Source organism: Tasmannia lanceolata, unplaced genomic scaffold (assembly GCF_043159265.1).
Source record: "Tasmannia lanceolata isolate RefF3 unplaced genomic scaffold, GAP_Taslan_0.1 ptg000005l, whole genome shotgun sequence".
NCBI lineage: Eukaryota > Viridiplantae > Streptophyta > Magnoliopsida > Canellales > Winteraceae > Tasmannia > Tasmannia lanceolata.
The window spans coordinates 22,144,384-22,216,067 of record NW_027518682.1 but is presented as its reverse complement, the minus strand read 5'-3'; the positions used below and the strand labels follow the sequence as shown (position 1 = coordinate 22,216,067).

The 71,684-nt window shown below is 41.8% G+C and overlaps 3 protein-coding genes across 4 annotated transcripts; 1 reads left to right on the top strand and 2 right to left on the bottom strand.

Moving 5' to 3' along the window:
* Positions 1-1,574: 1,574 nt before the first annotated feature.
* On the bottom strand, positions 1,575-4,927 carry LOC143876852 (acyl carrier protein 4, chloroplastic-like). The gene is made up of 4 exons (XM_077378540.1): positions 4,802-4,927; positions 3,783-3,896; positions 2,135-2,254; positions 1,575-1,833 (listed from the first exon to the last, which is right to left on the bottom strand). The coding sequence occupies exons 1-4, from the start codon at positions 4,901-4,903 to the stop codon at positions 1,708-1,710; spliced, it is 462 nt and encodes a 153-aa protein (XP_077234655.1). The 5' UTR covers positions 4,904-4,927; the 3' UTR covers positions 1,575-1,707.
* A 34,779-nt stretch (positions 4,928-39,706) lies between these two features.
* On the top strand, positions 39,707-51,397 carry LOC143877976 (Riboflavin synthase-like superfamily protein). 2 transcript variants are annotated; one of them, XM_077380341.1, is made up of 14 exons: positions 39,707-40,531; positions 40,690-40,849; positions 40,959-41,007; positions 41,126-41,239; positions 42,014-42,433; positions 43,287-43,670; positions 44,331-44,426; positions 45,041-45,156; positions 45,279-45,449; positions 45,539-45,698; positions 45,791-45,976; positions 47,950-48,078; positions 48,931-49,005; positions 51,077-51,397. In XM_077380341.1, exons 1-14 carry the CDS (start codon positions 39,958-39,960, stop codon positions 51,104-51,106), a joined length of 2,664 nt encoding a protein of 887 aa, XP_077236456.1. In that variant the 5' UTR covers positions 39,707-39,957; the 3' UTR covers positions 51,107-51,397. The 2 variants fall into 2 exon arrangements, with proteins under 2 accessions (XP_077236456.1, XP_077236455.1); XM_077380340.1 differs by having other exon boundaries at positions 48,931-49,009; positions 51,077-51,393.
* Positions 51,398-53,611: 2,214 nt separating this feature from the next.
* LOC143877978 (uncharacterized) lies at positions 53,612-70,841 on the bottom strand. The gene is made up of 3 exons (XM_077380342.1): positions 70,397-70,841; positions 54,529-54,865; positions 53,612-54,441 (listed from the first exon to the last, which is right to left on the bottom strand). The coding sequence occupies exons 1-3, from the start codon at positions 70,516-70,518 to the stop codon at positions 53,875-53,877; spliced, it is 1,026 nt and encodes a 341-aa protein (XP_077236457.1). The 5' UTR covers positions 70,519-70,841; the 3' UTR covers positions 53,612-53,874.
* Between the last annotated feature and the right edge of the window lie 843 nt (positions 70,842-71,684).

The following is a 71,684-nucleotide window of genomic DNA, read 5'->3' as shown; positions in this document are numbered from 1 at the left end:
TGTTCACTTTATCCATAGCCTCTATGGTGTTCTTTCTCCTTTCTCCCGGTAAATCGTCAAGGCTATTCACACTAGTATAATTAGTTGTTTGTAGTAGTTTGTCAAAATCACGAACTTTTCGGATTTGATCTTCTCAAAGGGAAGATCAGCCTTGAAGTGGCTTTTGGGTCTATTTTATGAACTCGAATTGGTTCATAACGGATTTGAGGAAGAAGATCAGCCTCACTCCGAGGGAGGAAGGGCCGTTCCCCGCAAAAACACAATTTCTAGGAAAAAATCTTCATTCATTAAGCCAATCTCAACTACAATAACTACATGTAGTTGAGATTGGTTCATAACAGATTTGAGGAAGATCAGCCTTACTCCGAGGGAAGAAGGGTTATTCCCGCAAAAACGCAATTTCTAAGAAAAATTATTCATTCATTAAGCCAATCTCAACTACATATAGCTTTGGACTCTCAACTACCAACAAAATAGGAAAGCAAACCTACAAATTAGGAAACACTATTCACACCCAGCAACAACCATCTACATGTAACCTTGTAAATAATAGTAGCTCCTAAAATATTGCAAAGTGATAACAACACCTCCCAGAATCCATGTGGTTTATCCTAACATCCACGTCAGTGGAATTGGGGTCTTATTTCAATTTCCATTAATTCCGCCGTCTTGGTTATAAAAAATAAAATAAAAAATAATAGGGGGTGGGGGGGTGGGAATCTGGGGTAGAAATGAAACCCGGGCAGAACTAATGGAAAAAATGCATTAATCTGTTTTCCTTTTCCACCCCAAAAGCTGGCATTCTCGTTCAGCCCGACTCAGAATTTTTTTTTTTTTTTTTTCCTAGTTATTTCAATTTACCTCTCGAAGGAAATAAAATAGATATAGCACCAATCAATCAAGTGCGCGCTTATTATCTCTTTATTTATGTTAATTAGTGGGTATCTTTTTCTGCCTTTTCTACAATGCATTATTCCAAGAGTAAATGTATCACGGGCTAATGCATTGAAGGGTAGAGTGATAAGTTTTAGCCACCGGAGAAACGGGGACAGCAATGAAACAATGGGTGGTGAACCCAATAGGAAATAATCAGGTTTTTTGGAACTTATTCTTTTGTTTCACATGTGGGGTTGTCATCTAGACCATTCCTTTGGTGATCCTGACCTTCTGATTATAGAACTCTTTATCCATTGAATGTTGAATATTAGCTAATATTTTTATTTTTTATTTATCCTTTCCGATCTTTGAAATTGGATGGCTAGGATCACTCAATTAGAGTGATTTAGGGCTATGATCAATCCATGATTGGATTCAATGGCTAAACGGTATTAGATCAATTATACATATCAAATTTTAATTAACTTTTAAAGCAAAGTAACAACAAAAGGTGTAGCTTAAATCTTTTGACGATTAAATTAGGGCAGTGATAATCCCCCCCCCCCCCTCTCTAATGGATATTTCCCCCCTTTAACACAAATCGTTAACTTTTAAGCCTTTTGGACTTAACGGTGGCTCCCACCCCTTTGTATATCCTAAAGATATCTGTTAAAGGGGGGTAAAATATCCATCAGAGAGGGGGAAAATATCACTGCCCTTAAATTATTCAACAGCCTCTCAATTACAAGAGAAGAGGCATTTCTACTAAATTTAAAAATACTAAAGTGCATAGCCGTTATTTTATCCCAAATTGCTTGACAAGTCTCAGCCTCAAGCCTCTCCAACTTTCACTTTCTCGATCAGATCTGCAGCATCTTGAACGGTTGAGATGTTCTCAGCTCCCCCTTCTCCGATCGACACTCCAAACTTCTCCTCTAGAGCCATCATAATCTCCACCTAACATGATTTCTTTGTAGTTAGTAATAATAGGCAAAGAGAAGAGCAAAGACCAAGTCCACTAAATTTTTAATGGAATAAGGTAAGACAAGCAATTAATTGGAAGTTTAGAGCTATTAAGCTTAGGCCCTGCTCCTCTTAGATTGTGAAAACTGACTGTGGGCCCCAAACTGTTTATTGGACTCAAAATTAATAATCAGAATTTAAGTAATCAGTAATCAATGCATGAAAATCTTTGTATTCATAACGATATCAATCGTAAGAAAAAATAAAGAAACAAAGAAAAAGAGAGAGGAAATACCGTGTCAAGGGAATCAGCACCGAGATCTGCAAACTTGGTCTGAGGAGTCACAGTACTCTCGGCAACGGATAGTTGCTTTGCAATGGTGCTTTGAACAGTTTGTAGGGTTTCTGGTTGAGCCTGTAAGCAAGAACAACTTATAAATTGAGGCAATCCTTAGGCATTTGTGCTAAAAACCACAACCCAAGTGTTAAAAACCCTAGATTTATTGATTATGTGAAGAACTTAGGGGCCGTTTGGATACGCGGATTTTAGAACCCAGGCTTTTAGTTTGAAAACAGTGTAAACGAGGGTTCATGATCAAGCTGTTGTATGCTGTCCTGACAGCGTTTCTTGGATTTTAAGTGAGGAATTCAGGTTTTAAAAATCTATCTTGCATCCTGAGATTTCTAAAACCTAGAAATATGGAAAGATCTACTACTCTCTAGCTGACGAAAAGAAGGGCGAGAAGTCAAAAACGACAGCTGGTTCGCTTCTTCTCTTGTCTCTTAGCTACAATTTTGAAGAAATCCCGGATTCTAAAATCCCCCTATCCAAACGGCCCCTTATTATGGTGTAAAGGAAACCGTATGACACTAAATTGCGCGTAGGAAAGTTCCAAAGCTACTCTCATGCTGCATAATATGATGAAACACCCTTGTATCCATGATGATTTGGGAATCATCAATCTAGAAAATCCAACTGGTGGGTCCAATTTATAATGACTTTCAAATCCATTTGAGCAGACAATTCTAGCTCAAGGTGGCAAATGGGCCGTGCTGGCCCGCGGCCCGGCAAGGCAAGGCACGACATGGACCGTGCCGGCACGGCACAAAGTCGCGGGCCGTGCTGGGCTTGGTTTGGCGGCCCGTCGGGCCGGCACAGCCCGCGAGCCTAGATGCCCCGTTAAAAAATGTTTTTTTTTTTTAAACCCAAGAATACCCCCAAAAGGTGTTTCAAACGGCTAGTTCGGGAGTATTCTCGTCAAAAACTTATATATTTCATAAAATCCCGAAAATACACCTCCAACAAGTCTCTTTTTTGGATACTTAAGTCATTTGATTGAAAAATGTGATTGAACAGGCCGGCCCGGCCCGGAACTGCGGGCTGCGGGCCGTGCCTCGCCCTAGAGGAAATCAGCCCTGCATGGCACGGCCCGTGAACCCTTCTGTGCCGTGCCGTGCCCGGCCCACCTTGAATTCTAGCCATCCGATGAAAGGAACTTTCGGCCATTGAGTGTAGATCATTTCTTATAATTTTTTCTTAGACTTTTTTTTTTTTTTTGAAATGGTAAAGAGAGGAGGGGGGGAGATGGACCACACTGTACAGGCGAATTTTTTCTTAGACATTCAAAGAATCTTTTTGGTCTTGCAATACCAATAGGTTGATTGAGTGTAGATCAGTACTTATAATTTTTTGTTAGTCATTCAAAGAATCTTTTTGGTCTTGCAATACCAATAGGTTAATTGAGTGTAGATCATTTCTTATAATTTTTTCTTAGACATTCAAAGAATCTTTTTGGTCTTTCAATACCAATTAGGTTGATTGTTTTACTTGTGGCTGGATCTGGTTACGACACAATGAGTTGAAAAGGAATTGTTTTGGATCATTCACCACATAAATTACAATCTCAAAGTTAATAAACTAAGTAGGGAGCAGAATGTCTTACTATGGAACATGAAATTGTAGTGTTGAAGCAATTTGTGCGGGAAGATGATATCTTTGTTGCCTTTTTTATCTTAATCTGGTGGGAAAGCCTTAGACCAGCAACAAATGACATTCTCTGCAAATATTTTTTACTATTCAGATCAAGGCACAAAAAATGGTCCCACAAAATAAAATTGATAGGTGCACTCCTTATTTTTCATAATGGTACTCCTTTCTTTTGATAATTAGTTATTTAAAGCAGCTGTAATTACCAAAAAACAATTAAAACCGGTTACAAGGGCGCCACTATTATAAAGGCACAGAAAACGTTAGAACGCCATGACGTGGATCCAGTAGTGGTGCCCTTGTAACCGGTTTCTACAAGGGGCACCTATAAGTTTAGCATCCCTCATAGACAAATAGATTAAGATCTTTGGTCCTACATGTCTGAATAGTCCCATCAGGCCATCACGTGGCGCATGATTTTGCGTGTGGGACCCTCACAAACATATAACGCCCCATGGCCCCACCATGGATATTCCGTTGAAATTGCAGGCTATTGATTGGACGGCTAGCTTGTCACTGATCAATTAGATGTTTGGGGCCATAGGCATTCATGGTGGAGGCCATCTATAACCTATTGGTGGGTCCATGCGAAAACATGGCCACATGTTTGAGTCCTCATAAAGCTCGGGAGCATAATTTCTCAAGCACTATCTATCTATCTATCTATCTATCTGAATTTTTACGTAACGTCAATGCTAGCTTACATGTGCCCACCTTGTTTGAAGATCTAAGCCATTCATTTTGATCGCCCTTCTGCAGATCGGAGGGTTCGGATATCCTTCTGGAAATGATTTTTGGGTGGCCAACCTATTTACGTTGGTGTGGTTCAAATGAACGGTTTGAATCTTCGAGCAAGGTAGGTCGCAGTAGTTTTTTTGAAAAACTTGCACAAGTACTCACAGACATTAAAAAAAAAACTTCTATCCATCTATTTATATACGTATATGAGCGTGTGATGTGATTAATGTAACTTACAATGGTTGTGAAGCTGTGACGGATGCACCTGGCGCCACTGGCCTTCATATCAGAGGAAATAGTGTAAATAGGAGATGGAGAGGTCGAAATGAGAGATGCCATATTCTTTTCTTGTTTTTTACAAGAAAGAAAGTGGAAACCCTCTTAAGCTAAGAGACTTGCCTTGGAGTTGTTTATATATATAGCAAATGCCAGCTTACTTGACCAAAGATGGATGATAATACCCAAGTTGTGGGGTATTTTGGTCATAGAAACCGGGTGGTGTATTCAATGTCTGGTGTTTGCTTCTGCTTGTATTATAGTGGCTTTTATACCCCACACAAAAGTGTGATTAGGGTATAGGCCATGGTGCAATCGAGGTGGACTAGGAAACATAATCACCATGATTAATTGCCATGACATGACATCCGTCTCATCCCCATAAAAGGTGTGTCAATTGCTATATTTCGGGGCACTAGCTAGTTTTCATGTGTTTACACATTTGGGAAAATCCGAACCATCCATATGGTGGAACAAGCTCTGAATGGATCGATATATTTCCCAACAGTCCCCTAGTAATAGGAGACCAAAATCAAGGTATTTTCGTACTATTAAAATTAGATAGTTTTTGTGTTTGGGTGGAACTCTTGTACCAAGTTGGTTGAAGTATAAATTCAAAGAAGATTTGGAGAGAACGCGGAGGCCAATATCCAAGGTGGCACTAGGATATCACAAGAGGCGCTTAACAATCCAAGAATGACCAATCTTAATCTAATGCACAAATTGACATGGTTCACATAGTAGGAGAGATCGGAACGAATGAAAGTTAGGAATTGGAGTGTGCCAAGAATACTCTAGTAGTGTGTAGGATCATGGTACAAGTTCACACAGATAATTTTGGATGAGGATGTAGCCATGTGGGTCTAGAAGAGTTTGCCCCTATTCTAGTGGTTCCTTAGCATAGCGATTTTAACACGGAAAAATTCCACCACGAAAATTTTGGATCTCAATGCATAAAAAATAGTGCAATGTACTCATATTTTTTAATTACAAATTCATGGCTCATTAAGTTATGTATGTATAAGAGAAGAGCCAGCAGTGAAGATGGTGCCCTTGTAATCTATATATAAGGGCCTCTACTTTCCCTGTTCGTTTGAGACCAGAAATGGATCCATTGGATTATTTTTGAGTCCGATAATCCGTTTGGGGGATCAAATTCTCAAATGAACAGAACCTTGAGATTATGAGAAACGATTATTAGACTAATAATTATTGGGATTCACACTTAATCGAAATGTAATCCCGACAATCACGTGTGGCAACGTGGAATGGAAAGAAACTTATATTGTGATTTACCAAATTACCATATCAACTGATGTGGCAGAGGTTTTCAGAAAACCTTAACGGCTAGAAACCCTATCGTCGCCCCTTTTCTCCAATCTCTTCAATCTTAAGGTTAGTGATGTGTGTTTTTGCTCTTCCATTGATGGGCTTTGGTAATTTTAGTTTTTTCCTCTTTTTTGGGGGGAAATGGGTTTGTGCTTTTCATGTGATTTTCGTTCTGCAATCATGGTACTGTCGTTCTGTTCTTGGGTTGTATGTAGTCTTTCACGAACTTTCAACTCCCCCAACAAGATCGTGATTTTGATAATAATGGCAATAGTAGTGAGGATGAGAACAGAGGTTGCAAAGCTCGGCAATATATTATTGCATTTTTTTATTTATTTTATGGTTACTGCTTTCATTCTGCTTGGGTGTATATCACAGTCACTCGTATTGTAAGCTTGAAAGCATTCTCTTTTTGTATAATTTTTTGTTTTTTATTAACAAAATCATCCCCTTCTCCAGCTTGAAGGCATTCATTTTGTCCAGTTTTCTCTTCTTCTTTCCCCTATCTTTGTTTTATGCATGCAAAAATCTTTTTGATGTCTCTTCTGGTTTGAAATGTAGCATCCTATCTTTGTTTTATGCATGCAAAAATCTTTTTTATTTCTCTTCTGGGTTGAACTGTGGCACACTTTCTTTTTTCTCTTGGTAATATTCAGCCCTTTTTTTTGTTATGTTCTACTGTAAGACATCTGATAATAAGGTCATTTTCTTCCATAAGTTAGTGATTCTATTTCTGTGGATGTTCTCTCTGCTAAGGCCCTGTTCGTTTGAGATTATCACAACAGATTGGCAGCCCTAAACCTATGATTTGTGGACACGGAAATGAGTGTCACGTGTCGACACGGAGTAGAAGTTATTCTCTTATAATAATATATGATTAATCTTTACTCTTGTTTTTCTCTGAATCTCTTCTGGATACTTGGTGAATGCACTTAGGTTCCTTGATAGATAATCACTTACAGGTTTCGATATTGGTCGACAGGACATGAGAGATATAGCCATTGTGGGGTATCTCCCTTTAAGTTGTCTTGGAATGGTGAGGATGAGATGAAATCTTGAGAGAAATTTTCATGTCGTATGGAGTTGGTGAAGGATTTTGTGATTGAAGGGTGGAAATGGGTAATTTTGAGGATTTTCGGGGATTATGCGGGTTAGATCTAGCAATTTTCTAGGTTTTTGGTTTGAAAAAAAATTGGTGAGGAATGCTTGTGAGTTAGGTTTTAGAAAGGGTTACTGACAATCTCTCTCAAAAAAAAAGAAAGGGATGATGACAAGTTTTGCAAATTTGAAAGGCCTTTGACTTTGAGTGCCTTTTTCTAAAACGAAAAAGAGTGTATTTAATAGATAAAGGGTGAAGCTTGGATGTTTTTATTCTTAATTGGTGAATGGCTTAGATTATAAAAATTGGGGGTTCTCTAGGTGTTTATGAAAATGCTTTGAAAGGAAATAAAGAAGGTTTTTGTGTTTGCCCCTCTTTGTCACTAGTATGCAATAAATGGCAAAGAAGTAAACACATGGATGAGATGGATTTCCTAGTTTTAGGTTTATAGCTTGAATAGAAGGGATGATTTTAAGTTGCCCCACCTGGTAACGAAGAAAGTTGGGTGTTTATGAAAATGCTTTGAAAGGAAATAAAGAAGGTTTTTGTGTTTGCCCCTCTTTGTCACTAGTATGCAATAAATGGCAAAGAAGTAAACACATGGATGAGATGGATTTCCTAGTTTTAGGTTTATAGCTTGAATAGAAGGGATGATTTTAAGTTGCCCCACCTGGTAACGAAGAAAGTTGCAAAGTTGGTGAACTAAGTAAACAAATTATGAACCAATAAAGAGTGGTAGACAAAGGAGGCTAAGAATCTCAGGATGCATCAACAAAGATGAACATTCATTTAATATGATCTTCATGTTGACTGGCAAGTATGTCATCAACAGTCTTTCAATTTTCCGTTCATGTTATTGTGAAAACTTATCACAGTTCGTTGATAACTGGCCCCAACATCTTTGAGGTCAAAAAGCGTAACCTCATAATGAATAAGTTCCCGATGGGGTGATGGAAATTGTATGGTCTTTGTCTTCAACAGTAGAAATTTGGTCACAGCAGTCACATTTCATGACCAACTATGTTGTAATGAAGCCGATGTTGATTAATTTTTGGAGTTCATCGTTGACTTCAATGGCAAAGCTAGGGTGCATTCTTCATAACTCACGAGTGATAAGTTGGGTTCTTGGTGGTATCCTAAGGTGATGTAGTACTAGAGAAAGGTTTAGGTCGGGCATGTTGACATAAGGCCAAGCAAAGATATCTTGAAGTCAGGCAAATTCATCGTTTGTGTGCGTTCTTCAAGTGTAATGCAAGTGCTAATTTTGATGATCTTTGAATTAGTTGCATCACCCAGGTTTACTTCAAGTGTCTTCTACGATAGATTTAGTCATCTTTTAATTGTGGTGGTGCAAACCAGTTCCATAGGAAGGTCAGGAAGGTCATGTATGTATATATATGGCTATGTTGATATGAGCAATGGGCTGAGAAGTGCCAAGTTTGTTGATGTGCTGATTTGTTTCATCAGCAAGGTTTATGTCAGGTGTCTTCTATGATGGATGTAGAGTCATCTTGGATCGTGGTGGTACAAAAAGTACCATAGGGAAGTCAAGATCATCACTAAGGCTTATACTGAGGAAAATGCACTCTTCCACTATTTTTTTTTTTTTTTTTGAATGGTTCACTCTTCCACTATACTCTGTCTCCTTCACAAGAATCAGCTATTTACATTCCTCAACCCATTGTTCATGATGATGTTATTGATGTGGATAGGTGAATGTTGAAAGTGGGTACTTTGTGGAGAGGAGCATATTGAGGGGCCACCGGTATATCCAAGTGTGAGGAAGAGATGAAGTAGGGGGCCTACAATGTATAGTGGGTGTTGTGTGTCAATGATTCTACTAAAAGGTGATGGATCCGTGAATAGGGTTTTGAAGAGGAATCATCATCGTCGACTTTATGCGATTGGGTTTGTGGTTTTATGGTTGGCTGGGTGAGGTTGCATCCACCAGAAAGATGTTTATGAGCTATGGAATGATTGATGTGAGATGATCTGTATCTGTGTGGATGCTGGTGTTTGATAATCTGTATCATGATGAGTTGTGTTGATACTGGTGGTTGATAAGGCATCCCCTTTCTATCCGAACTATAATGTTTAAAACTAGACCCCATCTCATTAATGCGCTTACTTCTTTTGCCACTTGTTGCATACAAGTGACAAAGAGGGGCAAATGGAAACACCTCTTTTACTTCTTTTAAAGTATTTTTGTAAACACCTAGAAAGCAGCTCATTTCTACAAGTGATGTCATTCACCCATTCACTCATAAAAACCTGTCAGAAGCCCTTTTTCAAACCTAAATCACGATTATTGCTTCCCAAAAACCTAGAAAACCCCTAATATTTTTTTAAATGGTAGAATCTATATTAAGAGAATGTCCAAAGACGAGCAAATCTTAGGGAAGATTACAAGAGAAGAGTGAAAATACAAAGAGAGAAGACCAAAAAAATCAGGGTTTTTTTTTTTTTTTTTTGGCCGGGGGTGGGGGGCGGATAGGGTGATCATCTACACAATCACGGATCTCAATCAAATCTGCGAATCTGCCACGGATACGGCCTCCTACCATCCATCCATCCACTAGTCAATCACTGAAGTCCTGCATTGAAATAACTCGTTACACTTAAGATAAAAAATTCTCACGAGATTTCAACCTCTTCAGTGTGTGACAAGTTGACAACCTGATGGGAGATTTAGCACAACGGCTATCTCTTCATCTTCTGTAAATATTGAACCCTAGATTTCCGACCATGAAAATGCCACACTTTAGTTTGTTGTAGAATTCTCCCTCCGGTAAGGCCTGACCTTAGTGTAATACAATGATGCATGCCCATTATTACTTTGTGTCCTAACCTTTGGATGATCCAGATTATGCATTTGATTTTTCTCATGCTGTATCTCTAATGGGTCATAAAGCATTATTGATTGGATGATTCCAGTTGTCCATTTCAGAGCCGATGGACAGATGGTAAAAACTACATATTGTCCTATACTTAACTGCTGAAAATACATTTAATAAGATTTTTGGATTGTCTGACTGGCATGATATTTGGGCCTATATTTTATGATGAAATCGCCATTTGTACTTGAGAAATGTATGCTTTATAATTATACAACACTATTTGTTGATGAAATTCAAACTTCACATGGTTATAAAGGTGCTACATTTTCTTTGTATGTTGTCTCTATTGAAATAAAAATTAAAATGTACTTCACCTTCCTTTAGAAAGCAGGAATTTAGTAAGGTTTGGAGTAGGTCTGTTAGCATCTGTTTATGTTTTTAATCATGGGGCTTTCTAGCTAAGATCTCAGATTGTTGACCACATTTAACCCGATAAGATACTCTTCTTTTGTTGTGTAATGGATTGGTTATTTAGTTCCTTCATCATGTGAACGCATTAGACTTGGCTATTTTTGGTAATTGTACAGAATGTCTGTGACATTTGTTGACAAGGATGATGAGAAGGTTAGCAAGGTTCCAATTGGAATGCCAATGACAGAGAACTCAAAGGTAAGCGTTCTGGCCATAGCTTCACAATGAGTTATTCTGTTTGTTAAAACCTTCCATGAAAATGGCGTTATCCTTTTTGTAGAATAAATCACTTGGAAGTAGTGTTTAACCATTGAAGTTGGTAAACTTTTGAGAATCAGAGATTAGCAGAAACTTTTTGACACAGGAAAAACATGGTTTTGTATCTTGACTGAGATTTGAGTTAACTATGGCTTGGGCCCCGTGTTCCCAACTTCCGAACTTTGCTGTTAGGTAACTGTGAATTTATTTCATTGCATTATTGAGCTTAATAAGTTCCATCTCTACCAAACATTCTTTCTTTTGTATTTGCATATCCGTTTTCTTTGCTGCGTTACCGGAATTGAAAAGTAACATTATGTAGAACCTACACTCCGCTGTCCACTTTCGAACTTCCTCTACTTCCCACCGCCAGATACTTTTACATGACTCAACCAAAACCGTGTTTGACACCATCAGCTTTGTTGTTCTTAGATTCTACAGCATCAACTTCGACCTCTTCATCTACTGATCGAAACATTGGTCAGACTAAGTTTGTATGGAGATGCCTTGCACTATTAATTGAATGCATGCATTTGCCATATGATCTTTCTCATATTTGGATCAGTTGGAGACTGAAAGTTTGTCAGTAATTATTGGTGGATTGCAATTTTGCTACCAGTTTAGTGATCTATCAGCAAGTTTTATCAACTGTGTGAAAAGATTTTGATCGGTTATGAAACACATAGCAAATGTTCGAGAATTTGCTACGGGTGAAACTTATTTCCGCCCCATCAAAAATTGCACTGATGGGGTGTTAGCTGCTCTGACTTCTCTGGGAGGTGGCGGGCATAACCGATGCCTGTTTGCAATTACAGGCCGATTTTTATAGTGTTGTGAGAAACTCTCCCGCGCCAAAATCCAATTTGATCGGGCACAAATAAATGGAAAAGTAGATATAAACACAAGCCGCAAGATGAACACCAAGATTTATTGAGAAAAGATACGAGTCGAGTCTAGCTATCACCTACCTTATCAAACTTGAGAAGCGGAAATTTGAAGATGCTTGACCTTGAACATGACAACGATCAGGGAGAAGTGATTCCCCTAGCCTTTTCCTTCTTCTCCCTCTCTTCCTCCCTTTTCTTCCTCCCTTTTCTTTCTTCCTTTTCTTTTCCTGGCTGCTCTATTTATATGAAAAACTAAGGGGAATAGTAACATGTGACTAGTTCTTATGCTTAACTGTTATTTTTACCGGGTATTACATTCTCCCCCCCTTAAAAGAATTTCATACCCAAAATTTCTCTCTCCATACTCTCAGGAGAATGGTTCTACCCTAATCGTAACAACAAGCAATGGTTACATTCTGCATTTGTACAACGAACACACGGAGGATTAGATATATTTCAAGCTCGATCTATTGTCTATATTTCATCTATCTAACCCCTTTCCTAAGGCATACCCAAGACTCGTGCAACCAGGTTCCTCACAGACTAAATCTGGTGGTTCTGATATTGGCTGGTTCTAGACTGCAGTCATTCTGGTTTTGTTTTTCCGTAGAAGACGCCTCTACACAAATAGCCCAAGAACTTTTTCTCTTCGCTTCCGGTGTGGGACAATAGATCCACAGGCGAGAACACGACCTTCGCTATGCGAAAACAATATACAATGATTTCAATAGGATAAACGCGCAAACTGCAGCCCCATGTCTTCTCAACCAAGAGAACCCGAGTAATAGCTTAGAAAAATTCACTCACACTCTCTTGTCTCCTCTTTGCAGCGACCACATAGAGCCTCCCACGCCAAGAGAAAAACGTACACCCATCTTCTCTTTATAGCTTTTACCCAAAACCTAAAAGGTTTTCCTGTTTTGGTTTCCCACTAAAACCATGGGAAACACAACAAAGTCTGAGATTCCACTGGGGGATCATTCACCTATTCAAAATCATATCAACCCATGAATTGTTCAGAAATTCTTGTACCATTACATGTTTTTCATAAAAAATAAAAAAATAAAAATCATTAGAAGTAGTGCTTTATTAATCTAAGGGAAAATGATCAAAAATATGGGATTTTTAACTGAAAATCTCAAAAAAGGGTTGAGTTGGCTAAATTCTCAGAAAGGGGTGAAACGCATCCTAAGGCATGTTTTAAGACAAAAATGCCCTTGAGTTGCTTTTCCCTCCAAGAAGTTAAGAAACGGATCCCAATGCATTTCACCTATCCTTTCTACCTTTTTACCTTCTACCCCACGCCAACTGATGAAACTCCATTGCTTGTTGTAAAACTCCATTGAAATTCCATTGCAGACCAGTGAAACTCCCCCTTGAGAACATCTAGATTTTATTGGATCTCTTTATTTTCTTTGGCTATGAAACTTACGGTTCTCTGGTAGGTCCATTGTCATACATTTGCTTAAGTTTAACATGTTCCTTACAATGCTATGGTGTATTGTCTTCATCTTGTTTATTTGTTAGGGATTTGTTATGGTTTTGTTATTGTCATCATCCTCTTTACAATGCTATGGTGTATTGTCATCAACTCTCTATCTCTCTATTGCCCTCTATGTTCCTATTTAGAGTAAACCCGAATGAAACTCATGTCTGTACAATTAGAACCACTATTTAAATGTGTAGAAGCAATATTTTGTTCTTGGAACCACTGTTGATATGTATTTAGTCCTCTCAACCACTAAGTAGTGGTTCCAATGGTTTGAATAGTGGTTATGAATGTGGAAATACAATGACGACCCTATGTAGAAGATCAGAACCACTATTTAAACACTTAGGTAATCTATTTATATCGTCCTAACCACCATGTAGACCTCTGAACCACTATATAGTGGTTCCGAGAGTATAAATAGTGAGAATAAAAGGTTATGCAGCCAAAACCACTATAAAAAGTGAGAATCAGTGTATAAATAGGGGATTAAACACTCAGAACCACTAATTATTCCTAGGAACCACTATTTACCACTATATAGTGGTTCTGAGGTATAAATAAAGGTTCACACATTCTACTGGTATTTCATTGGGTGTCAAAGCTGCAATGAATTTATGAACAATGGGTTAAATATTTGTCTAAACACTCAGATTCTTATGGTGGTTAATAGTTTAGACAGCTTAATACTTGTTCCGAGAGTTTAAATTGTGAGATTGAAAATTTTATGCACTCAAAACCACTTTAGAAAGTGAGAATGAGTGTATTTATAGGGTTTTAAACACTCAGAACTACTTTTCATGCTTGTTCTAGGGTATAAATATTGGTTCATACATTCCAATAGTATTTCATTGGGTCTCAAAGTTGTCATGAATTTATAAGCAGTAGTTTAAATACTCAGAACCACATTTAGATGAAAGGAACAACAATTAAATCCTTCCATGCACTAATTGTGGTTTAAAGATTCCTGAAAACCACAATTACAGTCAAAACCACTATAAAAAGTGAGAATGAGTGTATACACAGTGGTTTAAACACTCAGAACCACTAATTATATAGTGAGAACCACTATTTACCACTATGTAGTGGTTCCGAGGTATAAATAGTGGTTCATACATTCTAATAGTATTTCATTAGATCTATAATCCTTTTTGGAGTGCTTTTCGGATCTTAGTTTCTGAGTCCGGGTCACAAGCTATTTTGAGTCGAGTGGGACCATCCATCAAAGTGTCGTAAGTTCTACTTATATTGTACATAGTTAGCGCTTAGAGTTGGGGATCAAGAGAAAGTGGAAAGAAACTTGAGAAGATGGACAATTTTTATCCAAACAATAATACAGAACATGAAATGTTGTTGAGTATGTTTTCCATAGGCTGATCCTCGCCCTTCAATCTACAGAGGTTTCCATAATCCGAATTTCCTCTGTGGATTGGAGGGCTAGGATCACCCTATGGAAATGATTTTTTAGGCATAGCCTATTTGCATTGTGGCCCATCTAATGGACGGTTTGGATCATCCTATGGTGTGACCCGTACAATACTTTTTGAAAAATGCTGGAGTATATGGGTTTACACCATATAAAAATTCTTTCTCATGAAGAAACAATAGGTCTTCCCTTACCACCAAGTCAAAAGCCAAGCGTGTTTATGTAACTGAACACAATTTCTAGAAGGGCAGTGATAAATTCACCTCGTATGTTTCAAAATGGACTCTACAGCCCACACCATAGGATGATCCAAACCGCCCAATTGATGGGCCACAACATAAATAGGTTCTGCCCCAAAAATTATTTCCATAGATGATCCCAACCGTCCAATCTATAGAAGTTTCCATAATATGAGCCCCTCTTTAGATCTGATGGTTAGAATCATCCTATGGAAATGATTTTGGGGGCACAACCTATTTACGTTGTGGCCCATCAATTGGGCTGTTTGGATCATCCTATGGTATGGGCTGTATAGTCCATTTTGAAAAATATGGGCTGAATTCATCTAGAAGGGGGTTGTACAATGGAGTTTTACCAGAGGCAATGGACTTTCAACACTTGGCTGGGGAAGAAAAAGCTAAAAAAGGTGAATAGGGTTTGTGAAATACATTGTGATCCGTTTCTAAAAAAGGTGTAGGGAAAAGCAACTCAAGGGCATTCTTGTCTTAAAACATGCCTTGGGATACGATTCACCCCTTCCTGAGAATTTAGCCGACTCGACCCTTTTTTGAGATTTTGTTAAAAAATCTCTTCTTTTTCTTATCATTTTCCCTTAATCTAATTAACAAAAAAAGCTGGGTTTTGTGGTTTATGGTGATGAGAAATGAGTAATGGATTTTCTTCTTCTGAGGGTGCCATGTTCATCATCCCCGCCCCCTCCCCCTTTTTTTTTTTGTTTTTTTTGAAAGACTTCATCTGCCCTTGCAATACAGTAGAATATTTAGTTTGTCCTGTCTAAGGAGAGCGGGCCATCCTCCAACTGGCCTCTTGGATGTTCCAAAATATTCATCTATTGACCTTACAACAAGTGGGCTATACTCCAAAAATCTATTTTTAACCTGATTGATTTATGGATTCTCTATCCGATGAATGTAGACAGCTCTGTCTTTTTTTCTTTTTTTGTAGCTGCCTATCAGGTTGTGTTTTCATTTTCTAACTACCCATTTCTAATTGAACATTTAAACGAAGGATCAGGTTAAGGGAAAATGTTTGGGGGTTTTTTATAAGAAAATATCACATGAGGGTTTTAGTGGCCATTTCGATGCATGGGGATTTTTTCCAAGAAATTTTTATTAAAAAATTCCACGGATAATTATAATTACTCTGTTTGGCAAACTCATTTTCCATGGTTTTTTTTTTTATCAATAATCGAAAATTTTCCTTGCTTTTCAAGGAAAACTGAAATCCCACTAGACCCTGGAATTTTATTTTCCTTGAGCTATATTATTTCTTCATGCATTATTATTTCCATGAAAAATATTATGTTCCATTAAAGAAAAAATCATTTACTTGGATCCAAAGTCCAAACACGTGTACCCAAAGATGCCTTTACTCGATGCCCTTTGAAATTCGAAAGCATGCAATTTTGTCGAATTCTAACTTCCTCGGCGTTGCTTTAAAAAAGGGTGAACCATGGTTGCTTTGATGTGATGATCACCCCATGTGGCTGTGGTGCTTCCACGTGTAACAGCATTTGCCAAACTGAGAAGGATGCTAGGTGGTTACACTCTTAAAATTCTTCAGGATCACACATTGTTTCAAGGCCATGTTTGGCCACCATGAAAAAATATTCCATGGAATATTTGTGGGGCCAACCGCTAGACTTAATAAGTCCTAACGGAAGCATGGAAAGCTCCTAAAATTACTAGGAAAGTAAGAAAACCAATTTTAAATTGGTATATTACTTTTACTAATTTTTAGCATTTTTTATGATTCTCTCCCTCTCCAGCTCTCCTCCTCAGTGCCTCTCACACAGTCGGTCCATAAATATTCCATGGAATGTTTTTTCAAAGTTGTCAAACATTGCCTAAAATAAAAAATGTCGGATTACTTGAGCTAAATGATGCATGTAAATGGGTGTAAGAATTTGGAAGCATGCCTCCTCTCTCCTCCGAAATTAAAAAAGGAACATACGTCTGTATATTTATTGAGTTGATTAGTCATTGTAAACATTTTTCAACGCAGGGAGAAGGTTACCAACTCTTTATCGCTTGAGACTTAAAGAATCTCAGGTAGCTTCAAGGTTTGGTTAACTGTGTAAATCGTTTTCACGACGCATTTGAAGGTGTCTCCATTCCACAGGTCAAGTGACTAGCAAGTTGCTATCTTTCTCACTCGCATTATATGCTTCCCACCAACTTTTCACTAATCGCTGATTATATTATTTGACCTACTCCTTTAAGTAGGCATATGGGGAATAGAGGTGTGATGGAAAGTCATAAACCCTATCTATTTATTTATTTTTGCCTATGTTGATGTGAATTTTGAAAAGGGTTTTTTGCCGTTGAGAAATAAGAAATTACTGGATAATTTAAACTTTTGAAAAAAAATATTCAAAAAGCCTAAGTAGTGCACTGAACCTTAGGCCATATTTAGCCAGCATGAAAAACAAATATTCCATGGAATATTTGTGGTAAGAGATGGCAGGAGATGTAGAGCTGAGGGTGGCAGTGAAGGGAGCATGAAGAGCTCCTAGATACCAATTCTAAACAGGAATTTTCTTTTCACTAGATTTTCGGGTTGTTTATGCTGTCTCTACTACCGTCCACTCAATTCTCTCCCTCGTTCCATCTCACCCTCTGTCACACATTTGGGCCCACAAGTTTTCCATAGAATAAATTTTTAATGGTGGCCAAACATGGCCGTAATTTCTTTGGGTGAAAATATCCTTAAATCACTTATAAAATCATTGCTAAAAAGCTCATTGTTTCTCATATTAAAAATGATTGCAATTTCATATGGATGCAAAAAACAACACTGGGTTGTTATGTTTATGCATGTGGAGGTTAGCCTATCTCTGAAATAACCATGGTGGTGTGCATTTAATTTTAAAGGCAATGAGAGAAGAAGTACAAATCAAGTTTCGTGCTTAATTTTAACAAGATCTTCATGTTTCACTATCAATAGGAAAACGGTAATATGAAGATGCTTAATTGTTTCAGAATTGTGTGGAACATCCTCCCTAACTTTTGCCACTTGTACAATAGTAGAAGCATGCTTGGGAGCAGTGGTTGACCAGAAATATTTCAACTATATTCAAGATTCATAATGCATTTAGAAATATCCTATTCTCAAGATCAGAAAGAACCCACCTTCTCCAAATTCAATCTATTGCAAGTTCTTTCTAGTTATAAACACCTCTGACCTCATTGCTACTTTTGATTAGAATGCATCAGACATTAGACTCTACAGAGCATTATATTAGTGGGCCCAATTGTGAGAAATGAGCTGAGAGGAAGAGTGAGGGGAGCATGAAAACCCCCAAATATAGGGAAGAACCATAATTTGTAGTAGGGTATTTTTTTCAATGTTTTTGGAAATTTGTCCATGCTCTCTCCAGTCTCCACTAATGCCTCTAATGGGAGAAGAAGTACAAATCAAGGTTCGTGGCCCAACTGGTAGCCTACCAACATTCCATGGAATAATTTTTCAGAGCTGCCAAACATAGCGTAAGATGCCAAGTTTTTCCATCTCCTTTCTCTTCGATGAAACATACTGCACATTCTCAACTTGCCTTCTGACTATCAAATGCGCAAGCAATCCATGTTAGAAACAAAGTGCACGTTTATTAATTAATTTATTAACCTTAAATCATAGCTTAGAAACACGCTGAAATACCACACCCTATCAGATATACGTCTAAATCTACATTAGGAGTTTTTTTTTATACTGGCAAGGGTATTCCACCCCTGAACTGCCTTCTAGAAGAGCCATAATCATTGTATAATAATAGCAAATCTCACTATAAAACTAATCACTTGTCAAAGAGAGGTTGTTAACTTTCGTCACCCATATTTTCATTTACTTAGCTTTTCTTCCACAAAGTGACAAGAACTTGTCAGCTGCAAGTTTTTCGATGTAACTCGATCCCTTGAATTAAATCACGAAGACATGAAAAAAAGTGCATGAAATTACTAGTGAAAGTGACTAGAAAAGAAAAGATTACCTGACTCTAGTCGGAAGAATCTCGGTCCACCAAACCCCCCTTAAGTAATTTTTAAAGCTAGTGTTTCAGTAAATAAATAACTTAAGAATTTGAGATTACTAACCAAGTCATGTAAGTCATGGGAAATTTTGCATTAACTTAGTAGTGAAAGTGATTAGAAAAGAAAAGCTTACCTCGGCCTAGCCATAGTCGAAGTCTAGTCGAGGGAATCTTGTTCCACCAAACCCCCGTAGATTAAATTTTAGAATTAGTCCTTCGGGTAATAAATAACTTAAGATAACTCATATAAAAACTCTACGATTGAATACTTAGAGTTGCTAATGAGAACCACATTAATAAGTATAACAATCTTAATCATGACATTTCATTTTCAATTTTCAAAACCGCTTACTATAGATGAACAACAACCCCAAACACAGGTGAATCACATATTGAAATCATCACATAATTTATTTATTTTTTGATAATGGTAGCCGATTTTATTGAAAAAAAAAAAAAAAAAGGACCGAGGTGGTCAAGATAATCATCACATAATAGAAACAAAAAGAAAAGTTAACTCTTTTTTTAAGGCACACACATCAGCTCCAATGATCGAGCACCTAGATTTGTTGTGTCACGCATATCTAATTCTAATGCCGCTACGTTGATGATGATGGTACGTGATTTTGACCAAAAAAATTGCCCTAATAGGTCCAATACTCGATACTTAGACTCTGTATTTATGGGGGTGTTAGGTTTGCGGAATCAGGCATTCGGAATCAGGATCTCATTTAATTCTAACCAATCCCAGCGTTTTGTTCAAAAAATGAATGCGAATTGACATCAGGGCAGAATTAGGGGGGTGTAATTGTGTAAAGTCCCGAATCTGTTTCCCACCCCTAGAGATGGTATTTTGATTCCAGCCTACGCAGAATGGAAATTTTATTAGATTTTTTTTTATTAAATTTATTTTGAATGCCAGAAACATGTTTTGGATTAAAAAAATTTATTTATTTTTTCTCATCCTATTTAAAAGAGAAACGGAATAAGACATCAATTCAAACTCCTGATTCTGGCAGTCCAAATGCAGCCTTGAGATGGGGCTCGTATTATTGGGATCATCTAAACCATTCATTTGATGGACCCGACAAAGATAGGATGTGCCTCGAAAATCTACTCGATAGGATGATCTTAACCCTTCAATCAGTGACTGTTTCAATTCCGTGCTGACTATTTAAACTTTCCACAAGTTGGAGGGTTAGGATCGTCTTATGGGAAAGATTTTCTGGCCACGGCCTATTTATATCAGGCCGTACAGTTGAATGGTGTAAATGACATAATAACATGGGCCCACAGTATTATTTTCGTCTTTCTACTGCACATGTCAAAACTCCCGTGTTTAAAGCAGCTTAGCAATCCCCAATAAGAAAAAGAAAATGAGAAGAATGATAATAACAAGGGAGATGATAAATCCTACCCGTTATTTACCAGCCTCCCCTTTATCTGCCAAGGCCAGCAGGCCGTCCCTTTCGAGTAGTTTTATAACTAAAACAATCATACAAATACTACAACGGGGGTGGCCTTGGTTAAAACGTGACGGATTTATCAGCACGCTAATAATAATACTATTATACTAATTAAGTTGTGGTAGGCAGAGACCTAATCTCTCAATTCTAACTAATATATTATATTAGACACTTGAATGTCAGCAGCCTCATACAACGCATGGCACATTTTCTTTGGGCTGCTGGTATAACGTATATTTCTGGACTCACCAGAATAACAGTGATTAGATCATCTTAACAACTTGATTAGAAAGGGAATTTTGGGGATTTTTTTACAAAAGACCCAAATACCCAGCTACATTTTTCAAAAAAAGTTGGCCCATTTGGATACCTCATACATTTGTATTTTGATTTGGATTTGAGTTTTGGATACAAAACACATCAATCATCTTCATGATCATATTTTAAGAGAGAGAGAGAGAGAGAGAGAGAGAGAAAGAGGGAGGGAGGGATCTCTAGCTGCTGCCGGAGCAACGTCTAGGAGCAACGATGGTGAAGGAAGTTGCCACAAATATCGATTTCCAAATAATGTCTCCAGAACAGATTTGAAAATCGGAATTTTTTGCACTGTTGTAGCTGATTTGGAAATCTAAGGATCCGATCCAGTTCAAAATATCAACTAAATCCAAATCTAAATCTTGTTGGTATCCAAACGTGGCCTTATTAAACTTGACTCCCTCCCTCCCTCCACTTCTTCCTCTTCCCCTTCATCACCTTCTTCTTCTTCTTCCTTTTCGCTCTTTTTCCTATTCTTCGTCTTCCTCTTCTTTTCTGAAGTACAGGGACCACAATCTTCAAAGAAAATACTATCTCTCATTGTCATATTAGGTTATCAAAAAGAAAGAAAAAAAACCTGAAGAACATCTACAAAATATCATCAAATATAGTGCAGGAAGAAATATAGGAACAAATGGGAAAAACATAAATAAAACAAATTGAAAGAAGATGATAAACAAAAAGAACATAAACAAAGAGGATGATTAAGAAAAGGCAAAGAAAATAGTGGCAGAATATAGTTTTTATGCTATTTTTTCCATGCTAAAATATTTTTAATGGACTAAAATTTGGTTTGATGTGTCAATTTTTTTTTTATCACGCTAAAATCTTTTTTACTATGCTTAATGCTTTCGCCCTGCCAAATTTTTTTACCGCTCTAAATTTTTTTATCACTATATTATTTTACCGCTCTATATATTTTTATCACTCTATATTATTTTGGTGGTAAAAACAAAAGAGAAAGAAGAAAAAAAAAATTAAAAACATAAGAAATGAGTATTGCAGCTCCGTTTGGTTGCCAGATAAATTTTTGTCCCATCCCATGTTTGGTTGCCTTTTAGCACTAGGTTTTTTTTAATCCCACTCTTGTAATGATTGCTTGTGTGGTGAATTTTTTAATCCCACTTTTGTAGTGTTTGCCTTTTCATCCCATCCCAAAATAGGCCCAGGAACAAAAATAAATCCAGGAACCAAAAATAAGCTTGAGAAGATTTTTTTTTCTACCCAACAGTTTAAGCAACCAAACAAAGGTTTTTTTTTTTCCCACCATAGTCCGGTCAACCAAACATGGGATTTTTATTTTACCAGGATACTTCTAGGGCTTTTTTTTTTCCCACCAATCTCCTGGGATTTTTTTTCTCCCACATAAATCCCAGGAACCAAAAAAAAACCCGGCAACCAGTGGTAAAAATTTTTTAGAGAAAGAGAGAGAGAGAGACTTGTGTAAAAGTGTTTATAAGGTAGTCGAGTCTTTTTGGGTGCATGACAAACCTGTGTCATCATTTGACCAAGAAGCGAACCTAACTAGTATTTTCAACGACTAATTGAATTTAATTTGCAATTTTATTTTTTTTATTCAAACAACTTGTCTGGATATAGATTGATTGGATGATTTTGATGATGTTATTCAGTTGCTCTCTCTCTCTCTCTCTCTCTCTCTCTCCATAGATATAATTTGTATGTGTTAAGAAACATTTCTTTACGTTAAGAGCACCACTATCTTTTGACAAAAATGAAAATTTTTTGCTATTTGTGGTGCACTTGGCAATACTAGGACTGTTTTGAATGATATTTCCACTCCTTTTGATGCAATTACACTCTCTTGTTTGCCTTTTCCTAAAATGAAATGACTGTATTTCCATCTTATTTAGTTTGTCTTTTCCTTCATTTTCAGGACAACCAAAAGGGGTGGAAATATTTGCTACAGTATGTTTATCTTACAATTGTGGGGGTCTTTAAGTTATGGATATCTTACTAATACACCCAAACTTCTTTTTTTTTTTTTTGATGGGTAAGCTGGGGTTTGGCGGGGACCCCTACCAGCCAAAACACTTAAGAAACCTTTTGTTTTGGGAAATGACACCATGAGAAGCTCTCAATAAGAGAGGCGATGAAAAGTTGGAGTTGTACCCACTCAAAAACATGTCCGCAAGACCCAAACCCTTTTATCTTGGGACCTTCCAATCCGCAAACCATTTATTGGACCGTTCAGATTATCCAATATGTGTGATTATGTGACCATGTCACCAGCATGGCAGAGCCAACAAAATGAAGGGTTCTGATCATGCTAATGTCGTGTGGGTGGGCCCGAATCAGTCTTCCAATGCTATTTTTGTCTTATTGCTTCGCATTATGATTCCCCTTGCAGAGGATTCAAATGAAAAGAGGAGAATGCATATGAATATAAGATAGTACATGAGGGTTGGGCTAAAATATGGAAAGTACATGGGAGCTTGTTACTACAAAAGGTACTCCGGGTTTCTAGAGGCCTTTCTATAGTACTATCTAAGACGCCTCTCTTACGCAACACCAAAGCTTAGATCGTCCCGATTAAATCGTTGTTTCCAGGCCGGCTAAACCATGAAGTTTTGAAAGGCTTCTAGAAGGTCTTCAGGTGAAAAGTATGGGCAGTTCCTCCTCAAGTTTCTAAACGACTGTGAAAACGAGTATCTTGTGCAAAAACGAGCTTAGGTAATCCTCACTACCAGAAGATCCAGTTTTACTTAAAGTCCTAAAATCCTTTCGTATAACCTCTGTAGGGTAATTACCGGCGTTCTATAATTTGTAGCTAAATCGGCACCCATAAAGCCTATACAAGCGGATGCAGGTGCTGTCAAGGTTTTGTTTTTAGAGGCAATCATATCCGCCGCTAAAAGATAATAAATAACTAATGAGGAAGAGCATGAGACTAAGGAAATTTAGCCGGAATATGAATGAGTCTTGGATCACTAGGGGCTTAATCACATGAGTATGGGCACTGGCTCTAGAGTTCATGTGTATTCTCTCTTCTCTTGCTTGTTTTAAGTTTTGTTATCAAGGGCATCATGTCCTTGGTTGTTTGTTCTACCCCCGTCCTTAGTCATTGTTCAAAGGATTAGGGAGTAGTCTTTCTCCTTATTGTATCATCTTTCTTAAATTAATATACTGGTAGGGGTCCGCCTAACCCCAGCTTACTGCTCAGAAGAAAAAAAAAATTTTGGTATGATTATTTATCTTTACCGGTACGTTCTACATAGTGGCGGTTTTTGCGCCTAAATCACTGTATTTTTCTCTCAAAAAAATACATATATTGAATTCAAATATTGCGATCCATTAAAACCGAGTTCAGAGTTCTGAGTTGATTGAAGAGCCTTTCTGACTCCATTTGCACACCAACTAAACCTAAAAAAAAAAAATATTTCTGGGTGACTTGGTCATATTATTAGGGTTTCATAATCAAGTTAATCAAGCCATTTAAAATATAAAACCATGAGATGTGTACAGTGAGGATGTACATGCCGAGCACATTGTGCCTTACTTTCATTAAATTTAAATGGTTGGATGAGTGAATTGAAAAAAAAAAGACAAAAAAAAAAAAACAATTGAAATGGCTACGCGCTCTTCCTCTATCTGTCCCTCTTCAAAAGAGCAGGGCGAACTCTTGAGCCCATTGTCTCAGTTGAAAAGTCTTGTGCATGAAAAACACGAGAGGTGCGGATTCAAGCCATCTTTCCCTATCAAAAAACGAGCAGGGGTATAATTGTCTTTTCACGTATTTGGTATAAAGAATAACGCCCTTGTCCCGGCTGTGGCAAGCTGGAAGTAGTGGGATACAATGAATCTCGCATGTATAGTTCTTCGGAGGAGTTGGTGGCTTTTTTAGGGTGCAAAAGAAACGGGATCACGTACCTTTGCAAAATTTAATAATTTTAAGCTATTATAATACTAGGTATGATTAACCTATGATTCTCGCCTATGCGCACCTCAAATCACGTTACAAGGGGAGCGTGCGTAATGCAGGGGCAGTGAAAATATCGCGTAAGACGTCAAGTCACATTACAAGGGAGCGTGCGCGTAATGCAGGGGCAGTGAAAATATCATCTCCAAGTAAAAGTAATCATTAAACTTTTTACGGCATTTTATATGCCAGTGAATCCTACCTAATCTGATATATCTAAATCATTCACTTAGTACCCTGCATTATGGAAGGAGGACAACCCAAATTAATTATTGGGTTAGAAGACTTTTAGACTGTGTTTCTTATCCTCTTTTCCAATGGATTTTCACTTTTGAAAAGTAATTAATTAATTGAAGGGTTAATGTCTCTTGATTAGTGTGGATTTTCCGTTATGTCTCAATCATGATGCTACATACGTTTCACAAGCTCAAGATATAAACTTATGAATTTTCCAAAGGGAATATTGCTTCCATCGCAAAAGGCATTTCGCGGCTGGTCTGTCGTGTATGTCAAACCAGCTAACTCGTGAATGGAGACATTTTGTCACGGGTTGGCTGGTCTGACATGCGCGACAGACCAGCCGCGAAATGCCTTTTGCGATGAACCCTAGCAAATAGGACTGCACAAAAGAACCGGCCAAACTGATAAACCGAATCGAACTGGGCCTTTCGGTTTGGTTCGGTTCGGTTCGGTTTTTCTAGGCATTGGTTCGGTCACGATTAAGACTTTTACCGAACCGATGGGAAACTTTAGAAACCCCATTTCAGTTGATGGTTTTTGAGTTTTAATCCGAAAATGAACCAAACCGAACCGAACCGATGAGAAACTTTAGACACCACATTTTGGCCACCTCATGTAGACGCCCATTTTTTGCCAATCCCCCCCTTAACTAAAAATTGCACCTCCTTTCTTTTGTCTTCTTATTAGAGGGCATTTTTGCCATTTTGGGTAGTCTAGGGGTAATTCTATCATTGTAGTCACCCTAAGGGTATCAACCCTAGATATAAATGCAACATAAAAGCCTCATTTGAAGGATAAACCGTGAACCGAACCGATTTTGATCAGTTCGGTTTGGTTCAATTACAGTTTAGATTTTCTCCAAACCGTTGGAATCGGTTCTGTTCAAAAAACTTCCCTAAACCCAACTGGACCGAGCCGTGTGCAGCCCTTCTAGCAAATCCCCTTCTTGTTTTTCTAGGAAAATTGCAAACCTACTTGAGCCTGGAATTTCAATTTCCATGGAATATTTTTCCATGAAAATTATTATTTTCCATAATTTTCTTTTCCCGGTATCCAAACACCCAGAACACCAACAAAAGGACAAAAATGTCCAAATGTGTAGATTTCCTTTAACCGCTTGCAACTTTTTTTATCTAAAAAGGGTGAAATACACGTTGAGGTGTCTTAATACTGCAAGCACATGACTAGTTTAATCCAAGACTAACCATATGACATTAACGTAATCCAAGATTAACTATACCACGACATCAAGTTTTACAGTCCAACAGTTAGAAATGTTCAAAGAGATTGGTTTTCGTGTCATATAGGATCCAAATCATGCTCTACGTAAGTGGGAACGATAATAACATTATGTTGTAGAGATTAGAACTGAAGTAGCACGATTTGGGTCATACCTGTTAGGCCTAAAATCGGTAACAGGTTATGGTAGGGCTGGGTGGTCCGAACTAACGAGCCACGACTGAGGAGCTGGTTGAGTCCTGCGCTGCACAAGAGTACAGACAAGAAAGAAAAGGGTCAGAGGACCAACCCGGAGTGATACTCCGGACGGGCGCTTCGACACTCAAGTCAGTATGAGCAGGAGTGCAGAGCAATGTCAGAGCAAAAAGCTTAGAGTTTTGGTTCTCAGTTTTTTCAGGACCCTCACCTTAGCACAAGTGAAGGCTATTTATAGTGATTCTGAGCCACCTGTCTAGGACAGGTGGTGGCCTCTGTATGGACCAGGTTTCATACCTAAGGAGGGCAGGTGGAGGTCCCTGATTGGTCCAGGTGTCACACCTAGTGGAGACAGGTGTTGGCCTTCCAGCGGTCCTTGTGAGGGCCACGCGCCAGCAGCTAATTGGATGCTGAGTTCGGATTCCCTCAGTGCTGAGTCCGGATTCCCTCAGTGCTGAGTCCGGATTCCCTCAGTGCTGAGTCCGGACCCTATCAGTTGCCCCCTGGTTCTTCAAGCCATGAAAGTGGCTAGAAGAAGCAAAGAGAAAGTAAAGACAGCGTCGGGCCGGCCTTAAGACCTCCAGGCAGCTTAGGCCGGGCTCAGACTCAGCTAGGAGAAATAGTGGCCGGACAGGAGACTCCGGGCGCCCTGGCCTGGCCTTGGCGTTTGGCCTGAAGGAGTACGGCCGGGCAGAAGGCATTCGGCTATCCAGTACGGCTAAATTTTTGACCAGAGGTCTGGGCGGCCAGGGGTCCTGGACGTCCTTGGTTCAGGAAGTCATGTGGTCCTGTTCGGCTAAGGCTGTGAACGGCCAGCCGGGCAGGTCTTTGCGGGTAAAACTTTTTGTCGCCTAGCGCTTTTGTCGTCTAGCGAACGCGCCATATCCTGTCCGGAAAGCCGGACAGGTCTTTTGTCGCCTAGCGCTTTTGTCGTCTAGCGAACGCGCCATATCCTGTCCGGAAAGCCGGACAGGTCCTTTGTCGTCTGAATTATCCTGTCCGGACAGCCGGACAGGTCTTTTGTCTTCTAGCGCTTTTGTCGTCTAGCGAACGCGCCATATCCTGTCCGGACAGCCGGACAGGTCTTTTGTCGCTTAGCGCTTTTGTCGTCTAGCGAACGCGCCATATCCTGTCCGGACAGCCGGACAGGTCGTTTGTCTTCTGAATTATCCTGTCCGGACAGCCGGACAGGTCTTTTGTCTTCTAGCGCTTTTGTCGTCTAGCGAACGCGCCATATCCTGTCCGGACAGCCGAACAGGTCTTTTGTCTTTTGAATTATCCTGTCCGGACAGCCGGACATGTCTTTTGTCTTCTGAATTATCCTGTCCGGACAGCCGGACAGGTCTTTTGTCTTCTGGCGCTTTTGTCGTCTAGCGAACGCGCCATATCCTGTCCGGACAGCCGGACAGGTCTTTTGTCTTCTGAATTATCCTGTCCGGACAGCCGGACAGGTCTTTTGTCTTCTGAATTATCCTGTCCGGACAGCCGGACAGGTCTTTTGTCTTCTAGCGCTTTTGTCATCTAGCGAACGCGCCATATCCTGTCCGGACAGCCGGACAGGTCTTTTGTCGCCTAGCGCTTTTGTCGTCTAGCGAACGCGCCATATCCTGTCCGGACAGCCGGACAGGTCTTTTGTCGCCTAGCGTTTTTGTCGTCTAGCGAACGCGCCATATCCTGTCCGGACAGCCGGACAGGTCTTTTGTCTTTTGAATTATCCTGTCCGGACAGCCGGACAGGTCTTTTGTCTTCTGAATGCGCCATCCTCTAGCGCTTTGGGACCTGTGCCTTGTATTTAATGCAGGCGGCGCATTTAATGCGGACGGCGCATTTAATGCGAGCGGCGCATTTAATGCGGAAGGCGACGTGGCGCACTCCGGCTGGCGGAAAGGGGCGGGATTTTTCCCGCTCTTCCCAGCTTCTCTATAAATACTGAAGTTTACTCTTCATTTCTTACTTTTCATCTTTTACTCTCCTCCTCTTCTGTTCGGCTACTCAAGTTTTCTGCCCGCTTCGGATCAGTGAGCCCGGAGGTCCTCGTCCAACACTTCAGTTCGGTAATCTTTTTTAGCTTTTAGCTTTTCTTTTCTTCCTTTTTTATGTCTAGCACTAGTTCGGAGACGGACTCCAGTTCAAAGGAGTCCGGTTCGACCAGCACCGCATCGGGGTCCGGGGCGTCGGAGAGGGCGGTTCCGGCCTCACCTATAGTGGAGGCCGGTGTTGAGGGCGAAGAGCTAGTGATCATAATAGACGAGGAGAGCGGTGAGGAAATGAGTGTGGACTTAGACACAATCCCGGCCTGTGGGGACGGACCGGACCGGGTAGAAACCAGCGACGATGATGAGGACGTCGAAGCGGCAGTTCCTCAATCGTCGCGAATGCCAGTCGAGGTGATAGCGGAGGCACAGATGGAAGCCAACCCACAGTATAACATCGGGGCCCTATACGAGGTGAACCATCTGTGGCCGAACAGGCTTCAGATCGTCAGGGACAAATACTGTATTCCTAGCCGGTACATTCTGAGGGCGGCTGTCGAAGGGGATCGGGCCAGCAACGATAGCGCAGACCTCTGCGTATATGAGGAGGCCTTACGGGCCGGGCTTAGGCTCCCCTTCCACCCCTTCTTTGCGGACGCACTGAATTATTACGGGCTAGCAGTTACACAGGTCGTCCCAAACTCTTGGAGAACGCTGATCGGCTTCTTGTACCTTCTTGAAGTCCGGCTCCGTAGGAACCCCACCGTGCCCGTCTTTAGGATGTGTGCGCACCTGAAGAGGCATAAGGACGGCGGCTGGATCTACATTAGCCAGAGGCCTGAAATGAAAATGATCACTGGGATACCTTCTTCCATTCACACATGGAAGAACAGGTTCTTCTATGTAAAGGACACCGTGCCGGGCTCGCACTGGCCGTTCTCATTACAATGGAGAACGCCGGACACTCGCCGCCTTAGTAAGAAACCAGCCCTCGAGGACTATGACCATATGACCTTCGCTCTGATCAAAGAAGAGCTCAAGCGAGGTCCAATACACTGCTCAGAGTTCGAAGAAGAGGCCGAGCTGGTCGCACTCGGGGTCAGTCGTGCGACGCCGGCACGTACGTAGATCCTTTAGGATAACATTTTGTTTTTCTGAAGTGTTCTTCAATTTTCATATTTCTGACTGCGCTCCGTTCTCTTTTGCAGAAATGGTGAAGCAGATGTCCCTTTTGGACAGAATCAAGCAGTCCTCGGGCGCGTCCCCAGCGCAGGAGCAGCCCCAAACAAAGGGCAAGAAGAGGAAGGTGCCGGAGTCGACTCCGCCGATGGTCGCGCTGGCTAAGCCTCTGAAAAGCAGCCGGGCGACGCATAAGCTTGCCCTATCGAGCCGGGCAGAAACCACGGGTCAGAGCTCCAAGTCCGGAGCGGCGACAGGGCCAAAACACGGCGGGGCAGTACTTGGTATCCCGGCCACCGCATCGGTTGGAGGCGACAACGTCTTCCGCCCGAACTGGGCCGTGCAGAAAACGGACACCGGCCTGGGGGATACCCGGGTGGCCACAGAGTTGATGTACAAGGGCGTCCTCCCACGCGACCGGTTAGAAGTCGAAAAGGAGGTGCCGGAGACCTGCGAAGCGGCAATCAGCTCCGCCCTCTATCAACTCCAGGTCTACTCAAGGGATATGGCCAAGAAGCGGTATCTCTTCTCTGAGACGATCACAAGGATCGAGTCCGAAAAGGCCCAGCTCCAGAAGGAGAACGGCGAGCTCAATGAAGCCGTCCAGATCAAAGAGGCCGAACTCAACAGCTTACAGGACGAACTGCAGAGGGTCAAAAACCAGGCCGTGCAGGATCTCCTAAGTTCGGCAGAGAGGGCCGGAAGGAAGGAGAAGGCGGCCGTGGAGAAGGCCGTGAAGGAAACTGAGGAGAGGAAGGAGGCCCAGCACTTCGACTTAGGCCTCCAGGCTTACAGGGCGGGTTTCCTTCTCTGCTCCGAGCAGGTGAAGAGACTTCACCCCGGCATCTCCCTGGACGGGCTAACCGTCCCGTATGCACCTCCGGAGGAGGAAGATGAGGAGGAAGACGAACCGGACTCCTCCCGGCCTGTTGAGGTAGATGCGGAGGTGACTGTGGCCGCCGTCTCCTCTGCGGAGGGCGGCGAACTTACAGCCCTCACCCCCACAGAGATCGTCACCGAGGTGGTGGCAGACGAGGAGGCCTGAGCAGCAGCCTTCTTTCTTTTTGGTGATACGTTTTTTGTTTGCACAGTTTGTAATGCCTATTCTTTGTAAGCCAGCTCGGCGAAGAGAGCAATTTTGTAATACGAATACTGAATACAAATACATTTTTGTTCAACTGTCTGTACGGCATTCTTATTTTTTGTACGCATTATTTCTGTGCTGCATCGAGAACCGAGCTGGAAATATTTGAAGGTGGTCTCCACTGCGGGCGTCCTGGCTGGAACTGATCTCCAAGCCACTAGGATGAGCCAGAGTGCACCACTACTGCTCGTCCTAAGCCTGCGAGAACCGAGCTGGAAGCTTGGTACTCAAACACTTAGGAAATATTTGAAGGTGGTTTCCACTGCGGGCGTCCTGGCTGGAACTGATCTCCAAGCCACTAGGATGAGCCGGAGTGCACCACTACTGCTCGTCCTAAGTTTGCGAGAACCGAGCTGAAAGCTTGGTACTCAAACACTTAGGAAATATTTGAAGGTGGTTTCCACTGCGGGCTTCCTGGCTGGAACTGATCTCCAAGCCACTAGGATGAGCCGGAGTGCACCACTACTGCTCGTCCTAAGTCTGCGAGAACCGAGCTGAAAGCTTGGTACTCAAACACTTAGGAAATATTTGAAGGTGGTTTCCACTGCGGGCGTCCTGACTGGAACTGATCTCCAAGCCACTAGGATGAGCCGGAGTGCACCACTACTGCTCGTCCTAAGCCTGCGAGAACCGAGCTGGAAGCTTGGTACTCAAACACTTAGGAAATATTTGAAGGTGGTTTCCACTGCGGGCGTCCTGGCTGGAACTGATCTCCAAGCCACTAGGATGAGCCGGAGTGCACCACTGCTGCTACATGCTGATGTCTACATAAGTTACTCAAAGAGGGACTCTTGTTCGGGAAACTTATTTTATTCATTACAGAACTTGGATGATTACAGCAGTTCTTTACAAGCCTATGAAGGCAAACAAAATTACTGATAGTCAATCCGAAGATTTCTAGAATTCCAGGCGTGTGGTAGCATCTGTTCGTCGAGGGACTCTAACCGATAGCTTCCTGGGCGGATGACTTCTTTGATTCGGTATGGTCCTTCCCACGTCGGAGAGAGCTTGCCCACGCTTCTTGGCTGGGAAACGGAGGCTTTCCTCAGGACTAGGTGGCCGGCACGGAATTCTCTTGGTCGGATCTTGACGTCGTGATATCTGGATATTTTCTGCTTATAGGCCGCCGACCTGATCTGAGATTCCTCACGGACTTCCTCAAGCAAGTCAAGGTTGGCACGGAGTCCGTCCCCGTTGAGCTGCTCACTGAAATGGACGATCCTTGGGGAGGGGACGCCGATGTCAACCGGGATCACTACTTCTGTTCCGAAGGAGAGATTGAAGGGCGACTCGCCTGTGGCCGTACGCGGAGTAGTCCGATACGCCCAGAGCACATGATACAGTTCGTCTGCCCAACGCCCGGCCTTGCCATCCAGTCTCTTCTTTATCCCCTGCAAGAGGGTCCTGTTCGTCACCTCTGTTTGCCCATTCGTCTGAGGATGTGCCACAGATGTGAATCTCTGCTCTATGTGCAGGTCAGAACAAAACTTTCGGAAGTTCCTCGAGTCGAACTGCTTGCCATTGTCCGTTATGAGGACCCGGGGGATTCCGAACCTGCACACCACTGATTTCCAGAAGAAGTTCTGTACATTCTGCTCTGTGATCTTGGCCAGAGGCTCTGCTTCTACCCATTTGGTGAAATAATCAATAGCGACAACGACGAACTCCCGGCCTCCCGAGGCCGGCGGAAAGGGGCCCAGAATATCCATTCCCCATACTGCGAAGGGAAGAGGACTGATGATCGGGGCCATCGGAACGGGTGGCTGGTGGACAGTCGGAGAGAACTTCTGGCACTTCTCACACTTTTTCACAAGGCTCAGCGCGTCCTTCCTCAATGTAGGCCAGTACAGACCTCTCAGGAGGATTTTAATGGCGAGGGCCTTGCCCCCGAGGTGCTCTCCGCAGATTCCTTCATGGGTTTCCTGCAGGGCTAGCAAGGCATCACTGGGGCGAAGACACTTCAAATACGGGAGGGTATACGACCTCTTATATAGAGTCTCGTCATCCAGTGAAAACCTCGCTGCCCTCTGCGTGACCTTACGGGCCTCCTTTCTCTCTCCAGGGAGCTCTCCGCTGCGTAGATACCTGATTATCTCATCCATCCAGCACGGCTCATCGTCAATCTGCATCACCACGACGGACTGGGCATCGATACTGGACCTCTTCAGAAACTCCATGCGAATTTCTCTGAGGGCGGTGTAACCTGAGGCTGCAAGCTTTGATAGCACATCTGCCTTTACATTCTCTGCTCGGGGGATTCTGACGACCTCGAAGCTCTTGAAATGAACGGCCAGACTGCGAACCCTTCCCAAGTACTTGATCATCCGCTCTTCACGGGCCTCATATACTCCCTGGATCTGACAGACGACCAGCTGTGAATCGCAGTACGCCTTTAGCCTCTGAGCACGGGTCTGCACAGCGAGATTCATCCCGGCTATGAGCGCTTCATATTCTGCTTCGTTGTTGGACGCACGGAAACCAAATCTCAGGGCATAGTTCAGGACGAAGTCCTCTGGTCCAGTGAGAACTAGTCCTGCACCACACCCTGTCTTGTTCGATGACCCGTCCACATAAACTTCCCAGAGTGGCTCTTCATCAAAAACTGGGTGCGCGATGACGGACTCAGTCCCGGGGGGCGGTGATGCTCTGGAAACGACTCGAGGCTCCGGTACGGCCAGCTCTGCTTCTGGAGATGGAACTGCTACCAGCCCGGGGTCTGGGTCCGGAACTGTGCACTCGGCTATGAAGTCAGCGAGAATCTGAGCTTTGATCGCCGGCCTGGGTAGATACTTGATATCAAACTCACTGAGCTCCACGGCCCACTTGACAAGTCGGCCCGAAGTGTCTGGCCGGTGGAGGATCTGTCTGAGAGGCTGCCCTGTCAAGACCTTGATTGTGTGCGCCTGAAAGTACGGCCTTAGCTTCCGGGCCGCCATAATGAGGGCGCACACGAGCTTCTCTACTCGCTGATATCTGGTCTCTGCATCGTGGAGGACCTTGCTGACATAATAGATCGGCTTTTGCTGGTTAGACTCTTCTTTGATCAGTACTGCTGCAACTGCCAAGGGTCCCGCTGAGAGGTACAGAATCAGCTCTTCTCCTGGCTCCGGCGTGGACAACAAGGGAGGGGAGGACAAGTACTGCTTCAGCTCCTCGAACGCTGCCTGACATTCCGGAGTCCAGGGCGCGGTTTTTATACCTTTGATCGCATTGAAGAACGGGAGGCATCTCTCGGCGGATTTAGAAATAAACCGCCCCAGAGCTGCCACCAGTCCGGTCAGTCGCTGTACTTCTCTGATAGTGTTGGGAGGAGTCAGCTCCATTACTGCCTTGATCTTCTCCGGATTCGCCTCTATTCCTCTCTGGCTTACCATGAAGCCCAGGAATTTGCCTGCTCCGACGCCAAACGTACACTTGGTCGGATTAAGCTTCATGTTGTGTTCCCTCAAGACTTGGAAGGCCTCTTCGAGGTCGGAGACGTGGTTGGAAGCACTTCTGCTCTTTACTAGCATATCATCAACGTAGACCTCCATGTTCCGACCGATCTGATTTCTGAACAGCTTGTTGACGAGACGCTGGTAAGTGGCTCCTGCATTCTTCAGTCCGAAAGGCATCACCCGATAGCAATAAGTCCCCTGGTCGGTAACGAATGATGTCTTCGGGAGGTCTGACTCGTACATTCTGATTTGATTGTATCCTGAGAAAGCATCCATGAAACTGAGCAGCTCATGACCTGCTGTAGCGTCAATGAGCTGGTCTATTTTTGGGAGTGGGTAGCTGTCCTTTGGGCAGGCCTTGTTCAGGTCTGTGAAGTCTATACAGGTCCTCCACTTCCCGTTGGACTTTTTCACCATCACTACATTCGCGAGCCAGTCCGGATACTGGATCTCACGGATGAAATCGGCCTTCAAAAGCCTCTCCACCTCTTCTCTGATGGCTCTCCGCCTTTCTGGCGCAAAGTGTCTCCGCTTTTGCTTCACGGGCTTGCATGTCTGATCGACACCGAGCTCGTGGGTGCTAATCGACGGGTCAATGCCGGGCATGTCTGAAGGAGTCCAGGCAAAGACGTCTGCATTGGCTCTGAGGAACTGAGCGAGATCCTGCTGCGCGGCCTCTGGCAGGGCAGAGCCGATCTGGACAACCCTCTGTTCGTCATCGATGTTCAATTGAATAGAGACGAGGTCCTCTGCGGGCTCATTGACTGTGACCTGCGCTTCATCTCTCAGATCGTACAGCTCGATTGGAAGAGATTCAGATGCATTCTTCCCTCTCAGCGCTGCCGCATAGCATTGTCTTGATTGAGGCTGATCCCCTCTGACTTCACCTACGCCTCCTGGCGTAATGAACTTCATCTTCTGATGATAGGCGGAGGGAATGGCTCGGAGGAGGTTCTGGCCAGGGCGTCCTAGAATGGCATTATAGGCCGACTTGGCCTTAACCACCAGGAAGGTCACCATGGCAAAGGACTGGCGAGGCGGCTCCCCGATAAGAACTGGAAGCTCAATCTGCCCTTCGACCTTGACAACTTCTCCTGAGAACCCGAACAGATCTGAGTTGGCCGGCTTCAGACGGTCAGCTCCGATCATCATCTGTTCGAAGGCGTGATAGTAGAGGATGTCGGCGGAGCTCCCGTTGTCGACCAGGATCTTCTTCATTTCCCAGTTCGCCACTAGAATTGTGACGACCAGGGCATCATCGTGCGGGAGGATCAGACCGTCAAGATCTGCCTCCGAAAAGGATATCTCATTTTCTGGCTCAGCCCTCTTGCTGCAGGCATGGACGGCGTTGACCTGCCGGGCATAGGTTCTGCGGGCCGATGAAGAGGTCCCTCCCGCGGTCGGCCCTCCTGAAATGGTACCAATAACACCATGAGGTTGGAGTTGAGGTTGAGGTACCTGAGGAGGGAGAACGGCCGGGGCAGGAGCCTGGATGCGGTCGCCCAGGGGTTGGGCGTCTCGAGGGCTTCGGTCTCTGGGCCTCGGGTTGTCCTGGCGCTCCCTTCTGTTGTCATTATTTTTTAAGTACCTTCCGAGGTACCCTCTGCTTACCAGCTGCTCGATCTCCTCCTTGAGATGAATGCAGGCATTGGTGTCGTGGCCGTGGCTCTTATGGAACCGGCAATACCTGGACATATCTTGGGTGCCCGCCTCTGGCGTCTGCTTCTTCGGCCATCGGATGAAGTCTTCTTTCCGAATGGCTGCCAGAATTTGAGCCCTGGAAGCGGTGAGCGGCGTGTAGCGCTCCCTCGTCAGGGGGCTCCTCTCCTTCCGAGGCCGGGGGGAGCTCCTTTCCTTCCGGGACGGACTGCTCTCCTTCCTCTGGGGCCTGTCATCCCTTCGCTGCTTGGCAGGGTTCTTTTCCTCTGGTCTTCTCTTGCTGACGGAATCCAGGGCAGCGAGAGTTTCCTCGACGGAAATGTACTCTTCCGCCCCGGTCATCAGATCTGCCAAGGACTGTGGATTGCGCCGGGCGACTGCTCTTCGGAAGTCGGTGGACCGGGCTCCGGCCAGAAGAGCATTCGTTGCCGCGGAGGGATCCAGGTTGGGTACCTGAAGGGCCTCCCTGTTGAACCGGCCAACGAACGCTTTTAAGGCCTCACCGTCTTCCTGCCTCAGGGCCATCAGTGAAGCCGTCGTCTTTCGAGGCCTTCTGCTGCTCATGAAATGCCGGGCCAGGTCGTCCCCGAAGTCGTCGAAATTGTCAACAGACTTGGGCTTCAGCCGTGAGTACCAGTCTCTCGCGGCTCCAGTTAATGTGGTGGGGAGTGCCCTGCAAAGGAACCCGTCCGACGCCCCGTGGAGAAGCATCGTGGTCCTGAAGGTCTGCAGATGATCCACGGGATCGGTGGTCCCATCATACTGCGGGATCTGCGGCATCTTGAAGCCCAAGGGGACTGCCGCACCGAGTACCCTGTCTGTGAAAGGGGGATTGCTACTGAAGATCCTTGAAGCAGGGCGGCCATGATCTCTAGCCAGCTCCTCGATTCTATTATCGATCTTCTGGATTCTCAGTAACATCGGATCATCCCTCTGTTCGGCCAGACGGGCAGGTCTACTCCTTACGGCTGATGGGCTCCTTGCGGATCCGGACTGGCTGAGGGGACTCCTTCGCCGGTGCCGCGACCCCTCTCCGTGCATAGGGTCTCTCTTGCTGCCACGTTTCTGCACGGAGGGAGATCGTGACCGGTGATGCTGACGAGGCTCAGGGCGCACGTTCCTGTCCCGCGAGCGGTGGTCTCTTCTTGTGGAGTGACGAGTTTGGTCGCGGGGTGGAGACGCGCGTTCTCTACGGGAGCTTTCTCCCCTCTGAACGGGTCGAGAAACCTCGACTGGGTGTTGCTGGAGTGCGGGGGCCGCATTCCTGAACTGCGCAACTACAGCAGTCATTTCCTGAAAAAGGGCCCGCATCTCCCTTGGGGTTGGGGTAGGGTCTGAGCTGTCCGAGTGGGGCGAAGTTCGCTCCACGGCCGCCCCGACCTCCACCTGTGAGGCCAGACGCTCACTTCGTCCTTCACGGGGGGCCGTAGCCCGGGTAGCCCGAGAAGTCGGAGGTGCTCGCTTGCCGGTCTGTCCTACCATTTTTATTTGGGTGAGATTTCGAACAGCTTTTTGTTGCGTGGTCCCACGGATGGCGCCAAATCTGTTAGGCCTAAAATCGGTAACAGGTTATGGTAGGGCTGGGTGGTCCGAACTAACGAGCCACGACTGAGGGGCTGGTTGAGTCCTGCGCTGCACAAGAGTACAGACAAGAAAGAAAAGGGTCAGAGGACCAACCCGGAGTGATACTCCGGACGGGCGCTTCGACACTCAAGTCAGTATGAGCAGGAGTGCAGAGCAATGTCAGAGCAAAAAGCTTAGAGTTTTGGTTCTCAGTTTTTTTAGGACCCTCACCTTAGCACAAGTGAAGGCTATTTATAGTGATTCTGAGCCACCTGTCTAGGACAGGTGGTAGTTCTGAGCCAGGTGGTGGCCTCTGTATGGACCAGGTTTCATACCTAAGGAGGGCAGGTGGAGGTCCCTGATTGGTCCAGGTGTCACACCTAGTGGAGACAGGTGTTGGCCTTCCAGCGGTCCTTGTGAGGGCCACGTGCCAGCAGCTAATTGGATGCTGAGTTCGGATTCCCTCAGTGCTGAGTCCGGATTCCCTCAGTGCTGAGTCCGGATTCCCTCAGTGCTGAGTCCGGACCCTATCAATACCCAAAAGGCAACTACTCACTACTTACTAGGGGTGGACATGGTTCCGGTTTGAACCGAGGAGCTGAACCGAACCGGCACATATGGTTCGGTTCGGTTCGGTTCCATATTTATATGGTTCGGTTCCGGTTCTGATATCCTGGAACCGATGGAAATTCGGTTCGGTTCTGGGTTTGGGATCCCGGAACCAAAAACCGAACCGAGAACCGACCCTCACCTTAAAACCTAATGCCTCATCGCTTGATAAAATCACCCCACCCCCTTTTAATTCACCCATCTTTAACGTGTTGCTTTGCTTTTAAAATTTTAATTCACCCCCCAAATTTGTGCTTGATTATTCCAAATTTGTGCATGTTTGTAGGTCATATATAATTTTTGCATTACCCAAATTTGTGCAAATTTGTGCCTGATTATTCCAAATTCGTGCATGTTAGTCTTTGTAGTTCATATATAAACAGGACCGAACCGATTATAAATACGATTGGGCAAAATATCTACATTTGGTGAAGGTTGGGTAAACCCAGAACCGAACCGAACCGATTATATATGGTTCTGGTTCGGTTCGGTTCCAAACATATATGGTTCGGTTCTGGTTCCAATTTCAGGAACCGATTATATATGGTTTGGTTCTGGGTATACCCCAAAACCGAACCGAACCGAACCATGTCCACCCCTCCTACTTACGTTATCCTGACCATTCATTTATTTTATCATTTTTTCTAAGGGCATGTCTGGCACCCAAGAACAATCATTCTAAAGATTATTTTTGGGCCAATTGTGAAAGAGGAGTTGAGATGGTCCGGGGAGAGACTTAAGAGGGCTTGATTCTACTTCAAATTGCTTTTTTTCTATTTTTAGGCGTATTTTCATACTCCCCTCAGTCCGAACCTCTCAAGCCTCTCCCCATCAGCCCATCTCGGACACAACCCATCAAAAAAAAAAAAAAAAATCAGCCCATCTCTGACAACTGGTTCCAATAATATTCCACGGAATATTTTTTAATGATTGCCACATACATGCCCGCAATTTTATGTAAAGAAAAAAAATTAAGTCGTCTGTCTCTCCCTCTCTCTAATTGTGGGTGTGAGCCTTCTCTCATTTCTCTTGCAATAGTTATGACAAAAAAACTTTGTCGGGTGTTCGGAAGAAGAGAATAGGCGTTGATTATTGCACCCTTTATTAAATGGATGAGACTGTCTTTTTTTTCTAAAGGATGTTATTTTAAGGCAAGAAGCAAGATTAGGCATTTATAAAGAGAGAATTAAGAGAGTTACTTGGCAACTATCACTATTTTTAATTAATATTTATTTATTTCTTTATTAGTGTTCTCAAAATTGACATCAAAACAACATTTTATCTTAATTAAATGTAAAATGGATATATAAAATATGATTTAAATTTATTTAAAGGAAATGATTGATGGCTTTTAGTAAGTAATAGAATTTTGTTGATCAACTTTAGTCCAAGGTTTTTATGGTAATTTTCCCAATCAATATGACGCCATATTGATTCATTTTGGATTTCTTGCTTGTATTAGGGTCTAAATAATTTTTAAATCAGAAGCTGGCTGGGTTCTAATTTCCTGGTTTAAGAGGATGTTAGCTTTCAAGGGGGGTCACCTTATAAAAATCCCCTGGGGCAGGAAAAACAAAGGTAATCGTGCCGATTTTTTGGTATCCCAAATCGTCGAGTCGGCGATGAGAAGGGTTCAGTTTAGAGGTGATACGAAAGTCGGGCCCACTCTTACTGGTTTCAACGGTAATGTCACCCTCTCTCTTGTAGAGTTGTACACCAAGTATAAGTAAATACCACTTTCCCGGCTGAGAAATTCTCCACGTGGCAGAAGCACCATTGGGGTTCATATTTCCATCTACAGGACTGTCTCATTTCCATTCCCTGATTTATACTTAGAAACGCTACAAGTAATTAAGGAGATGGTGAAGGAGAGATACTGAAAAGTGGAAGGCTATTTTTGTTTCGTTTTTCTTTTCTCCTATTTTTTTATTACTCTCGACTTCTTCAACAAATCCCAACCACTCCAAGCATTACTCCTCTTCGTGCGTTGAAATCGTGTTTTTAGATCTGTTGGAGAAGTTTGTTTTAAGAACTTCCTTGTGCTGAAGCGTGTGAACGACAACACCATCCGTGCTGGTCAGAGAGAGAGGTATACCGGAAAATGAGAACTCTGTCGATTGTAAACAACTCGAGACGATCAAGCTACCGCCGGAGCTCCGATTTTTTGGACGGAGATCTAGATTCCAGCGAATGCGGCACCGGAGGAGCAATGCTGCCGTATTTCCTCAGAGATTTGAGGAAAAATGAGGGAAAAGATTTCGTCGAAGTAACGCTAGAAATTGATGACGACTCAATCGTGGTATGTGACGTCACTCCGACCTCCGGTGAAAATTCTCCGGGAAAAGACGCATTTTCCGGCATACTGGATCGGAGCATGTCGATAACGTCGAGGATTAGGAGGAAATTCCCGTGGCTGAGAACGTCCTCTGCACAATCTTCATCATCGGTGACAGGAGCCGAAGATCCAACGATATCGGCTCGTGACGCCCGGAAAATCAAAGCGAAGCTGGATCGGACGAGATCGGGCGCTCAACGAGCACTAAAAGGCCTGAGATTTATCAGCAAAACAACGGAGAGTGTAGAGGCAGACCAACTGTGGCAAAGGGTTGAGTCTCGGTTCGATATGCTTGCGAAGGAGGGCTTGCTCTCTAGAGACGATTTTGCCGAATGTATAGGTAAAAAGAGAATGAGATTTGCGATCTTGAATTGCCACCGCCTAGTGTTTTGGCTTTTCCACCTCTTTATTTACAAAATAGAAGAATAGCTGTGAATCTTCTTTCTGGAACTTCTTTTTTTGTTTTTTTCTGCGTGGTGATGCTTTTGGCTTTCTCAGGTATGGTTGATTCGAAGGAATTTGCGGCGGGGATTTTTGACGCATTAGCGAGGAGGAGGCGTCAAAAGATAGAGAGGGTTACGAAAGAGGAGTTCTACGATTTCTGGTTGCAGATTTCGGATCAGAGTTTTGACGCCCGACTGCAGATATTTTTTGACATGTGTGTAGTTTTATATTTTCTCATTATAATCAAAGCTCCATCAATTTCTTTTTCTTTGCAACTCTTTAAGCTCTGATGACTAATTATTCATTTACTTGATTTTCTCTAGGGTGGATAGCAATGTCGATGGGAGAATCACTCGGGAAGAAGTACAGGAGGTGAGATTTTTATTTTATTTTCATTACACGGCGCATTCTAGAAATTTCTGGGTTTTTTGTTTTGTCAAAATTTTAAATCTTTTTATGGATTTCTTACTTTCATTTGTTTCCGTGTTAGCTGATAGTGCTGAGTGCTTCTGCAAACAAACTATCGAAATTGAAAGAACAAGCAGAAGAATACGCCACTCTGATAATGGAAGAACTCGACCCAGAAAATCTCGGCTACATCGAGGTAGAAATAATATTTTAAAAAGATGTTCTTAATGAACTCTCCAAATATTACTACACCAGTTTTTTTTGTGAAAATACCCTTCAAGCAATGATAAAATCATGACCGAACGCTTTCCTCTCGGCATTCGTAGAACAGGTGTTTTCACCACCTTTCATTTGTCTTTTCTTATAAAGGACAATTTTCATGACAGATAAAGGTGTGGAAATATCATTTTCCTTAGGCTCTAATTGGATTGCGAGAAAAAAAATATCCTACGGTGACTATGGTCAATTTTGAGGGATATTATCATAAAATTGAAGGTCCTAATTGGAAAAAGAAAAAAATTGAATAGTAAGGTTCAAGCTATATGTGTTCATGTGTAAAAAAACAGGAAGAAAATTAGATAAATCTTCATTTCCAAACTTCTCCCAAAAAAACATGTCGGCAATCCACAGAAGGTCATAGTAGAGCCAACTCAGCCAAGGCTTTTGTTTTGATCATGGTTTAAAATTTCGACCGAAATCCGAAATTTCGGATACCGGTGGGTACCGAAACCGAAAATTTCCGAAATTCAATTTTCGGAATTTAAGTCTGGAATTTGGAACCAAATTACGAAATTTCGGTTTTTTGTGGTGTCCGAAATGGTTACCGAAACCGAAATTTTAAACCTTGGTTTTGATTGATTGTGGAGACAAGTTTTGTTCCTTCCTGTGGGCGCAAACAAAACAAAGTGCTGGCACATAGCATAAATTTACCATTTAACCCCTAATTTTAGGAAAAAATTGCCTTTTTCAGTTGTGGCAGTTGGAAGCCTTGCTTTTAGAAAGGGACAACTACATGAAGTACAGCAGGCCACTTAGCACGGTGAGCGGAGGGTGGAGCCAGAACATTGGGCTCAAGCCCAAGAACATGGTCCGAAGAATATGCTGCGCGATGAGGTGCGTGATCCAAGAGAATTGGCAAAAGGCGTGGATCATCTTCCTTTGGGTGGTGGCCATGGCTGCCCTCTTTGCCTGGAAATTCATCCAATACAAGAACAGAGCATCTTTTCAGGTCATGGGTTATTGCTTGACCACAGCCAAAGGGGCCGCTGAGACACTCAAGCTTAACATGGCTCTCATCTTGTTACCGGTTTGCCGGAATACGCTGACGTGGCTCAGGTCTACGAGAGCAAGGCTCTTTGTCCCTTTCGATGACAACATCAATTTCCACAGGGTAATTCAGTCTTCTACCAATTTTTGTTAGAAAAATCTCTAAAAAAAATTAAATAGACAGGTGGCAAATAACAAAAAGGCCGGTGGATAAATAAAAAAAGGGCAGATTCTCACAGTCAACAACCCATAATGCCCTCAAAGTTAGCACAGCTTTAGTATAATGCCCTCAAAGTCAGCACAACCTGTGTTTGTTGAGGGCATTATGGTCATTTACATTTATTTTTTATTTGGGGTATGGGGGGGGGGGGGAGTAGGGGACTAAACCTAAAACCTGCCCTGCGAGTGGCTTCTATGGTGATCTGCTCTCTCACCACATGGACGACCACCAGTAGTTTGGCTCGTCATTTCTGGTCTTACTGTGATCCGATCATCCTAACCTGTTGATCAGCCCTTCAGTAAAAACGATCTATTTTGTTTATCTCTAAATATCATTAAAAAATACGCATCTTTTGTTAAAGTACTGATCAACATCGGATCATCAAAGCTGATGATCTAGTTTAGCAAAAGAATGGAAATCATGGTTGTCCTTCCGAAAGGAAAAGGATACATCGAATGACTAAAATGCCCTTATGAGGCAGTCCCAGTAAACAATCACGTAAGGGTAATTGTGGGCTTAACCTGTCCATTTATTTCAGTAGGAGACGGCTTTGGAATTTCCAGAACATCCTATTCCTTGTCCACAATGGAAATTACTTAATACCCAGCTATTTCCCAGCTGACGCGGAGATTCTACCGAGAAAGACAACTGATAGTAAAAAAATTTAAAAGTTTTCAGATGAGCTTGACCTCCTCCTAAAATTACGATACTGCCCTTCATCACTTACATCTGATATTCTCTCCTTCTTATTTTTCAGGTAATTGCTTTCGCTATCGCTGTTGGGATCATCGTTCACGCGGGAAACCATCTGGCATGCGATTTCCCACGTCTGATATCTTCATCCCCAAAAGAATTTGATCTGGTCTCTTCTGACTTCAACAACGTGAGACCCACGTACAAAGCCCTGTTAACGGGCGTGGAAGGCATGACGGGGATCGCGATGGTGGTTCTGATGACCATCTCCTTCACGCTCGCGACTCGGCGCTTCCGTAACAATTTGGTGATGCTCCCCCCACCCTTCAACAGGTTGACGGGCTTCAACGCTTTCTGGTATTCGCATCATCTGTTTGCTCTCGTCTACCTCTTGCTTCTCATCCATGGATACTACATGTTCCTCGTCCATCAATGGTACCAGAGAACGGTAAGAAAAAACCCACTCTCAAAAGGACCGGAAAAAATAAATTTTTAGGGGACCTGTTCATTTTACATTTTGTCAACCGATTGTGAGACCAAAACATTAAACTTAAAGTACAAAAGATTAAATAAGGCCATCTCCAACAGTTTATGCTTTTTGAGTAATTGGTTGTTTCACTTTGTACGAGAGCAGAGGTCCGTGTAATGCCCAACCCAAAAAAGGGGCCACATGTGCCATATAGGTCAATCCTAAAGAGAGGCCACACACATGAGAAGGAGTGTTAAAGTATTTAAACAATGAAATATCGCCATCTCTGACAGCTTAAGCTTCGGGAGTAATTGGTTGTTCCACAGATGACATAGTTTAGGCCCCGGTTAGTTTTAGATTGTGGCAACCGATTGTGGCCCCAAACTTATCATTGGACTCAAATTAAACATTAAGTGTACAGACGGATTAGGCTAGAAGAGCATGTTGCTTGATTTAGGCCATGTTCGTTTCAGATTGTGGCAACTGATGGTGAGGGGCCAAACCGATTATTGGCCCAAAAGTAAACATACACTTTACTTTTGGGCCAATAATCGGTTTGGGCCCTCACCATCAGTTGCCACAATCTGAAACAAACAGGGCCTTAATATTTAATTTCTGATGATGATGTTAATTTAACAGACATGGATGTATATATCAATTCCGTTGCTGCTCTATTTAAGCGAGAGGACGCTACGAGCGTTTCGGTCAGAATTTTTCTCGGTTAAGATCTTGAAGGTAATTTATTTTTTTTCTCTTCTTTTCCTCCTTAATATATAAGTTCTCAGCCGGGAAGAAAGAATCAATAAATTAGATTTTGAAGGCATTTGTTTTTTTTGTTTTTCTTTTTCTGAGTCTTACTATGTAAATAGCAATAAAAATGGCAGTTAAAGTTGAGTTTTTTCTTTACCAGACAAAGAATTTAAACATTTAGCAACTTTTTGGATACGTCGATTTTAGAATCTAGATTTTAGTTTGAAAGCGGTGTAAAATTTTAGATTTTACAATCAATTTTATCCTGGATTTTAAAGAAATCCAGGTTTTGGAAATCTCTCCCCCACCCTGAGATTTCTAAAACCTAAAAACGTAGGACGATCTCCTACTCTCTCGCTCGACGGAAAGGAGAGCGAGAAATCAGAAAACGACCTTCTTCTCTGTCTCATCTCCCATCCAGGATTTTGAGGAAATCTTCTAAAATCCGCGTATCCAAACGGCCCCTTAATGGTCTTTCAATTCACACAAAACAGAGAGTCACATGACTCTCTGTCACGCCACTACTCACAATGACGAAAGTGAAAAGAGACATAAAGAACAAGCGAGGAAAGCACTAATTTTTAACATTTTTCTTGTAGGTTTCCGTGCTACCAGGAAGAGTGTTGAGCTTGATCATGTCTAAACCAAATGGATTTCGCTATAGAAGTGGACAATACATTTTCCTGCAATGCCCAACAATTTCCCCATTTGAATGGTGAGTAGGACTAAATAGCTTCAGCTGTCAATCTATCTTTATCTGATCTCCTTTTTTTCACTTGCTGTATCATAAAATCAAAATTATCTAACCATATCTACACATTCATTTAAATCTCTCAGGCACCCTTTCTCCATTACTTCTGCACCCGGAGATGATCATATTAGCGTTCACATCCGAACCATTGGAGATTGGACAGAGGAACTGAAAAGAGTATATACTGAGGGCCCCAATTCTCCAACTGTGATTGGTAGAGCAAGATTCTCGGAATTGGGAAGGGATGATCATAAAGGGTAACTCGCTCAAAACATTCTGTCTTCGAATTAAAATTCAATTAAACCACTCTCTATAGACTTCCCTTACTTAGAAAAAATAAATGCAGTTTGCCAAGATTGCTCGTTGATGGACCATACGGAGCACCAGCACAGGACTACAGAAACTATGATGTGTTACTCCTAGTTGGACTCGGAATAGGAGCAACGCCTTTTATAAGTATCCTCAGAGACATGCTCAACAACATAAAAATGGCAGAGGATAGAACAGTAAATATTCTTATTAATGAATGGTTTATTATTAGACTGAAGACAGTTAGGTCATTTATTTATTGCCTTATTCTTCTGGGTGTTTGGTATAGGATTGGAACTCGGAGACTAGCAGATCAGACGATAGCCTTAACAGCTGCACGTCGAACAACACAAGCAACAGCAAGAGGAAATCTATAAGGACTACCAATGCACATTTCTACTGGGTTACAAGAGAACCGGGGTCTTTTGAATGGTTCAAAGGAGTTATGAATGAAGTTTCAGAAATGGATCAGAAAGTAGGCCCTGCTTCTCTTTTTGACATTCAATTCAATAGTTTTATGCGGCTTCTCCTTCTTCTCACATGATTTTAATTAAATATGGGGGCATTTGGTCATTTTAAATTTATTATTGCCCAACTCCATAGTTATTTGTCAAGGTAATAGTCACCAAGATTCTTTTCAACTCTAAAATATATATATATATAAAAAAAAAAAAAAAAAAAACGTTGCCTTGTTAGGCTCTTCTCTAACACCGCTTTAATTTCTGCCTAAGCGTGCCATTTGAACATCTTCACTTCCATTGAACAGAACAGCTAGCATAAACCCAGCTTATTTCTGTTGACCCTACATTGATGCATGGAATGATAGGAGCCCCTTAATCCACCTATTAGAAATTTTTAATTGTGGCAGAATACTATTTAAGTTACAATTATGCGAGACCGATCCTCCGGTGTTTAATTAAGAAATGTAGTTTAACCTTAATTAAGTTTTGGGTTGGATTGCCTAGAAAAAAGATGATAGCTCTCTTCGGGAGGAGACAGACAGATTGCCTCTTGCGTATCCCATTGTACAGTAGGTGAAGAAGAATCTGAAGGCCAAACAATCATCTTTTTCTCTTCTTTTCAGAACATTTGTCGATCGACTAGCAAGCAAGCTCTCTTTTCAGGTCTGTCTGAGGATCGTATTTGTCGATAAACCTTCTTGATCATCATGATGATGAACTCAGGTAAGTACTGATTTATTTTCATATATAGGGTCTTGTTTCCATGTGCATGCAATGGTAGATCTAGGTTAAAGTATGGGATTGAATCGATAATTAAATCTAACAAGTGGTAAAGTGGTATCAAAGCAGTGGGATTGAATCATTACAAATAGAACTTATGTTGGTTGTATATGTGTATGTGCCTCGAATTGAAATCAACTGCTCCATCAAGCCTAAGAATTGGGGAGTGATATTCCCCCACCTTCTACAGAAATCATTAGCTTTTATGCTTTTGGAGTTACGGTTGCTTCTCCGCCCCTTCATAAAAGTTAACGAAAACTGTTGTGAGGGGGGGGGGGGGGGGGGGGGGAGATATCCATCAGAGGGGGGAAATATCACTGCCCGTAAGAATTTTGTAGGCCTTAATCTTACTAATAGGATGTCGGCAAGGGATTAAAACCCATGTGGGACACCTAATGGTGGTTAGATCAATTATCTTGATCAAACATATTTTTTCTCGTGTGGGACCCAATGACTGATTGTTGGGATTGATCCAAAATAACTGTCTTGCTACTTTTTTGTCCAAATTGTAGTTTTACACCTTATGCTGCATTGTTAATAGGGCCCCTATTGGATCGAGGTTGATAGATTTCTTTATCGGTTCAATCCCATATTTGAATCTAGATCTAGCATCAGATGTGCATGAAAACAAAATTGTAAATGTGAAAATAGATCAGAGCTTACCTAAGTTCATCGCCATGATGATTAATAATATATTTGGACAAATATGATCAGATAATCAATAATGTATATATTGGCAACTGAGGTCATCTGATGAACTCGAAAGCAAGAAGCTTAATTACTGGTCGATGAAGAAGATGATGATTTGGCCTTCATATTCTTCTTCTAACGATGGGGAGATCTGTTAGTCTCATCCAGAAGAGAGCTAATGGAATAGAATTTGGACCAATTCTCAAGGTGTATGTTTATATGTAATCCAGCCTGTCAGGATAACCTAATTACAATTAGAATAAACTATGCTTCTTAATTAAATACTATAAAATGGGCCACATTAGGAAAGCATCTAGTAAAGACCACATCTAATGAGCAAGTATGAGATTAAAAAAAGTATTTTGTTTAAACGACTTTATAATCTACTTTTAAACACGAAAGGAAATTATAATGTTTTTCTCATATTTTCAGTTCTCATGAATTTTCAGTTTTAACTGTAAGGATACTACTTTTCTCATATTTTAACTGAAAATGTATGCATTTGATTTTGAAACAGGGTGTGATAGAGATGCATAACTATCTTACAAGTGTTTACGAAGAAGGCGATGCAAGATCGACCCTTCTCACCATGGTGCAAGCTCTCAACCATGCCAAACATGGAGTTGACATCGTCTCCGGCACCCGGGTATGGCTTCTAAAAGGAAAAGGAAAAAGAAAAAAAAAAACAGTTAGTGCTATTTTATTTATTTGTGCTGATGCGAAGCATTTCGTAGATTTAAGCAAATTTTAAGAAAGCCCTCATAAGTGACTGTAAATGGATTTAAATAAATCATATTAATGACAAACAGTAATTAGGTTCAAGGTTACAAATACTTTATTGATGGGTGTAGAATTTTTTATTTTTTTATTTTTTTCTTATGGGTTGTCATTCGAAAACATGCTTGTGGACTGCAGGGTCTTACTGTTCATACCCCTAGCTAATATGGGTAATTATTGTTAATACAATAATAAAAAAAGAAGGGTGTCATTACTAAAAGAAGTGATGCAGAGACCTCTTCCCATCTATTATTAATATGAAAAATGCTATCTGAAGATTTTTTATTTTTTTATTTTGGTAGGTAAGCTGGGATTGAACCTCTAACCTCAGATTCGAAGACTTAACAAATTGAGCCAAGACTCAACCCCTATACTATCTAAACATGCCAACTATATGTAAGAGAATAAAAAATGACATCTAAACATGCCAACCATCTGTAAAAGAAATTTAAAAAAAAAAAACATATGTAAGAGAAGAGTGTCAGTATTAAAATAAGTGGTGCAAATGCTTCTTCCTCTCTATAGGTAATATATGAAAAATGCTATCTCAAACCATCGTACTGTAAGTGTATTTCATTCATGTGACATTGACATGATGTAAAAGACACCAAACATGTTAATACTCTTGAAGAACGTTGGGACGTCAGATAGTTGATCTTAATACTTGATTATAAAAGGCATGATACTTCTATTTTAATGTGTTTTTTACATAATATGACAGGTTAGAACACATTTTGCAAGGCCGAATTGGAAAGAAGTGTTCGGGAGAATTGCTTCCAAGCATCCATACGCCACAGTAGGTACAAAACTACACCCAAAACTAATTTCAAGATGCTTAGAAACGGAGCAACTTTTTTGGAAAGGGAAACCAAAAAATGGTTAGAGAAAGAGAGAGTGAAGCTAGTTCTTTCTCTATTATTTTTATTCTTAAAATTTCACTTCATAATTTAAGTTAGTAATTTCTTCCCCTTCTAATTGCTTAGATTTTTTTCATTAGCTACTTCAATTCCGAATTCGATGCTATCTGCCTGTGAAGAAAATTTTCTGGAAACAATAATGGTGGAAGTACATTAAGGTTCTGTTTTGATTTTGGAAATTTTTGTAAATGATAAACATTTCCTAAAATTTTGTATTTCCATCGTTTGATTAAAAAGTAACATATATATAGAGGAAATGGTTTGTAAGCAGCTGCTCAGATAAGCTTATCTGAGCAGGTCCTCACAAACACATGTGGCCCCACATTTTTAGGGGAGTCCAAAGCATTCATTTGGAAGGCCCTTCCATGGATAGGGTGTGTACCAAAAATCAGCCGTATAGAATCATCCTAACCCTGCATTTGTGGAAGGAAAAAATGGGCAGAAACATGGACACACAGTGTCTGTCCATTTCCCCCTCCCCCTTTGATTGGGTTAGGATGATCCTATTGATCTAATTTTTGGTACACACCCAATCCATGGAAAGGGCCTTCCAAATGAATGCTTTGGATCCCCCAAAAAATGTGCACCCCCTATGGTTTGTGAGCTCTGCTCAGATAAGCTTATCTGAGCAGCTGCTCACAAACCATTTCCTCATATATATATATATATATGAGGAAAGTGAAGCTACACCGCCGATGTAGCTAACTTAGCTACACCGCCGGCTTAAAATACAATGGGCCCACATTGTTTTGGTGATCCAAACCATTCATTTGATAGGCCCTCACATAGATAGGGTGTCCACCAAAAATCAGCTCCATAGGATCATCCCAACCCTTTAAACTGTGGAGGCAAAAATGGACAAATTTGTGAAGGTTTTTACACATTCATTTTTGCCTCCACAAATCATAGGGTTGGGATGATCCTTTGGAGCTGATTTTTGGTGGACACCCTATCTATGTGAGGGCTAATCAAATGAATTCTTTGGATCACCAAAACAATGTGGGCCCATTGTATTTTAAGCCGACGGTGTAGCTAAGTTAGCTACACCGGCGGTGTAGCTTCACTTTCCTCTATATATGCCCTCACATAGATAGGGTGTCCACCAAAAATCAGCTCCATAGGATCATCCCAACCCTACGATTTGTGGAGGCAAAAATGAACGTGTAAAAACCTTCACAAATTTGTCCATTTTTGCCTCAACAGTTTGAAGGGTTGGGATGATCCTATTGAGCTGATTTTTTGTGGACACCCTATCTATGTGAGGGCCAATCAAATGAATGGTTTGGATCACCAAAACAATGTGGGCCCATTGTATTTTAAGCCGGGGGTGTAGCTAAGTTAGCTACACCGGTGGTGTAGCTTCACTTTCCTCATATATATATATATATATATATATATATATATATATATATATATATATATATATATATATATATATATATATATAGAGAGAGAGAGAGAGAGAGAGAGAGAGCTAACTAACCGTTGGTGAGCTTAAGCACACCATTTTTTTGGTGCGCTTAAGTTGTTATAACGCCTCCCATTGGTGCGCTTAAGCGGGACCCAAACATTTAAACGAATGGGAGGCGCTATAACAACTTAAGCGCACCCAAAAAATGGTGAGCTTAAGCGCACCAACAGTTTTCTCATATATATATCAAGAAAAAAATCACAAGTAATTTTTTATGAAATTGAGTCAATACCTTTATAACCTTGCGGTCTTATACTAGTTCTAGTTTACTTGCACAATTATTGACCCAACCTCGCAATAAATATTCAAACCTTATTTCAACCACCTCTCTTTCTTTTATCAAACAAAAACATTATTTTATTTCATGTGAGAAGAAGAAAATTAGCAGAGTTCTGACCAAAAAAGGTAATTAAAATGATATTTTGTAGCAATTTTAGAAGATAATTTTATTTTAATGAAGGGTGATGTTCGTAATACAGGTGTATTCTACTGCGGAATGCCTGGCTTAGCAAAAGAGCTGAAGAGGCTGTCGCACGAGCTAACTCACCATACCTCAACACGGTTCGACTTCCACAAGGAGTATTTCTAATCAATCCCCATAAGCCACAGGGAAAGGGAAAGGGAAACTCCTCGGAATGTCCTCTATTTTTGTAATTAAATACAAAAGTAACTCGTTTGTAAATGTAAAATCACAAGAAATGATAATAGTAATATTTAAAAGGTAAGATGACCTCAACATATTAACACATGGTCATTGCTACGCAATTTCGTGGAAAGCTAAAAAAGTTTTAGGTCTTATAATTTCTCCAACAAACTTCAATTTTCTCTTCCACTTGAACCCTTCAAAAAACATAAAATTTCTCTTCCACTCCAGCCTGTAAGTCCATCCAAGTGTCTCTCATACTAGAAGAACTCGACATGTTAATTGGCAACTCAGCCGAGTCAACCCAGATGGTCCGCATGCAATGTTGCCGTACTAGGTTCATGCACAAGTCAGTTCTAACTTGGTTGAGGCTTGCCTAGTGTTAAACTCACCCAGACCTATCGAACTATATATTTCCCCCATATTGTAACTGAATACAAAAGTTATAATTATTTTTTAAAATTAACAAAAGTTATTATTCGTTGCTGAAAAATGCCAAAAAGAAAGGGGCTCTTGGGCACAGACACTTATTGGATCCTACTTCTCTTTCGTGTACATGATCATATCTGTTGACCATTTCAAAAAAAAAATGATCAGATCTGTTGAAACAAAGAGACACCAGAAGTCAGGCCAATTGACATTGACCGGATGATATTAGGACCTTAATCCACCAAGCCTCATTTGGGAGACCACCAAGAAAAGCTAAACCGATGATATTTTGAAGTGTAGGATGGGATCAAGGCCATGCGGGTATGTTCTAAAAGATCAATGGTCTTGATTTCACGTACATGCCCCTGTGGGAGCTTCCATAATAGGCTAAATATTGAGATGGATTAAACTACCCAACAAACAGTCTCAAGTATCTACCCAACAAAAACCTCAACAGATGACATATCTGCTAGGCCTGCCTTTAGACTCACAGTCAGTTCTCAAAATCCAAAACAAACAGGACAGCAACAAACAGGGCCTTACTGTTTTGGTGGTTAAGAATTGGGTTTGATATGTCTGCATCTGGACTGGTCCACCACATGTAACGTGTGTCCTAAAGATAACCTTACTTTTTTTCATTTCAAGAATCTAAAAATAAGGCTGTCATTATCAGATTGTCAAAAAGATGGGCAGTAGATTAGCTCATTACGAAAAAGGCCTAACAACAGCACCGCCCAAAGCCAATAGAGCCAATCCAAAAACTAATTCCTGATCATGATATTTTGGCAATTAGTCAGTCCAAAAAAAACGTCCAAAAAACACATGGAAATATTCTATTGGCTGAATGAAACAGATCACTCCCAACTTCCCTGAAAACTACTTACCCAAAAATGCTGGCCAGAGATGAACAAGTTTTGGAGAAGATTAGGGTTCAATCATCCTTCCATCGCTTGAGCATTTTGGCTGCCCATCGCCTGAAACGTCTCTTTATCGTGAATCCAACAACTACACCGACTGCAAAGGTGACGGCACAAAGCTTTGAACATGTCCACAGGGAAACCACTTGGCTGCAAATATACATCCAAGCCAAAAGACATTACCATCTAATCTGTATCAAAATAATAATAATAATAACAAAGGTTGACATGATAAGCAGTGCAATAAAACAATTTTTTAAGCATTTATAGTAAATGGGTTCTGTTTAATTCTTCACTTTTATTTTAGACTAGGTACCAGGTCGGCCTCGAGCAATAATGAAAATGGGTTCAGACAAGGAAGATTCCCTCAGGACCTGTTCAGTTGCGTGCAGGAAACGGAAAGGAAAAGGAAATGACGTAGCAGAAGGAAACGGAAAGGAAAAGAAACTGCTAAGAAAGCAGTAAGAGTGCGCATTCAGTTGCCAGGAAACGGAAAAGAAACAGTAAAGAAACAACAGGAATGTGCATTCAGTTGCCAGGGAAACGGAAAAGAAACATCACAGAATATGTTCTTTACCACATATAAAGCAAGTTATGCCCCCTAAGCCTACCAAATAGTCCACTAATACAAAAAAATACTCAAAAAAACTTAAGAAGCGGATTTTAAAAGCAATATAATGGAACCAACAAGAAAGAGGAAAACCCATGGTAACACCCTCTGTGGCACCACCTCTGCCCTTTCATTTCGCAACTCCTCTACCTCCTCAACCCTTTCGTTGCTCCTCCGATACCTGGCTCTCTCCAAATATGCGTCTAGCTGTGACTGAGCCTCCGCCAACGTCCCAAATGAGCGGTAGTATGCTCCGCTAAATTTGTCAACTTGCTCATGGCACTCTGGCCAAGTGTAGTAAATCCCAGGCCTCCTGCCATTAAAGACAGCATAGTACTTCTGCTTCCCCATACTCACCTAACAAAAAGACAACATATTTTCGATGAAAATATATCAAAGCATCATCCAAATGTCAAAATAGAAAATATGCACCGTCTGCCATTAACCGCCATCCAAATGTCAAAGATCCCATACAGATAAAAATAACTACAGCCATAACTACTAACATCCAAAATAAAAGCTACCACCATAGCTACCAACATCCAAAATAAATAACCACCATCCAAAATAAAACAAAGACTGTAAAGTTCATATAACAGTAACTACCACCATAACCATCACCCAAAAAGTGTCATAAAAGCATTGTTCATATAACAGTAACTAACACCATAACCACCCTCAATCATCCATCTGTTGCCTGATGAAACGAGCCATCTTCCTTCGGATGTATGACCTCCTCTCATCCTCCTCGTACATGATGAAAATATGCGCCTGAGATGGATTTATTGTGAGGTACTCTGTGGTCCTCAACAAGATATCCTGCGAAAAACCCCCAACCCCTCTAACAGCTTCGCGAAGCTGTGCAAGATAAGCAGGGGCACGATCACCTGCGAGGGCATCGGCAACCTTGTCCATGCTTGTTAAGAGACGCGACATACTATCCAAATGTGCCCCACCCTGGCGAGTCCTCTGTCGTCTGGTACCATCCCGTCTTAAGGGAGATGTCTCACTACCACCATTAGTAGAATCTGCTTCTGGAGATGGTGGGTAGTGAGACATGGGGGTATGGTTATCTGCAAAGTCATCCCCAATGTCATCAAGACTGACTGGCTGCGAACTTGCTATGCTTGGATTCTCATGCGTCCTAGACCCGGCCCCTTTCGCGAACTCATCTCCAAAGATTTTGCACATATCGTCATGCAAAACATGATAGGTAGTGAAGTGTTTCTTATGTTTTAGATGAGCCTGTGAGAAGGAGCATAAAAAAATAAGAAGATATTGGATATGGTATTATTATAAGAAGATTGTATCTTGAGAGGAAGTGTTTCTTACAACGACGTAGTCATCGTAGACCTCTTTCTCGCAGGTGACCATTTTGGTGTCATTGTCCCAACCAAAACCGCTTCTACTGAGGATGATGCAAACACTCTTGTATGTTTCTTTCATAGTCTTGATGCGGTTTTTTATGTGCTCCTTATTGAGTTGGAGGTTGAAAAAGGCATTCATTGCAATGGCCGCAGCTACATAAGCATGATCCTTAAAACCATTTGGAATTTTGTACCCCTCTGCGATTTGAACTAGAAGGGTATCTACGAGCACCTTGTCCATTTGGTCATTCCAAATAACATTCTTCCCCCTCTTCTGCGAGGTTTGTGGCGCAGTTGTCATTCTGATTCAATATACACATATATGTTCGTTAAGAGTCATACATCCATATAACAACCTGAGATGTATAACAACTTGAATAAATACACATACAACCATCAAAAGATACAGCATACATCATCCAAAACAACTAGCTACTATCTTCCTTCAAAATTTTAATCCATCACATTAATAACAATAGAGTTACTTGAATAAACACACATACAACCATCAGAACATAATAAAGTTACTCGAAACAGTAAAAAAGTCATATAACCATGAAAACATAACAAATTTACTCCAACCATATATGGAGTGAAACTATAATCCCCTAACGTCAATGACGTCTACTGAAATCATTCCACATCTATGTGGTAAGCGTGTTTCTAATTTCCTCTCCTGCTCTTTTGTCATCATCCCTTGATTGAGGATGATCTCGTGGTATGTCCTCATCTTCCACAGTTTGTAGCAAGAATTGTCTAGCTAGAAAGTTGTCCACATCTTCTAGTATTGAATCATTAGGCATGAAACGCCGAATATGATTATGGATGCAACAACATGCTAAGAAAATGTCAATCTGCTTCTCGATATTGTACATTGGTTCTTCATTAAGAATATTGAAATGTCTCTTCAAGACGCCAAATGTGCGCTCAATGACATTTCGACAGGACGAGTGTCTATGATTGAACAACTTATTACTAGTCCGTGGACGCCGCCCACTCCACTCACTTAGGTGGTATGCGGTCTTACGATGCGGGGTAATGAAATGTCGTAAGAGAAGGTACCCGCCATCAGCGAGGTAAAACTTTCCTACAAATAAAAAAAGATTCTATATCAGCAACTAGTAATAAGTGGGAACTTGTTTACTAGAATGTAACTATGTCATATACAATGTACCTGGAATAAGTGGAATCTTGTCAGCCCTTGTTAATGCATCCGCTAACACTCTCGAGTCGGAAGCCGAACCCTCCCATAAGGCTAGGATATACGTGAATTTTAAGTCAAAGTCACAGGCCGCCAAAACATTTTGAGCTATAAAATGCTTACGACAAAAGTAGGCAGGTTTGTCTTCAATACGTACTTTAGCACGTATGTATGTCCCGTCTATTGCACCGATGCAATCCTTGAAATATGGCATCCACCTTGGATTCCCCTCAATCTGCGATGGTGTCTCACCTGTCGGTGGTTTCATGAAGAAATCTTGCATACCCAAAATTGCCTTTAGTACTTTGTTGAATAACGTCGAAACAGCTGCCCCTGAACGTATAGCACATGCTCTAATAGCCCTAACCCTCTGATTATGTGCCACAATATGCAAGAAGATGGCAACTTGCTCCTCCACCTTACAATGGATTGTATCTTCTAGGGTTCCCGCCCGTTTAAATATTTCGACAAATTGACGAAAGCAGCTGACGTTCATCCGTAGCAAGTTATGACAATGTTCATCTGAATCGATGACAAAAGAAATGAATGTACGACACGTGAAGTAATTGCTTTCATATGGAGCTCTGAGAAGATACTTTTCGTAGTACTCTTTCCAAAGTACTAACATAGCAGCAGCACCAGCCATTAGTAGTGCGACGAGCTTGCCCAACTAGCTCATTCCTACGCTTCAACTCAGCTCTACACATCAACTCTTTCTTCCTCCTTCTTGTAGGACGACAAGGCATCTTACTCTAAAAAAGTAGTCAATAACTTAATTGAAAAGACAACAAAGTAAAAAACAGGGCATCTTAAACACAATCACAAACAAGAAAATCACAAACAATTCATCCATCCATAAACAATCCATCCATCCACAACCCATCCCTCCATAACCATCCATCCATCCACAACCCATCCCTCCATAACCATCCATCCATCCATCCATCCATAACCATCCATAACACAATCATAAACAAGACAAACACAAACAATCCATCCATCCATAAACCCTCCCTCCATAAACAACCCATCCATCCACAAACCATCCCTCAACAAACCACCTGTAGACACCCCATTTTGACCCGACCCTAGAGCCCTCAAAATCGAATAAAGCCTTGAAGTCGAATAAAATCCCGGAACCGAATCTCAAAATTTTCAGAAAAAAATCGAACAAAATTTGAAGGAAAAGACAAGACAATTTTTGTTCCATTATCAATTGTGTTAAGCAGAAGTGAGGTGAATTATCCAACCCAAGAGAGCCAGAATCAACTCAAAAGCTAGCTAAAGAGAAAAAGACAAGTTAAATTGGATCAATCATCACGGTGTTTTTGTGCAGGTATCACTTCCTTAATCAAAGAAGTAAGGGGTGTGAATTATACCAAGAGTGGGCTGTCCATGGCAAGAGATGGAGGAATAGATATACCTTTTTGTTCATACAAGAGCTGTCCAAGGAAGAAACAGGAGTATACATTTTTGCCCAATTTTCTCATTCTGACTCCTATTAGAGCAACAGGAGTGATCACACAACATGAGATGGGGTTACCCATGAGAGAAAAGGGAGGTCAAATATATCATTTCGCTTTGGGTCTGTTTTGCCCAGCCCCCCTTCTTTTGTGCAAAGGAGTAGTCATAAATTCATGAGTGGGGTTGCTGTCCAAAGGAAGAATGGGGGGTGTGAAGTTATCATTTCCCTTTAAATAAGCCTCAAAATTAGGGCTTAAAAAAAAGGGGGGTGAATTAGCAATAAAGGGAGTGCTAGTAACAGTTCTCATTTGCAAAGAAAAAAAAGAAGAAATCATTTTCTCTACCCTAAGCCACCCCCTGGTTGTGTAAAAGAGTGGTCACAAATACACTATCAAGGGCTGTCCAGGGCAAGAAGAGGGGGGGGGCGAATTTATCATTTTGGCTTGTCTTGCAAGCATCGAACAAAGACCATAAGATCAAAAGGAGAATGGATGGCTGAGATAAGGAGGAGCGTTTTAACCCTAGCTATAAAATAGCAAATCTCGTGGATATGGAGGAGCCCATTTTTTCTGAAAAAAGGGGGAGGGTCAGCCGCAAGAACAACACCAGGGAGGGAAGAAGGGAGAAAGGGAGCTTGGTCTCGGCTTCCATCGCCACCGGCCGGAATCCTCCACCTTCATCTCCACTACCACCAACACCATCCTTCACGAACCCATTTACCCCCTCTTTTCACCTCCACCTCCACCAACAGCAGCCACCAAGGGAGAAAATACACAGAGAGGGAGAGACCACCATCTCCATTGATTCCGGCAAGCTTGCCGGAATCCGACCAAACCAACCCAAACCCTCTTCCTCTTCCACCCCCATTTTCCACCGACCACCATCTCTAACCCATTTCCATTTCCAACCACCACCCTTCACAAACCCATCTCCGACCACCCAAACCTCCGTTGAAATCTCCTACCACCAAACCCCCTTTGAGATCCACCACCATGGATTCCGGCCACCCTGACCTATGAAACCCAAACCCCAATTCTTCTCCACTCTACCGTCCCTCCACCACCTCTGCAACTCCAGCAACCACCACCACCATCGCCCCTATCCACCATCCTTCTCCCCCATTTGCAGATTTTTTTAAAAACCCTCTTCCACAGCCACTTTCTTCTACCTCCAAACCCCTGTTCTCTTAACCCCATTGAAACCCTCTCCACCACCACCATAACCACCTCCGTTTCAGCCACCATCTCCACCTCCTCCATCTTCTCCGATCCCACCCCACCGGAATCCGGCCGACCTCCACCTCTAATCCGGACACACCTCCCTGTCTTTAAAACCCAACCGCCATCCCCATCATATCCTCTTCTCGTTTCCCCCCAAAATCATCAAACCCATTTCCACCATTGCTTCAACCACCATCCTCTCTAGCCCCAAACCTGGAAGCCCCATTCACCTAATCCAAACCCATATCAAACCCACTTCAAAACCCACTTTGATTTTTATCAACCTCTCTCTCCCTCTCAGATCGTTGCGGAGATTTCGCGGCATTGTCAAGAATTCTAGGAAGGGCAAAGGTAAAAGGGCACGATTCTCACCGGCCTTTTACTCGAATTACTCTGGTAATTTACCTGACCCCTTTATCTCCTCTCTATGGTGCTTAATTTTCTCTTGTTAAAGCTTGAGTTCTTTGTTCTCTCTCTTGGATTGGCTCAGAAATTTCAATATACATTGATTTTGTTTAAATAGCTTTATGGGTTTTTGAAGCAAATGTCTTTTTTTTATTTAGGAAAATTTTAACAGCCAAGATTCTTTGACTTTGATAACATTGAACCCCATTCAATTTCCAGGTCTAGGATTATATGTCTTACCTGAAGATAGTTCATTTGCCTACTTTTTATTTTCGGGATGTGTTCTTTCATGCTTAGTCAACAAGTGAACGTTCTTGTTCCAAAGTTAAACTATCTCATGGCTGCTTATCTCTGTCATTTTTAGCTGAAAGAATACAAGTAGTGCCCATTTTCTCACTCGCGCCTATTTGAGTTCCAGGTGATGACAGAATGTTTCTTGAGCCATCCCTTCGCCCTTCATGTCTCTTTGCTTATCCCATCATTTCTCATGGGCTTAGGGATTTTCCCTTCTTGGATGCCATCTTTTCTTACAGGACTCAAGGGTTCCTTCCTCTCCGAGATGATCATTTGCTACAGGGTTAGGGATTAATTTCTTTCCTTCTTCGGGTTCATCCTTTCACACATTCCTTGGGATTCTCCTTGCATTTCGGGATCCCCATCGATTTTGGGAACACTCGTCGGGTTTGGGCGATGACGGACGGCAACCTCTTGAGCCAAAACCCCCTTTCAATCAAAAGGGATAAAAAAAAATACATAAAAATCCAAAAAACAAAAAAAATATATCAGAAAACAACAAAAGCGTTTTTCGAAAAGCTGTTTCGAACTACGTTGGCTTGATCCCTTTCCACAGGGTACGTAGGCAGCTTGGGATTTTCGTACCAAGTTCAGTCAAACTTTTCAATAAAATCATTTAAACCCTTCAAAAAAAATCATTTCAGCATCTAAAAACATCTTTCAAGCTTTTTCAAAAATATAAAAAAACCAAAATGGGCAAGGATGATGATTGCCAGGTCAATCGGAGCCTTCCTTTCATTTCATTTCCGATTTTGATCATAGTTTTCTGGTTTTATCGGTTTTCCGACGTTTTATCGGGTTTTGGGACGGGCGACGACGTAGCATGGCCCCTTCACAGGGATTGTCCTCGCTGAGCCCAACGATAGACTATGACGATTGTAAGACTTATCCGATCTTTAGCGGATCAGGAACGCTGAGCTTGATTCATTAGAATCGCTCCCTGAGCCTATCGTACGCTCCCTTTTCTTTTCCCTGGCATTCTCGGTCCTCATGTACCGTTGATTTTTCGATTCATTTATTTCCCTGTATCTTTTAGCTCATTGTGTGTTTATCTTTGACTTCTTATGTGCTACTGTTAGCTTACTTTCCTAGCATGAGATTGATTATTATTTTCTTAGCATTATCTCTTACATAGGCTCGCATGCTAGTGTGTTTATTTTATTGATTTGGTAGTTTACTGCTGTGCTTATCAGTCCTCTCACCTGCTTAGTTGTAGCATTTATTCATCTTATCTTGATTATCTGCTTAGCTGTAACTGTACGTGTGGATGTTACTGCTTTTCTAGATGTGATGAGTTAGGATTAGATGCGGTGAGTTAGGATTGGGATGTTATTTTCTTTTGCCCATCCCCGGGTCATGCATGCTTAGATAAACGTTTTCTCGGGGATACTCGTTCCCATTTCACATGATTTTAGCCAAAAACTCTTCAAAATTAATTTAAAATGGCATAAGAGACCAGGTGCTTGCACTTGAGCGAATTGGGGGCGCTTAACACCTTCCCCATTCGTCATCAGGCACGGACTTTTGTATCTATGATTATCCGTTGCAACAGAGTATTTCATGGGATCCAAGGCCTACTTCCTTAGATGGCGACTCTTTTTTGTTATAGGTACATCTTGGTTCCCGGCTAGTCCCTGAATCAAGAAGTATCTCATTTATATCGCCACCCATGCTATGAGTGGCATCATTTCGAGAGTTCCTTGGTAGAGCTCTCCTTCACATTGTGGAGATCTTAGAGGATCGGCGTGGGATCTCGTGTCCCTCGCCCATTCGTCCTCGGGATCGGGGTCCACACCACCCCTCCACAAACCATCCATCCACAAACCATACCACCACAAACCATCCATCCATCCAATTACATGAAAGCACATCTACCTAAAATACATTTATCTACCACATGGAAGGAAAAGAAACGGAAATGATGTGGCAGTAGGAAAAGAAAAGGAAAAGCAACATCTAAGAAAGGTGTAGGTGTGCATTTAGTTGCCAGGAAACAGAAAAGAAACCCAAAATCAACAAACCTTAACCCCTAAATCAGCAATACTTTTAAATCAAAATCAGATATTGCAAAAAGAAGATCAGGAAACCTAAAAATAAAAAAAAAGAAGAGTTTTTGCAGATCTGAAGAAGAACAAGGACAAGGGAAAAAGTTTGAAGCCGAAGAAACCCACATGTGTAGGAGAAGATGGAAGTGAAGGAGAATATAGAACTAATGAAAAATAATGAAACCCACATCTGTAGGAGAAGATAGAACTGAAAAATAGAAACAAAAAATCAATATAGTGATACTATTGAACCCCACATCTGAAGAAGAGATAGAAACGAAAAATTCGAAACAATCGAGGGTTTTGTAGCTAAAAAATGGAACGAAAAACCTAAAAATCGAGGGTTTTGGATCTAAGAAAAACAGGGAAAAAAAAAAAAAAAAACCTCAATACAATGCTACTATTGAACGCCCATCTACTATTGAAACACAAAAACTCAACAAATCAGTGAAAAAAGAGAAGGTTTTGGATCTAAGAAAATTGAGGTTTTTGATCTAAAAATCCGACAAAGACAAAATCGAGGGTTTTGATCTAAGAAAAGCAGATGGTTTGACTAAGAAGGAAGCCTCGCCGGAGATCTCTCGCCGGAGGAGAAAAAAAGGAAAACAAAAAGGTAGAAAGAGGAGAAAGGGACGAAGCTTACCTCGTTGGGTCGACGGAAGAAGCTTTGCCGGAGAAGGAGGCTTCGCCTGAGACGAGCTTGAGAGGAACGAGGGTTTTGGGTTTGTGTTGTGTCTTGAGAACAAGCTTTCTTATTTTATTTTATTTTTGGTCTTTAGAGAGGAAGCCCTCGATAGCGCGTGATTCCCAGGGATTATTTTTAAGAATCCGACGGTTTTAGGCGGATTTTGGGAGGCGGAAAATCTGAGGACACGTCAAATAAAACGGATTCCACGTGGGACGGCCCTTTTCCAAGTCCGTGCAACAAAACGACCATATTAGCACCGTTTCCATAGAAATTAGGGCATTTTCCATTTCCTTTCCACCAGAACCGCGCAACTGAACAGGCCCTCAATGTTAACCCAGAGAAGCTCTGCCTAACAAAAAAGCAACCATTTCACCTTCATCTGCATTTTGATGTCTCTGATCATGGTTTTGTGAATTCACTTACCAGATAGGATTGCTCAGCTAACTTACAGTTGCACAACATTTCCGGTGAGGGGGACACTCCATCTATGGAATATATGTTGATTCCAAGATACTGGACCCTAAAATATTGTTCTCTTTTATGCAGTTTCCCACTCTTGCACATGTTCAGACTTCCTGGTCCTACTCGAAAAGCATCATTAAGGTGACTCAGTTTTTCAGTCAACACAATCCCCTTTAGACCATCTGTCTCATGCGCCCAACCTAAAGGACAAGTATGACCTGTAAACTAACAAAATAGGAGAAAGTCTTCCATCCAAAGTCAAAATATCTGGCTTTGCCAATATGGGGGATGGGGGGGGTGGGGGGGGGGGGGCGGTGAACAAGACTCCTAGACACTACACTTCACCAACAAGTAGGATTGCTACAATTGAGACGTCAACTAAGTCAAAACAAATATAACAATTCGGGCTCCAAGTTTTTTTTTTTTCTGGTTGTTTACATCTATTTTCTGAAAGATAACTGTTTTTACGACGGGGCACCAAGTGCTCCTCCTCTGACATTCACAGGGAAGGAAATGCCTCTGATTTTTTGGCTAACGATGGGGTTTCCTACTCGTGCTTGATGAATTGGCAAGAGATGCCTAGATTGTAATTTTTTGTTTTTTCCCTTTTCTCTTGCTTTTGTGTATTGCGCCTGTGTTAGTCATGGCTAACAGGCCCTCCTTTTTGTTAAATAAAATTCCATAAGTATCCAAGCAAGAGTTGTAAAATCTTACTGGCAAGCAACTGGCCTATCTTGATGGAATCATCTTGAACAACAATTTCATCATTCATGCAATCCAGCAAAAGGTTACAATTTGAGGCAGAAGTTGCCAAACCAATAATTTAAGACCATCGGACTCTCCAATGAACTCTCCAATCTATTTCAAGTATCAAGCAAGCTTATTGGAACAAGATACTATCATCAAGCAAACTATAACAAGAATCAGGTAAGATGCTCTAGAGTCTGGATGTAGCCATATCGTAGAGATGGGAATACACATTTAGCGATGGCATTTATATGACTACATCAATGAGTCAATTTCCAAAGAAACATCAGACATGTCTACTGTACGTATTTGGCGTACTATCGGCATCACAGGGTCGAGGTGACATGATCGACAGGCCCCGGGTGTAGGGCCTTGCAAGAGAAAGTTTCGTATTTGACCAAGGTATTGGCTTCATTGCCTCTTGGACCGTACAGATAGGACGGCATCCCTAAAGCTCTAGAACTTGTACATCCAAAGCTTAGTGGCTTTCATTTACTAGGGGTATCATCATCCACTAGACCACCTTATATCACATCACTCTTTACTTTGCACCTTGACAACTCTATCTAAATGTCATATCAATGGGCGTGCAATGTGGGAGACATATCGATGGGCGTGCAATGTGGGAGACACGGTGCCTTCTTCCGATTTAGAATGGAAGGTTCTTTGGAAAATCAATCGTTTGGCAATTTTACAAGGGAGGAATGAAATAATAGGATATTTAAAGCTAATGTTTTCCCCGAATAGTGTGGTCATCTGCAAAATTAAATCGTGTATCATTCAAAAGATTATTTTCCATCTGAGCCATGCTTGTCTCCCTATCGCTGATTTTTGGTAGCTCTAAAGGTAATCTGGTCCTGTGGGTATTGGTGGAGTGATTAGAGATGATCATTGTTTTATCATGAAGGTGTATTGCAGACAAATTGGTTTGGCGGATCCTAATGAAGCAAAAAAAATTATTTTGAAAGAAGGCAAATGCATAAAAGATAAGAGGGGGGAGAGAAGTCTCAGACAAAACAAAACAAAAGCGTTGAGCACAACCAAAGCCCTCTTAGGGGATAGGATACATGTTTGAAAGAATCAGATTAATTCTAATCACTCTACTTTTCGCAAGGTCATCAGCTATGCTATTTAGCTGATTGAGGAATATGAATAATAGTAGCTGTCATTCTTGAAAGGACATCTCTAATTTGCAAAATCTTGTTTGCAGATCACCATGGACCATTACTTTTCCAAAAGCCCGGGTAATACCATTAGTTGAATCTCTGTTGATCCATACATGTCCTCTCAGTCTATCCGAAATGATCTTTAATCCTTTCAACAGAGCCTTTCACCTCCACCTCGCTGGAATCAACAATTCCAATTGGGCCAGAGTAAGAGATAAGGATGTCACCAAATTCATTTATTATGACGTAACCAATTCTGGCCAAACCTGAACATCTCTAATGAACCAACAAGTTGGGCTCTCCTTGAAGGCTTAAAGGTGCTAATAGCCATATCAAGTAGAGAGTGGTTCAGCTAATGCTATTGCTTGGGCTTCCAGTAAGAGCCCGGGCCCATGGGGCCTTGCTAACCATATAGCACATACTAGGGATATTTGCAGAAATCAAAATGCCTCCTTGTATATCCCTTGGGCTGCCATTTCGGGTAGAGAGTTATTCAGGTAATGCTATTGCTTGGGCTTCCAGCAAGTGCTCAGGCCCATGGGGCCTTGCTAACCATATAGCACGTATTAGAGATATTTGCAGAAATCGAAATGCCTCCTCGTAAATCCCTTGGGTTGCCAATGAAGTTGTTGATAGTTTAGATAGAGGGGGTGTTGATGGGGAGGTCTTATCTCATGGGTGGCAGATAATAATCCTGTTTTGTAACTCAATTGTTTTTGGGTTCTTTTTCCACTTTTCTTTCACTGGGTGGCACGCGTGTGTGGTATAGACAAAAGCCCACCGGGTCCACTCGGCCACTAATGCGAGAAGGCCCCTCTTTTCCTCCTCATTCACAAAGCCAGAGAAGAGAAAACCAATATATACCCATGAAACTTTCCTCCACTTTCTAATGTAAGACTAAATGTCTCCACAAGGGACAAAGGGAAAGGAGGGAAACTCAATTTTGCTTTGAAAAGACCACAAGAGCATAAAGTGCACAACTAAAAGACAAAGGATACATGAAGACAAACTGGGTAAATATTATAACTTGGGATTTGCTAGGGTCCATCACAAAAGGCATTTCGCGGCTGGTTTGTCGCATGTCAGACCAGCCACCTCGTGAATGGAGACAAAAGAGTCTGACATGCAACAGACCAGCAGCAAAATGCCTTTTGCGATTGACGCTAGTAACTCCCTTAAAATTTTGTATTATAATTAGACTTTCTCTTTTTCACAAAAGGAAAAGTCAACAGATGCCATGAACAACATCGGACGGTAGCAAACAAAGAGGAAATTCTACTGCATTTGAAATGAAATTTCGAGTAGATTTTCTGTTTATAAATCCAACACTAGTGATTTCCAATCATCCATCTGTTGGAAATCTAACCTTGACCACTTATGCACTTGACCTTGACCCTTTGACCACTTGACTATTGGACTTCCCATTGTCGTGGGACGTGTTACTTGCATGGAGTTTACCATGCAACCATTGATATTCCTGCATTGGAACTCTACTACATTGGGAGCTTGGAACATAGACTTGACTACATTGGAAATCTACTCTTAGGAGTTAACGTTCTAGGGACTTAGTTTCTTGTTTTGGAATTGTGTAAGACATTTACGTTACATTTGTTATTCTGTTAGTGGTAGCTTAGGGAAGCTAATTATGGTTATGATATGTTATCTCGGATTTGGAATCTAGCCTACAATTTGGACACGGTATCTTATTCATTTGTTTTTTTTTTAAATGGTAAGTCAACTATATTAAAACAGGGAAGACCGAGAAAGTCTCCCAAAGGATTACAAGGAAATAAAGAAAATAAAAATACAATAACCTCAAGGAGGAAAACAATCAAAGCTCTCCAACTCTAATCTCTCAACCCCGGATCTAGTCAAAGAATCCTTCTCACAATTTGCAGATCTGCGAACATGGTTGAAAACAATGGATGAGCCCTCTACAAGATCACAAATTTCGTCAAAAAATGACCAAAATCTCCAAGGCGGAGCCGCAGTTCCACGGAGCCACCTAACCACATTTAATGAATCCTCCTCCACGATAGTAGTGTCGATATGGCCTCTTGCAATTCTTTTAATACCCTGATATACCGCTCTGACTTCCTCCTCATTTGAGTCACACACTCCCAACGGCCCCGAATAAGCCCGCAAGGTAGCCCCTCTGAAATCCCGATAGATACCACCAATACCCGCCGGACCAGGATTGCCCAAGCTCGAACCATCAAAATTAAGTTTCATCCATCCAATGGGTGGAGCTTCCCACTCTTGAACCACCTGTGATCGGTATTCTCCACTAAAACACACCACCCTCCAACCCTCCCATAAGTCATAAGCAGAGACAAAGCGGAACGGAGGCAAGCATTTCGCCCAAGAAATGGTAAGAGCAATGATACTTATGTATAACCGGTAAGGCGATCTATTGGACCCCTCAAAAATCCTTGCATTTCGCTCCTTCCAAAGGACCCACAATGTAGCAAGGAGACAAATCTTCCACAACATCTTACCCTTTTTCTTCCATGGCACGGACTCCCAGCACAAAAAGACATCCGAAATAGAGAAAGGAAACACCCAACAGATCTCAAATCTCCCCAAAATGTACCCACATACTTCTCTAGCAACTTTGCAGTGGATAAAGAGATGGCAAGCCGATTCTCCATCTTCCAAACATAGGGAGCAATGATCCACCAAAAACATACCCCTCTTCCGAAGAAAGTTAATTGTTTGGATCTTATCCCTACACGCCGCCCACCCAAAAAGGCATACCCTAGGAGGACAAGGAAACTTCCACACCTTGGCAAAGATAGAGGGCGCACCACACGGAACAAGATGGGAATAAAAAGATTTAACGGAAAAGAAGCCAGATGGGTCCCAACTCCAAATCCTTTTATCCGACCCAGACAGTTTGATGTAACAAGATTCAAGCAATTCAATAAAACGAGCTAAAGCTTCCAATTCTCTATCAAAGAAATTCCTTCTGAAAGCCGGCATCCACATCACCCCTCCCTCCACTCGAACAAAACAATCACTAACCATAGCTTCCTTTGAAGCAGCAACAACAAACAACTCCGGGAATACCTTCATAAGGGGCTCAACCGAGCACCAAGCGTCATGCCAAAATCTAATGCGATCACTCGAATATACTTTAAACCGGATGCCCTTGCTGAAATCATGATATATTTTCAAAATATCTTGCCACACACCCTTCAAGTTGTAAAGATTGTCTGACTCCCAATTTCCAGGTTTTGCTCCATACTTACTACTCACCACTTTCACCCAAAATTGACCTTGCTCCACTCCAAACCTCCACAACCACTTGCCTAATAAGGCATGATTAAATTCACGAATTCTTCTTATCCCAAGACCTCCATTTTTAAAAGGCAAGCAAACCTTCTCCCACTTCGCAAGTGGAATACCCTTGTTATCACATGAACCCCATTGAATCTGATCAATTCTCAAAACCACAGTGATTGGGCATTTAAAGAGAGATCAGAAATATATAGGAATGTTAGCCAACACGGCCTTCACCAAAACCAATCTCCCCCCTCTGGATATAAGGTTCCTTTTCCACATTTCAAGTCTTCTTTCAATTCTCTCCACAATAGGATCCCACAAATGCTTCTTGGGTCCTCCCACACCCAACGATAAACCTAAATACAAGGACGGGAGAAATTCCAACTTACACCCCACCATCTTAACAAGCCTGATGGCCCTCTCACTCGGAATATTGATCGCAAACATACATGATTTCTGGAAATTAACCCTCTGGCCAGTTATCAACTCATAGCATCGAATAGTCGCTTTCAAATTTAAAATGTACAAATCATTCGGACAACAAAATAACAGAGTGTCATCTGCAAATCGCAAATGAGACACTTCCACCCTATCCCGCCCAACAACAAAACCCCGAAATAACTCCTTTCCGCTTCCAATAGCCATCAATCTACTCAAGGTCTCAACTACAATAACAAATAGAAAAGGAGAAAGAGGATCCCCCTGCCTCAACCCTCTAGAAGATTTAAAGAACCCTTGAGGAGAGCCATTGACCAGAATCGAAAACCATGCAGATTCAACACATCTTCTAATCCACCCCCTCCACCGGTCTCCAAACCCCATACGCCCCAACAAATAGTCCAAGCACCCCCACTCGGCCACTCCACTCGGTCATAAGCTTTTTCCATATCCAGTTTACACATAATACCCCCTTCTCCAGACTTTAAGTAAGAATCTATGGCTTCATTTGCAATAAGAGAACAATCCAAGATTTGTCTCTTAGAAACAAATGCACTTTGACATTCCGAAATCACCGAGGGCATCACCACTTTAATCCGGTCAGCAAGAATTTTTTCTAGTACCTTATAAAGGCAACCAACCAAACTAATGGGTCTAAAATCAGAGATTTTTACTGCACCATTCACTTTCGGAATCAAAGTGATAAATGTTGCCCCCGTGCTTTTATCCAACACCAATCCGCCATAGAATTCATGAAAGAAATTCATAATGCCCTCCTTGACATACCCCCAACACGATTGAAAAAAACGCAATACAAAAACCGTCAGGTCCAGGTGCTTTATCCCTACTCATCATAAACACACCTTTTTTAACTTTCTCCTCATCAAAGGGTCTTTCCAACAAATTCCTCTCCACCATAGATAAACTATTAAAATTCACCTCCTCCGGGATAGGGCAAGCTACGCCTTCCGAAGAATATAGAAAGCCATAGAATTCCAAGATTGCATTGGTGATACCCTCCTTATCCACCATCACTTTCCCATCAATAATAAGAGAAGATATTCTATTTCTTCTACAACGAGCACTAGCCATAGCATGGAAGTAAGCCGAGCACTACGTATCTTATTCATTTGTAAGCCTTTTTAGTGAAATTTGAAGTGTCTTGACTAGTGTAACAACTTCTTCGGGAAACTGTAGAAGCGTCAACAACCCATTCAACCAAGAGGAGAAAAGGCTTCTCGCTGATACAATATTGTAAGGCAAGGGAATTCCTCGAAATAGGAATCAGCATCACGAAGGAGCTTTCAAGCAATTACTCTAGTCCTGAAAAGGAATAGAGGACTGGGTTGGGTAAGGATCTGCAAGGCCACCTTGATTTTGTCATCGCGGAAGAAAAACATGATCTAGGACCCTCCAAGGAGGACTGGAGTGTCCCCTGGTCGTCTCCGCCGTCTTCGCAAACAGTATTTGTGAAGTCCGCGTCGCAATTACTAGAAGAGCACCCTCACTTCACTGCTTCTGGCTTAGGGAGTGGTTTTCTTTCTACTCCGGAAGCGACAGTCCAGTCGTTCGGTCCCTCGCCCGGGGACCTCCCTCGCATGACTCTCGAATGCTCAAACACTCCAAATGCTCGAACGCAAGCACGCTAACAAGGATTAGGCTCAAACAATTGAGTCACCCAGACTTTAACTTCGAGAAAGGATTTATCGCCTTACTCGTAAAGTCAGAAAATGCTCGATCCCTTAGATGCTGTTTAGCTGCCCTCCTTGCTGAAAGAAAGATCAGGGTGGAAAACCAGATATATCTGACCTTGGTTGGCCTTTTACCCCTAGCCACAAGTCATCCCCGTATTTTGCCACATACGTGGGTTCGGTCCTCCAATGCCTGTTGGAGCTCTCTTCAACCTGCTCATAGCTAGATCGATCGGTTTCGGGTCAAATAGGAAGAACTAGAAGATTCCACATGCTCCAAAGATGCCTGAAGCATTTCGCTTTGATCAATCGACTGCTTATAGTCAATTAAAGCGAGTGAAACGGTTCCTAGCTAAAGAAAACAGGGCTTCTCTCTTTGTGTGTTTGGCATCAAGAGAACAATTTTATTCTCTTGAATCTCATCTTCTCCCTCCATCCTAGTTGGTTTCATTCCAACACCATCTAGTTTAGAGTTTGACGTTTGATCTCAATTACCATGTTTTTCTTGTATTTTGTTCCCTTTTTCAGTTTTTTTGTTTGTTTTTTGCACTATTGAATTTGTATTCTGTGGGTAGACATCTTTATTTCTAATTTAACAGAAAATAAACTCAATATTTCTAGAAATTACAAAACCTAAGGGTCATGAATACTACAAACATTCATACAAATTTCGAAACAGAAAATTAAGAAAAAGAGGGGGGAATAGTTTGAGATGAAACAACAGTACCTGGAAGCTCTTCGAGTGAGGACGCGAGTCTGATCAGACGAAATTTCAGGGGCTGTAAAAGAACCACTACTGGAATTGTGATCTTGTACTAGCGATCGCAAACCTAGCGAGATTTTCTCCATCTCTAAATAGAAACAATCAAGGTGAACGTGAGAAAGAGCCTTCAACGCCGTTCATACATTCGAGGGAAGTAATAAGAGAAAAAGAGACGGGGCTAGGGTTCACAAATTCGAAGGAAGAGATTGCACGGAGAAGGGTTAATAATGTTTACAGCTTCGGAGCAGATGGAGGAGAACGAATGGAGATGAACAAGAGTTGCAGAGGAGGTTAGGGTTTAACTTTTAAATGGTCTTAGTTTCGATAAAAGGGTATTTAAGAGGGTTTTGTTCTGTGACGGGAATGGAAAGGGGGTGTTTCGGTGAAAAATGAAATGTCGGAGTCATTCCCTTCGGTCTTTTTTACTACACAAGTGGGCCCACTTGTTCAAATGATCCAAACCGTCTGAATGTGCAATTCACACTGGAAGTCAGAAAATAAAGAAGTAACAGCTCGATTCATTGAAAATTTTCTCAAATCAGCAAGTTAAGATAGTTTGTAAGATCGGAGGGCCAGGACAGAGATTTTATATGGTGCGAGGCCATAAAGTCCAATATTTTCCTAAAAGTACAGCGGGCCCACTCCATTGCATGATCCGAACCATTCATTTGTTGGGCCACAACGTAAAAAATAAGCTCTCTGCCAAAAAAACATTTCCATAGGAAGATCTTACCCTCTAATCTATTGCACATTATGGAAACCTCTATAGATTGGAGGATTAGTATAGTCCTATGGAGATGATTTGGGGGGGGGGGGGTTATAAAAGATAAATAACACCTTTCGGGGGAGTGTTAAAGTATAAAAGATAAATAACGCATTTCTCCAACAGCTTAAGCTTTTGGAGAAGTTGGTAAGTTAACAGGGGAGCAGCTTATTTATGCCTCGCCCCAACAAATGAGTGGTTTGGATAATCTTGTGAAGTCGGCCCCACTAGTTTTTGAAAATACTCACGCACCATATAAATTCTCAGGAGAACAAGGCCTAACAGGTACATTATTTTCTGTTTGAAGACAGCCCAATGAACATGATACCGGTTAACCTAGTACGGTTGTAACTCGTAACCATAAAGCTTCATGGGTTTATGGTGCGCTAGTGTCTTGTGTCAACACCTATGAGATATGGAAAGAAAAGAAAGTAGAGACTAGAGCTATGCACTCTTAAGAGTGTGCAATGGGGACCTCGTGTTTAAGAC

What these genes read in the sequence shown, in the direction of transcription:
- LOC143876852 (XM_077378540.1), bottom strand. Translation starts at nt 4,903, where the DNA reads ATGGCATCTCTCATTTCGACCTCTCCATCTCCTATTTACACTATTTCC. An exon ending in CTACAATTTCATGTTCCATA is followed by an intron (nt 2,255 to 3,782) that starts GTAAGACATTCT and finishes TCTTGCTTACAG; the next exon opens with GCTCAACCAGAAACCCTACA. An exon ending in GTGCTGATTCCCTTGACACG is followed by an intron (nt 1,834 to 2,134) that starts GTATTTCCTCTC and finishes AAATCATGTTAG; the next exon opens with GTGGAGATTATGATGGCTCT.
- LOC143877976 (XM_077380340.1), top strand. Translation starts at nt 39,958, where the DNA reads ATGAGAACTCTGTCGATTGTAAACAACTCGAGACGATCAAGCTACCGC. An exon ending in CGATTTTGCCGAATGTATAG is followed by an intron (nt 40,532 to 40,689) that starts GTAAAAAGAGAA and finishes TGGCTTTCTCAG; the next exon opens with GTATGGTTGATTCGAAGGAA. An exon ending in CTCGGGAAGAAGTACAGGAG is followed by an intron (nt 41,008 to 41,125) that starts GTGAGATTTTTA and finishes TTTCCGTGTTAG; the next exon opens with CTGATAGTGCTGAGTGCTTC.
- LOC143877978 (XM_077380342.1), bottom strand. Translation starts at nt 70,518, where the DNA reads ATGGAGAAAATCTCGCTAGGTTTGCGATCGCTAGTACAAGATCACAAT. An exon ending in CTCACTCGAAGAGCTTCCAG is followed by an intron (nt 54,866 to 70,396) that starts GTACTGTTGTTT and finishes ATATTGAATCAG; the next exon opens with AATGACAACTGCGCCACAAA. An exon ending in TCTACGATGACTACGTCGTT is followed by an intron (nt 54,442 to 54,528) that starts GTAAGAAACACT and finishes TCCTTCTCACAG; the next exon opens with GCTCATCTAAAACATAAGAA.